The 72,089-nt window shown below is 43.2% G+C and overlaps 3 protein-coding genes across 3 annotated transcripts in view; 2 read left to right on the forward strand and 1 right to left on the reverse strand.

The window, feature by feature from the left end:
- Positions 1 to 643, forward strand: part of LOC135912929 (uncharacterized) — a 4,029-nt gene extending 3,386 nt beyond the window's left edge. The window contains exon 2 of the mRNA XM_070530900.1: positions 1 to 643. This exon is cut by the window's left edge and continues 270 nt beyond it. The gene's annotated coding sequence lies outside the window, so the exon portion shown is untranslated.
- A 13,000-nt stretch (positions 644 to 13,643) lies between these two features.
- par-6 (partitioning defective protein 6) lies at positions 13,644 to 33,887 on the reverse strand. Its single transcript, XM_070530902.1, has 4 exons — positions 33,661 to 33,887; positions 21,868 to 22,093; positions 18,798 to 19,207; positions 13,644 to 14,792 (listed from the first exon to the last, which is right to left on the reverse strand). The coding sequence occupies exons 1-4, from the start codon at positions 33,724 to 33,726 to the stop codon at positions 14,529 to 14,531; spliced, it is 966 nt and encodes a 321-aa protein (XP_070387003.1). The 5' UTR covers positions 33,727 to 33,887; the 3' UTR covers positions 13,644 to 14,528.
- Positions 33,888 to 34,107: 220 nt separating this feature from the next.
- On the forward strand, positions 34,108 to 58,859 carry GAA1 (glycosylphosphatidylinositol anchor attachment 1). The gene is made up of 11 exons (XM_070530901.1): positions 34,108 to 34,703; positions 34,874 to 34,970; positions 35,462 to 35,621; positions 35,792 to 35,899; positions 36,026 to 36,222; positions 41,668 to 41,867; positions 42,257 to 42,410; positions 45,220 to 45,285; positions 49,519 to 49,709; positions 52,175 to 52,327; positions 58,417 to 58,859. Exons 1-11 carry the CDS (start codon positions 34,447 to 34,449, stop codon positions 58,673 to 58,675), a joined length of 1,842 nt encoding a protein of 613 aa, XP_070387002.1. The 5' UTR covers positions 34,108 to 34,446; the 3' UTR covers positions 58,676 to 58,859.
- Positions 58,860 to 72,089: the final 13,230 nt, after the last annotated feature.

Genomic DNA, 72,089 nt, shown 5'->3' on the forward strand with positions numbered 1-72,089 from the left:
AGAAGTTTTAATAAAAGTTGTTATTTTTTTAACTCAATCGTTTGTATACCAAATGGGCTTCTGAATGCTTGTTCCATTGGACTCCTGATTGGCTGTTCGCCCTTGGCGTCTGTTGAAAAAACGTTGAGTCGGTTTGCAAAATGTAAAATCCCGACGTTGCTGCAAGGCAATCGCACCGAAACAGACACAGCTTGGCCTATGTACATATGAATCTGCCACATTTCCTTCGTACGAGTAGTGGTTCGCCTCATCCCGTGCAGATTCGTACCAGCGTACGTGCACATGCGATGCCGCGGCCTAATTAAGTGGGATTACCCAGCATTATTTGAAACTAGGATTGGGCATTACTTGACGATAATTGACTCTGATTTCTTGTTGACACTGCCATAAGCCAGGAGAATGAAAATATCCAAGCGAATCAACAAACACGAAATCTTCGACAGCTGCTCATACAAAACATGAGGCGTGCGTGCAGGTGCGCAAAATATTGTACGGCATAATGGCGACTAGTGCTAATGACGTAACTAATGACGACAAAGCAGCGTTGCTTCGGACGAGTTCCGATTTATACTCTTCACAATCTTTATATTGCTTTTTTATCCCTTGCTTATAACCATGTTCAATAAAATCATCTTCAGCCTGACCAAGTCACTGCATTCCGCTTGTATAACGGCTGCACGCTCGTATCAGCTGATGTGCTTTGATGCTGACCCTTGCTACCGCAACAAAAGCCTTTAATGTGTTTCTTTAAATTATTCTGTGGCTGTTTGTTAGTCTCCATCTCAGTGATGCCCCTCATACAGAAGAGCGCAGCACGTCTAATTATCGGTAAATAGGAGTGAGAGAGTTGGAATGTCGAAGAGGAAAGCTTGCTGACTGCACCGTAACTGTCTACAGCGCGCGGCTGACCCCTGAACATTGGTCAGCACTGTGAAAAAGGAGGAAATTGGATAGAAAGATGATGGGGAAATAATAGTGTGTGTGTGGGGGGGGGGGGGGGGTTGGGAATACAAGCACTCGCGTCACATTAAGGGTGACATGATCCACTGAACGACACAGCCAGTCGGGTCGCGCAGGTCCGATGGAAGGATGTACGTCTGTGACTGGGGGATGACGTCGAATTTCCCTGCGCACCGAAAGCCTGACCGTGGACTTCGACACTTGAATCCGTTTAGCAATGACAATCAGGTTTTTCAAGCGAAGCTTGTATTAGCTCACAAGTTTCGGAGGCGTTGTGTTCGCGCGCGCAAAAAAAAAAAAAAAAAACCATTTGATCCCACAGCAGATCACTGCTGGACAGGTATGTGTCTGTAAAAAGCGTAGCGTTAGCGCCTGCAGCGTGTTTAGTTTGGGGTGCGGGGGCGGAAAGAGACATCGTCCCAGGTGAAAGTGAAGTGTTCAGTGATTTCGTTGTTGAAGTGTATCGCCTCACCAGGCATATACTCGACCTGGAGAATCTCAAGCTGAAGCATTACTACCCATACCATCTCGGACAACGCACCTTGAATGAGGAAGTACAATAAGTAATCGGCACTTTTTATCCAGCAATGAGGCCAGAAAAAAACCTGAAGCCCAGTTACCGCTGCATATATTGAGTGTTACTGGTGCATGACATGAACGAGACAAATGGAATGAATCGAGGGCTTGTTTTATTTGTTAGACACAACCAAACAAACAGTGCATGGTATGTAATAGAAAGACACGCAGTGCATTCGTCAATCTATTTTATTATGTGTGGGTTTTTTTTTTCAGCCAATACCGATACACTGCCTACCGGCAGTTTGTTTGGTGAGTGTACAGGTGACTTGGTCAAGGTAACCGGGTCGTTCTGCCAAGCTGTACTGTCCATAAGATCAGGAAAGAGTTGCCTACGCTATGAGGGCACTACACTGGCTACCTGGACGCATGGTGGCAGTTCCTCTTCAATAAGTACCCAGAGTTTTCTGCCAAGATTACATTTCTCGTTCAGTGATCTACTGCTGTCTGCCACAGAAGATAGGGAAATATGAGGTCACACAAGAAGCTTAAATTCCGAATGAAACATGAAAGTAGCCTTACGTGCGAAGACCACGTGCGAAGATGGCCGACGGCGATAAACAAACGCTAGGGACCGAAACCTGCAAATTTCAACTTCTGCCGGCAGCCGCTTGGAGGACAGAAAAACGCAAAAAAGAATGATGTTTTTCATTCATTTTTTTTAAGCAGCTTGTTGTATTCGTCATTTTCAATAGTTTAACTTTTGTTCTGACACAAAAAACCAACCGCCAACTTTCGTGTCCGTATCCCTTTAAGAACACCGAGCTAACAGACCCCCAGTACTATACCGACGATAGATGTGAGAACTCGATTACACAGCTTCGCTGTCTTTGATGTATCAGTTGCTAAGATTGGCCCATATGTCTGCGATACTTCTTTCTCAATTCGGAGCTTCGGCGTGCCCCGACCAACCGCGCGTTCGTCTACACATATTGAGGAACAATACCGCGGAAGACTTCCCATCCGCCTTGGAGCGCGGCCCCGGCATGGGCAAACATAATCGTTCGCACAGTGTGAATCGCACTTGTCTACGACGGCGGAGTGGCTAGCTGCTAGCGTGTATTAGAATGTGGTCAGGGGACGTGGCACATGCATTCGCTTGAGGCGCAAGCTATAGGTCAGTGTAGCACAGCAACGAAAATTACTGCGGCGGCGCTGCGATCGAAGTTGATTGGCGGGAAAAAAGTAGTACTGGTAGAAAAAAAAAAGAGGAAAAAGATTGATACGACCGGATCCGTTACAGGCATAGGTAGCGGTACAAGGTAGTTAGAAAAAAAAAAAGATTAAGGAGGTGTATACATCGCGGAACTCTCAGAACTCATCAACAAGGAGAATGTAAGGAATATTCGAAATTATAACGCGAGAAAGACTTAGGAAGCAGTAAAAAATGGACGCCGCATGATATCAGCGAGAGGAAAACTTTGCATACAACAAGCCAAGATGTATGCAATGAAAGATAAGCAGGGTAATATCATCAGCAATTTCGAAGATATAGTAAAAGCAACGGAAGAATTCTAAACTGACCTCTACAGTACCCAGAGCAGCCACGCTACCTCCATTCGAAGTAGTAATGAACAGGATACAGAGGATCCTTCTATAACTAGCGATGAAGTTAAAAGGGCCTTGTAAGACATGAAGCGGGCAAAGGCGGCAGAATATGAAATAACAGTCGATTTAATGAAAGATGGAGGAGATATCATGCTTGAAAAGCTTACGGTCCTTTATACAAAATGTCTCGCAACTTCAAGGTTTTCAGAGAACGTGAAAAATGCTAACATTATACTAATATACAAAAAGGGGACGTTTAAGAATCGGAAAAGTTAAAGGTCTATTAGCTTACTTTCAGCATTGTGCAAAGCACGCACCAAGGTAATTTCCAATTGAATAAGAGCGACTTCAGTCAACCAAGAGAACAGGCTAGCTTTAGGAAGGAATAATCTACAATGGATCACATCCATGTCATCAATCAGGTAATCGAGAAACCTCTCTACATGGATTTCATAAATTATGTGAAGGCACTTGATTCAGTAGAGATACCAACAGTCATGGAGGCATTACGTAATCAACGAGTACAGGGGGCTTACGTAAATATATTGGAAAATATCTACAGAGATTCCACAGCTACCTTGATTCTCCACAAGAAAAGTAGAAGGATACCTATAGAGAAAGGGGCCACGCAAGGAGACACAATCTCTTCAATGCCATTCACTGCATGCTTGGAAGAAGTATTCAGGCTATTAAACTGGTAAGGCTTAGGAGTGAGGATCAACAGCGAATATCTCGGCAACCTTCGGTTTGCAGATGATATTGTCCTGCTCAGCAACACTGTGGACAAATTGCAAAAAATGATTGAGGACCTTAACAGAGAAAGTATAAGAGTAGGGTTGAAGATTAATATGCAGAAGACAAAGATGATGGTCGATAGTCTGGCAAGAAAACAAGAGTTCAGGATCGCCAGTCAGCCTCTAGAGTCTGCGAAGGAGTAGGTTTACTTAGGTTAATTACTCACAGGGGACCCTGATCATGAGAAGGAAATTTACAGAAGAATAAAAACGGGTTGGTGTGCATACGGGAAACATTCCCAGATCCTGACTAGCTATCATTGAAAAGAAAGATGTATAATCAATGCGTTCTACTGATGCTAACATATGGGGCAGAAACTTGGAGGTTGACAAAGAAGTTCGAGAACACGTTAAGGACAGCGCAAAGAGCGATGAACGAAAAAAATATTAGGCGTAATGTTAAGAGACAGGAAGAGAGCCGTGTGGATCAGAGAACAAACGGGGATAGCTGATATTCTAATTGACATAAAAAAAAATGGAGCTGGGAAGGCCACGTAATGCGTAGGATAGATAACCGGTGGACCGTTAGAGTTACTGAACGGGTGCCAAGAGAAGGGAAGCGCAGTCGAGGACGACAGAAGACTAGGTGGGGTGATGAAATTAGGAAATTAGCAGGCGCAAGTTGGTACCAATAGGCACAGGTCAGGGCTAATTGGAGATCGCAGGGAGAGGCCTTCGTCCTGCAGTGGACATAAATATGGGCTGATGATGATTATGATTCTAGAAACTGTACTAATGCGCCTGTGTTACAATTCTTTCTGTTACTCGTATTCTTTCGACATCGGACTTATTTTTGTGAAAACGTAAAAGCATGTATACCTATGTATACCTATGTATAACATGTATATATGTATAGCATACCTGATTAACTCCAGCAGGCTAGGTGACTATTTCTCACGGCCCTGTTTCAAAGGCAATGCCAGTAAATCACCACCACCACCACCACCACCACCATCATAATCATCATTGGCGCGCGCCACAAGCAACTGCTGGCCTTTGCGTTCAGCTGCACTCATCGCGCGCATGTATTTGCGACTGCTGCATTGATACCATATTTTTTCTTGCTTATGTCAAGGCTCTACGCACTGCGAGTAAATCTCTGCCGATTTTTACGCCTGTGAACGCGTCTCGCATTACAGCGCGCTATCTGCGAGATATATCAGTTAAACGATGCGCAATAAGTGAGCGCGTATTCCATTCGCTGCATCTATTTCCACTCAGTACGAGAGTTATCCTTTGTTAACAATAAGCGCTTTAATAAATATTCTTGCTTAATGTTTCATCATAGCGCGTCATGCGTCGGTCTTGCGTGCACTATTTTCCGCAGATATATATACGCGCCGTGCGCGCCGATGGACGCGCCAAGGGTGGCGGCCTTGCGCAGAACACGCGGGAGAGGAGCCTGGCGCGCGCCGTAGTTGGTTGTGTCGTTGATCGTGCTTCTCTGTCTTATTCACGTTTTCAGAGCAAGATAGGCAACACCATTCGCACGTGTGGGGTGGCCAAAGCTTCAGGGAATGTCGAAGAAGAATTGTTGCAGGGTGGGGGGCTCAAATACCGGTGAAAACGTGCCGGCGATACTGTCCTAATCATTCCCGGCAAAGCCATAGAGGCAAAGCCTCATCAGCGGGTGCAACGGTAGCAAAAAGGGATCGTCGCTTCGAAGGGAAATTTCTTGTTCTCATCCTTTCCTTTGTCTCGTCAATGTTTTTTTTCAACTCGATCATAGTTAGACGCGTGAGCAACGAAGTTCGTCTGCAGTGCAGCATGAGGTTTAAAGGCATTTCGCTAAAGTTCGGAATGCTGTTTGCCGCTTATATTGTTTTCCGCTTCTTTACCGCGTTGCACTAGCTAGGCAGCACGACTGCACGAGCGCATTGCGTTGTATGTTAAAGCTACTGAAGTTTGCAAGAACAGAAATTGTTGTTTTCATGTGGCGCGGTAAATCCTCGCACCAGCTGTCGCGCACTTCATGTTTTTACATCTATTTTATGCGTGGCTTCGCAGATGTTTAACTGTTGCTAGTTGCTCCATGCATAACTCTTGTCGATTCTTTTGAGCTGCGAAGTTTTCACCCTGCCTTGTTTGTAAAGGGTATAAATCACGCTGTGTCTTATCGGAATGATACCAAGGAAGTGCTTCTTTAACAGCTTTATTCTTTTCGCCCGAGGGCATCTTAGATATTGTTTGAGTTTTTGTAAATGTGTTTAGAAAATAGGTAGTTCAGGGCGAGAATAGCTAATAGCTGCTGCATATGGTATTTTTGTTCCATTTCTCGCGTCCCGTTTGGGAAGTCATCACACCTCGATGCTGCCTGAGCAAACTTAACATGCCGAGTGGTTTGTTTCACAACGTAGTCCTTTCTTGCATGTGAGTTTTGTACTCAACTGAATTCTTTCTTACACTTACGCTGAAGACGACTAAACCGGGCCTTGCCGTCAACGCTCATTATACTTTGACTGGCACTGCTCTGCCTTTAAATATATCATGTGACACCTCTCTCTCTACATAAAAAAGTACTGAAAAGTTAGTCAGTCTTTAGCTTTGTACGTTTCCAAGCAGCTCTCTTGGGGAATTTAAAATTGCACAAACTGCAGCGGCAACGGTAGTTCATCGGCGTATGCAGCAGAATTGCATCGGCGGTACAGCACTAACACGCGCTTTTATTAACCCGTGTGTTTGGTGACTTCGTTGGCTAGTGTGCGCATTTCTATCAATAAATTGGCAATTACTCTTCTTGAGGCGACTTCGACTGCACTTATTCGGCGATGTCACATGTATTCATCGGCAGAAAAATCACAACGGCATATGCAGAGATTGCACCATGCGGATTTGTTCGATATAAGTCTGCACTAACGACGGGTCCTTATTATTCAAGTACAGAAGCAGCATTGCGGCGAGGGTAGAATAAAAAAAAAACACATCGAGAGATCGCATCACTCCAAAAAATTTATCGGCTAGTGAACATGAGCTCCACGTCATGTAAATGGGGTTCATGGCATGTGTCTGCGGGACACACCTTGCACGTATGTGGACCATGCTGTACCAAACAGCGGTAACATCGTGTTCATGCCCGCTCGCACAGAGGTCAGCATCTTCCCGACAGCTGTCACCACAGAAGCAGCAGCCTGGCACCCGAACAAAGGAGAAATCGCAGCCGCAAACTTCAGCCATCCTTGCTGCAAGGAGTTGTCTTCTGCTGCTGCTCCCGAGCGTACTTTTGGAAGCGTCCGCTAGGTGGCTTTCAGTGGCGCCTCTATAGGCGGTGCACGAGGCGTATATCCCCCAGGTAAACGGGAATTGCGTCACGAGCGCCAATTTCTCCCCTGGTGCTTCCGTGGTATCCTCCGCGCAGTGCCGAACAGTAAGCGCGTATGCGTGCGGCTAGCGCGTTGACCAGGCCTTCCTGTGACCATCAGCAGTTCGATGTGTGCGTATACGCGTACGTTCTTCTGTCAAGTCTTGTTCACTCTTGCGCCGCATCCACCAACCTTCACTTCCCTGCGCCCCTCGAGCACACAGATTACTGCGGCAAGGAGAGTTCGTCCCTTCATTACTCACACTTCTTTCCCATCCTTCCACATAGCTGTTTTACGTGCTACAAGTGCATCCTCCGCTGTCAAGAGCAGGAACACACGGCTGTCACTGACCTGCAAGGCGCTTATCGCACATATTCTGAAGCACAGCGGTTTCAGCCTGTGATGACACATTAGCATGAATCCACCGAAGACGGGAAATATATTCTCAGATCGCCCTTCGTCCGTGGCGTGGTACGTTGTGTACGGCGCTGAATGCGCGATCGTTTCACGCTTTTTACTTCTTCCAGTCACCGGGCCACAACAGCCGGGAGAGCACGGTCTAGATAACACAGCGGAACAAAACGCGGAGACCGACGCAATCCTACACGCGCGACGCCTTTGCCACGGTAGGAGGCCTACGGGGCAGCACACGCATGCGCCCACACCACCATAACAAAACCGCCATTGTGCTCCTACAATATAGCCGCTGCAGCGACTAATACCACGCGGCTTCCTCTACACTATTCTCCCAGCGCGCGGAGGGGGTAGGGCCTCTCCTCAGTTTTTTTTCCTTCCTACATGATGCATATACTACTTTCGTCATGACGCAAGCCAAAGTGCAGGCCGACTTGTGCACATATTAGGTGCGTACGGCAATTCATTGGGTTTTTCGGCACTTGCGAAAGGAGGCCCAATTCTTTTTATTGGTGAATGCGTTTTTTCAGACTCCCGATTATTTGAGATTTCTGACTACTCCCGCCGAATCCGAATAACTGGCAGACAATGGTAACGATGAAAATGTTTTGTTATAGGCAGATATAACCTCCCCTCTTGGTGGTAGCTAGCTGGGGAAGACTGCTTCGCAAACCAAAAATTCAAATATTCAAGGATTTGTAAAAATGCCAGGACTTTCAAGTCCTTCACATGGTTTTCAAGTTCAAGCGTTTCGAAGGTTTTCAAATACCTGCATGGACTCTGCAATCTCGTCTTGCAGCTCGCCGACATTTGCCTCTGGCGTGAACGACCATAGAATGGCACTTTCTACTGACAATGTACACCTTCCACCAGGGGAAAAAAAATATTTGGGTCTCATGCACTGTAGGCATAGGCTAAGGTGAAGCTTTCATTGGTGCTTGCGAGGAACACTGCTTTTCGTTAGTAGCCATTTCCAAGCAAAAAGGACACAAGCAACATGGATGCATTTTCTAGCCTCGCTCAACGCAAACTTGTGGCACTATAACCTGCAGATGACACACATTACGATGAAGGAATGATAGTATGACGAAGATGGGCGGGATGCGAACGGGATGACGATGATGGAACGACCACAACGGCGTGACAATGATGCAATGGTAAAAACAGCATGAAGATGGAATAACGATTGCCTGATGACGACGAAATGATGACGGCATATGGCAACGAAGGAATGAAGACGATTGGAATGAAACCAATGAAATGATGACAACGGTGTGTGTGTTGGAACACACATCTGATGCCCCAGGCCACCTTACTTTGCACAATATCTGGTACTCAATCGTGCAAGACTTCAAAAAGTGGGAGTAAGAGGAAAACAAAGCTTCACTTTAAAAAATGGGCACATGTATAATCTTCTCGTCATCTCTATGCCAAATATTTCACTCTGTCAGGCTGCCCATGAAAACTCATTGTGCGCCGCACGCGGCATTTCCAAATTCTGCTTCTAGGATAAGACTGCTTTGTGCAGAAAAAAGAAAAAAAAACATTACTCCGCTACAAGAATATATTTTGTAAGCTATATATACGGGTGCCTAAAGCCTAGAAAAAGCCTTAATTTAACATGGCTTTAAAATATACTAAGGCCTTTACAAAACTTGCATAAACAGTGACAACAAATAAAGTTATTAGTACATTTGATGTCCTGGTTTCAAAAACTTTAATGATACAGTTTACAGAAATGTTAAATCACTTCTTTGCTGTAATTACCAAGTTGTAAGCTGAGCTACAATACATTTTACCTTTGCCAATTTTCATGAATTTTTGTAAAAGCTTTTTTTAGAAAGAAGGAAAACCCGTGGCTTTTAGCAGTTCAAGAATTACTTTCCTTTTACATTTAACTAATCTAATTGAAAGTGGTTTAGTGAATGCCTAGTAACATATATATTTCAGATGTACTAAAAAGAAAAATGCTATTGGCTCCAAACCCAAACATCCTTTGAAGAAAAGATGTGCGTGCACAGCAGGTATGGCCTGCAGCTGCTTGATGGGAATGAGCCACATTCACACAGCTAAGCACAGGAATGTGTAGGACATGCCATTAAATATCTATAGCACTTCCCCAGAGCACGCTATAGCGCAGGCTGGCATCTGTCTTTAAATTATTCTCTACAGTGCTTCCATCAATGGACCATTTTTGACAGCTTCAGCCACATGTGCAATGAATGCTATCACTTGTAGTTTCAGCAAGTCATTGTAAAAGCTAAACATCAAAACGGCACAAAACAAAATTTACGAGAGAGGAAAATGTCAGCGCCAAGTATGCCATACCGTACATCTGTTTTTAACCACTTTAATGTCGAAGTGCGATGTACCAACCAGCATTCGCAACTGGTTTTACTTGACAGCATTAGAAAAGTATCTTCAAAATATGCTGATTGCTCAAGAAGTAGTTTTCCGGAAAGAACATGATTTGTAAGGTCACAACAACATTGTGGGGCTTCTAACGATGCAACAGATATGGACTTCTGCAGCTTCAGAAGGGCATCAGCCACTGAACTGCAGATTTCATAAAAACTCAGATTCATTAGGAGTATGCATATAGCATTGCGGGGCCAGAAAGTGCATGTCTCTGCAAATCCTTGCGATATACTGGCCTTCGTTGCCGCACCGAACAGAAGTATCTGCACGTAAAAAATAAATGGGTTGGCCATATTGCGGATCCGATGCCAGCTGACGTGCCCATGTCAGCTGGCATCGTCAGTCCATCTTTTTTTTTTCTCTTTTTTTTGGGGGGAGGGGGGGAGGGTTATGTGAAAGATCGTGCTTACATGATCGAGATGGACGTCAGATTAGCTCAATAAAATTGGATAACGGATGTCTGCCGTAGAATTCGAGCGTTGGTCATCAAGAAAGCCACTGAAGACGTGATAAAGCGGACTCAATACTGCGTAGCTGCAGAAGACCTATTCGAACACGTCCTCTCGGCAGCAGCTGGTGTTCAACGGCGCTTACGAATTCATACATAATAAGGGAACGCTGAAATCTGATGTATTTTTGTTTGTTTTTTGTGCAGGCTTCCTTGTTGCCAATTCGGCTCACATAGAAGTGGTTATTTACTTTCTTGAACGCATCGGTTTTGCCTTTTCTCAACACGTGGGTCGCTTCCCGGTCTGTTTATTTCGCTTTTATTTTATGGCATGAACATGTTTTAGCAGCACGTATACACTTTCATGAAAACTAAAACCGTCACTTTAATTTGTGCTTGGCCCAAAGCAAGTTTCTGGCGCGAAATATAGCTGCGCGCGCACTCTGTTGATGCGGTGCGGGATTTTGAAACGTGCTATACCTATTACATTGCGTTTCGCGTTTCGTGCGTGGTCAGAGCGGCGGTTCGGCCGCGTTATCAAAGGGCTTTTGTCATCAATGTGATCAATCGGCCTTGAGAGACGGATAATAAGCGTGACGTAGAGAGGAAGGAATAGCTGCAAAGCCGCGAAACCTGCTGTTGGTGCTCCTACCGTACCATTATCAAGGTGATGCGCTGTCTCTTCGGGTTTGCGACAGGCAGTGGAGTTGCTTTCAATCAGCTTATTTAAGGGCGCTGCTTTATGATGCGGGCGGGAGCGCAGTCATGTGGTATTTTTCATATTTCGTGAGATTCGTGAGTTAGATGTCACTTAGGGGTGCCTACAAATTCCTCATTGACACTTTGATAATTATGACAGTATTTATCGAATTAGATAAATAATTGCAATTGTCGAATTAAATTTCAGGAACGAAACAATTACTGGCGGCTACTCCACCGTACTGGAAACAATATGCACCAGGTTTTCTTCGAGTAATGCAACTGCTCTTTTTTAAAGTCTTGGTGCATGATAGTTGCGACACCCTGTATAATTCACTCAGTTAACGAAATGAGGCTAAGCCGGATTCACTCGAAATCAGAATCAACGGCAGTCATGCGCAGGAGCGCTCCTACTTGGACTCACAGAAAAAAAAAAAAAAGACGGAGAGAGAGAGGCTGCAGTTCCGCTGGAAAGGCGAAGCAGTATTAGTGATAGCCAAGTATATGGCCGCTCCGCCTGCCGCTTTCTGGCCACGAATCGCCGTATATATGACAATGACACGAAGGAAGGTTACACACCACCGAGAGACGCCAGATTCTTGGTGGTGCGAGAGGACTCAGTCTGTGAAATTGAACTGTCCCTTTCATGAGGTCTTGTAAATTCTCATATAAGGCCGTCGTCACTTCACTGAACAACTCTTTCGAGTTTTAGGCTTGTAGCGCAGCTCGGAAGAGCAAAGAAGGAAGGAGGTAGGGGTAATCAAAGGGAACGGAAAACAGAGTGATTTCCCTTTGATTACCCCTACCTCCTTCCTTTTTTGCTCTTCCGAGCTGCGCTACAAGCCTAAAACAGTCATGACATACCAACTCGCCTAAACTGCCACGCTTTTAACTCTTTCGAGGTCACAGGAAGTTTCAAGTGCAATATATATATATATATATATATATATATATATATATATATATATATATATATATATATATATATATATATATATATATATATATATATATATACACCCTTGAATTTACATAGAAGTGCATTGGTCATCTGCATCTCTTCGCACCACGCAGTTAATGAAGCTAGTTTATTTCACTATAATATTTTCTTTGATCACTGACCCTGATCAATATTCCACCAACAAGAACTGCGCGTAAAATGACACGATATGTCAATAAAATTTTCTTATATAGCTTCACGTTACAGATAGCCTGCTCCTGTGGAAAAAAAAAAAGACTTACTTTTAGAAAACTACGTTTAGAAACTTTAGAAAACTACTTTTAGAAACTACGATGGCGTCCGCCATCGTCTGCGCAACGAACGCGCGCTCGCTAGCAGACGACGACAGCAAAATTGAAGACGTCATGTTGTATAAACCATGCCTAAAATATGAATATGTAGTGAAACAAAGCGTCAATATAAATTACCACCATTATAAGAGCGTACGCGCGCAATCGGTCTCAGCGCTCGCAGCGAAATTACGTTGAATATGCCGCGAAGCGCGTCTCCGCCCCAACCCAGTTCGCTCTCAGCGCCCTCGCACAATTTTGCCCATGAGTTTTCCACACGCAGCGCCTCAGCGGGAGAGCGCCGTTCGGCCCACCCAACCGTGGTACACTCCCAACAGCAACGCCAGAACAATTCGCGCCTGTTTGTGCCTTTATTTCGTTTACCGCCGTGCATAGCACCACATATTGAATTTCTTTCTCTATGATAGCACCGCGTTGGCCGCGTGCCTTCACGACTGCGTAGCTGTCATACATTATCGCGTCGATAGCAGCCGCGGTTTCGGCAAACAGTAGTTTCGCTTTGACCACTTTGCCTCGGTATGCGCGTCGGCCGCGTGCCCTTCCAACTGCGTAGTTGCCATCCACGATCACGTCGACAGCAGACGCGGCGAACAGTAGTTTCGTTTTGACACGCTTTCGAGGATGACGAGCAGCGACAAGCTCACTGGCGAAATGTGCACGCGGTAGTGAAAAGCGTCTCGCATGAAGACGCGCACCACGGTCGCGCTGTGATGCAAATCGCGTGGACTTGGCCGCTGCGAGCGCCAATTATTCGCAAAATGATGAGAATTGCAGCTTCCGCACAGCTTTTGTGCAAAACAGAATAATTCATTCGGTAAATAAACGCGTGTTGACGTAGTAAGCATTTTTCATTTACTCGATAATTCCACATTCGGTTAATTCGGACATATTTTTCAGTCCCGTGAAATTCGAATTAACGAGGTTTTACTGTAACGCGATTTTAAAATCAGTTCTTGCCTACAACTGTGTCAGCGCAATTTCACGCCAAACGAAGCTTCTCTATCATGCAGCAAATGTGTATTGTGCCCCAGCACCAATTTCTTCAACTATTCTCTAATTTCGATTTTCCAATCCCTGTATATATGCAATACATTCATGGGAAACCATTACAAAAGTACTGCAAATGAATGAACAAATACTTACAACTTGTGAACACTGAGAAATGACTCTGCCATGTTTCAATCATCTTGTAGCAAAGTTTTATTACCTGCAATTCAACTTTACAGTCACTAACTAAAAAAGGAATGTTTGGTGCAAGTCCTGGAATGCAGAGTTTGCCATAAAAACCATGCAATCACATTTATGAAGGCCTGCCTTCAGAGTCAATGTTTGTGGAAGAATTCTGGATGCACAGTTTTCTTTACAAGGCACTTGAGCTCCGAGAAAAAGCGTGCCAAAGGAAGCATGTAAAGTCCATTTCAAAATAAAGTAAAATAAAAAAAAGTGTCAGCACAAGCACAAGATGTGCAAGATTCATCACGTGGGGAAAAAAAAAAGAATGCACATGTCACTCGAGAAAAGGCAACGTCAATAACAACATATAAAAAGGTCAGTGCAGCAAGAGGCTGTCAAAATGGTGTAACCTATGCACAAAATCATTTATGAAAATGAGTAACAGTCAGCATTGTTTAAAAAAAAAAAAAAGGCTTCATACACACTGCAGGGAAAAAAATACTGCAATGCCACACATGCACAACACGTCCCTTTATGGGCCTGTCTAATGTATAAAAATATATATATATGGTATGCATTTGTATAGTGTCTTTCCCTAAAACAGAAAAAGCCTTAATAGCAGCTGCCTGATGCAGCTGCCTCCGAAAGGATGCAGGAATCCTGGTGCTGCTCATGGCTTCTTGGGAAGGCTTGGGCAAGTGAGCCTGTACATGGGATGACCCTCTGGGCTGGCTGCAACACTTGCCTCACAGCCAATGCCCTCCAACTAAAACAGATGGGTAAGGGGCTCTGCCTGTGGCACCAGGAAGAGCCCCTTACCACAGTGGCTGAACAGGACAGAGAGATAGAGGAAGAGTCCCTGAAAATGGGTCTGTGCCTAGGCACACGTCAAAGAGTGATCACGCCGTCATGGGTGCTACGAGGAGGTGTTTCGTCAAGGCCCTCAAATCCAGCTGTATGGTCTCTGATTTCATCTTCATCCAAGCGGTCGTCATCTGAGACTACAGATGGGTTGGAATTGTGAGAGCCATGCGACATCTGCGAAGAGCGACCAAAGGAGCCCCTTCGAGGCAGTGTGCCGACACTGCACTGGTTGGCTGGACGGATTGTGATGATCAAGTTGGACGAATTGGCCACCATCATGTCGGTCACCTGCATAGCAACACACTCTTCAAGTAGACTGAACAAAAATGAAGTTTTCAAAAAGCATTCACATAAACGGTATTTTTAACATAGCTGTTGACAAACTAAATGGAATGAAGCCTCATTTTCAGGAATGTGCACAGCAAGGTACTGAAGGTACTGAAGCAGGTTCACTGATTACATCATAGTAATCACAGGCAGTGGTCATGTGGCATCACAAATCACTGATGCATGGGTCAGTCAGCACAGTGAAGTGGTTGCATGCCACAGTACGACTATCTGAATCCAAAAAAGCTGTGAAAATGTAGAAAAGAAAGTCAAACTTTCAATCTTTCTCATGAGAAATACTTTACTGCATGTTCTAGTGTAAGGTTTAATTAAGGTAATTTGGGTCTACAGATTTAAGAAGGATTTCTGAAATTATCTATGTGTGATTGGAAGGAGAGCGCACCACCTTACAACTAGCTGGCTGCAGCTGCACAATGTTGGCACAATGCATAGACATACTGTGCAAAGTATTGGGTTCTTTTGTTCTTTCTATTGACTTTAGATGATACAGTAAAACCTTGTTAATACGTAGTTGGCAGGGAACATGGATCAGATATGCACTAAGTGAGGTACCAATTAACTGACAATGGCAGATGAGCTGCTATACACTTACCAAAGAGAAAAGAATGATGTCCTAATTCGCACTCAAACACACAAAGACAAGTTTTATTTACGAGCAGACAGCAAAAATCTGACGTTCACTTATTGCTGTGGAAGCCTTGCATTGGCGACAGACTCCTCAAACTCAACAAGACTGCGAGCCCGTTTCTCCAACATGCCCCACTTCTCTGCGAATGCTCTTGTGGCGGTCGACACATGTGCCGCGTCGGATACTGAAGGGCCATCACCCGCTTCTACTTCGTCGCCATGGAAGTGCCAGAAGCTATGGTAGTAGGAAACACATTATGGCCACCATGTTTTCATGTCTCTAGACTGCAGTCCGTGAAAGGTCCATGCGCAGCAATTTCACTATCTATGGCCTGCGCTCATAACATTTTGTCGATTTCACACTTGTACATGACAAAAAATAAAGTAAATACTACTATGCACTAACCATATGGCAGGCAGTAAGCGACTATGGCTTAAGCAGACAACCAATACTAAGTTCAGTGGTGGCAGGGTGGAGAATTGATGGAGACTATATTTAAACTGCAATTACTTATTCAACGGGTACATATTAACGAGGTTTTACTGTAGTCTGTTAGCAGGAAGCCTGTTGTATTTTTTAACCCCTTAACTGCCATGACAAACTTTAAAAGGTATGATATCAGGAATGCCTATAGCACTTTTACTGCTATTGTTGAAAGAAATATCAAAAGACATTGTGTATTATTTATGTGTAAAAATTACAAGGTAGTGCAACCCTTGTCATGACAAGTGAACTCGTCATCGGCAGTTAAGGGCTTAAGACGTTTGGCATAATTAAATTAGTATCCTGGCACCCCACAGCTTGTCCCATCATGTTTTGCCCCTGTGCAGAGCAAGAGCCCATACAGATTTCTGCAGACAGTATGAGACGCTATGCACATTGTATTGCTTTGATGCATACTGCACATACTTAGCTCTTGTGCTATGTTTGTATGCCAAAGTCTATTAACAGCCACACTGCCTGAACTATGTGATAGTGCTAACAACTGTAACACTTTATTGATGTTTTACACGAAAACCTCCACAACTTCTTAATTTTGTAACCTCATTGGCTACATTTTCGCATGAAAGCCCTGTATAGCTTATCACATAACCTCATCCGTGGCACAATGTTCAAGCACACATAAAATGATGGCTTCACCTTTGGACAGAGCATCTATTGGTGAATCATATTCCCACTGCTCCACCTCTCTAACCCTACGAGTCACTAAATTATGCCTTTCTTTTGTTTATGCACATATGTTTCCAGTTTGTATGCTTTTTAAATGTCTATGCATGACCCAAAGAAAATATTTTATGAGTCATTGAGACAACAATTATGCTACCATATTTATTCAATTCTAACGTGCAACCTTTTTTTCCATGCAAATTGGTCCGAAAGTTACCTGCATGTTACAATTGGATACAAATTACGTTGACAGCATAGCAACAGTTCACCGTTAGAGCCAGCACCATCGCCATTGTCACCACAACATTGATGTTGAATTCTAATGGCAGAGTCGGAGCAAGTTTGTTCCAATGACAGAGTGAGGGCGGGAGTAAGGTGTTCCAATGAGAGAGTCGGAGTGGACTCAGAGCGGGAGTCACTCCGTGGAGCAGAAAAAGATGCTCCGCCAAAATCGGCGGAGTGGACCGGAAGTCTGCGTGACGCATTTTCTTTACCACGCTTGACTGCTGGGAGGCGCCACCGGTCACGACTCGCGAGGAAGCAAAAGCTGCTGCATGCTTGGCGAGATATCCATTCGGCACTTTTAAAAAAGCAACAGGTGAACGGCGCTGAAGAGAGAAGTGACCGGTGCTGCAGTACTGGGAGCCAACAGTGGGAGGAAATGACAACACGCAAGGTATCCTGGGTAACTCGGCGATAGAAGTTCCGCTTCCGCCTTGCTCCGGCGGCGCAGGTTGTGTTCCACTCGCGGATTTGGAGGCGTTGCTCTACGCCAGAGTCGAGTGCTCGCTTGCGGAGTACGTCGGCTGCTCCGACTCCGCCATTGGAATTCAACATGAGTGTCCACAAGTTCTTGCATAGGCTGGCTACGACAATTTGCAGACACTACTGATGAAAAATTATCAGTAAACTGACTACTGATATTATTGACAGTTTCTTAAATATAGTATTACAACATTTTTCCATGAAGCTAGATACAGTACTATCCGTAGCAATGTACTGGACAATCAGCACAGACAAAAGGACTATAAGAAGACAACATAGGCTGACCATCAGCTGGCGGTTTTATTTGAGGAATGGAAATATATGCCAGAAAACGGCGCAAAGCATGAAAGATAGCTAACACCACAAAAAAGACAACTAAAGCAGCGAGTTAGGAGACAAGAGAACCCTGTGTTGTCTGTGCTGTTTGTCCAATATGTCGATCTACAACCAACTAGTAGCCCAAATTAGCACTCTTGTACTATCGATAACATTGCAATAGTTTGCTATTGACAGTGCAATTTATCGATAGTTTCTTATTTCTTAGCTGGTAACATTACCAGAAATATTGTGATAACTGACCATACTAACACTCAGTTCATGCAAACAGGAACAGCAAGACATCAAGTTTATCTGGCTGTGTTTACGTGGGGTAAGTTGTGTGATTTTACTAATCCATGGTGCAGTGTCAATTGTACTAGATAGTTCTGTATCACTTGTGGACATGTCCATACATTGATCACAAACTAAACATAAGCACAGTTTATGTTTGGTGCATGGTCAGAGGTCCAGCCTTCAACTAAAATACAGAGCTACTCCATGAAGGTAGGCTTCATTTGCAATTCCACTAATGACTGAAACTGTTGAAGAACCTGCTTATATGGCAGTGGCACAGCTGTGGTCCCCTGTATACATTACACAGACAACATAGTCGAAACGTATAAGCAAATAAAGAGTGTGCTCCTCTATTTTGCTATCAATGGCACAGGGACGCATGTGTGTGTGTAGGGGAGGTCACTTCACCGTCACACAGTGCCAGCACACCAGTATGGCACTCTGCTTCATTGAGTGCAGGTACCATGGAGACCCCAGCACTGCACTTAAAAAATAAGTGCGTGCTCCACACCAAAAATGCTTTCTCTTTCCTTTGAAGTGGCACAGTGCAATCACTAACCAGAGAAGCAAATGAATACGAATTAACAAACATCAGACTGTAGAGAAACATTATGTGAAGTAGTGTATGCAAAGGGAACCTATACTTTCTTTAGTATGTTTCATGCAGTGTTTTAACAGAGAAAATTGAATACGTTTTTGCTTTTTGTACAGTTAAGCAGTGCACAATGGCATATAAAATGCAAACAAGATATTACTGGGCAGAGCAACCATACCTGATCTAATGTCTTGCCACCAACTTCAATGCCGTTAACTTCCAATACTTCATCGTTGACAGCTAGGAGACCTGTGCCTTCGGCAAGACCTCCAGGCACCAAGCGCGAAATGAAGATCCCTGGCAGTCGATCCAGACCATGTTGTGTGACACGCACACTGGTGCCATCCCGAATGTAGAACCCCAAAGGCTTGTCAGAACCATGTTTCACTAAGCGCACTCGTCGACAGGTGTCAGGCACCACATCTACGTCGATAATAGATGACACCTGGCGGAAATCTTCAGGTAATGAAATGGAAAGGGCAGGTCGAGCTGTTCGCACACCAGCTGGCAAGAGGTACTGGCCAAGAAAACGCTTTTTGCGGCTAGCTCCTGGTCCTCCAAAACCATTCAGCTCCTCACGGCTGTCCCCTGCACACATAATAGTCAATTATGTTATCAATTTGTCGCATCATTAACCTAGCTGCCCTTACTCCTAACCTTTCTAAAACATTTATTCTTGCTACATGTGGACGCGTGTGAACATCAACAATGTAGTTTTGACACTGCTATCATGACAAAAAAGGCCGGCGTGCTTGATGGCACACATGTACAAGCTACTCAGTAAGTGCAATGAAGCAGCTGAGAAGCTGGCAAAAAAAGTCATTGAGTTGAGTTCTAATTACTGAAAGAAGTAACTTGTTACTTCAAAGTTATTTGCATATCATCTATTTGTAGACATAAGACAGGAAGTTCAAGTTTACCAAAAGGATAAGTAAGCTTTTATATAAAGTTTCATTTTGAAATTCAAATCACACCATTTGCTCTTCGTGAAGAGCACAATCTGTCATCCAAAAACAGGGGAAAAGAAATGGGGTCCAGCTTTTCTGGATGCACAAACTTGAAGCTTAAAAGTTAAGCTTTCGCAAATTTCATAATGATTAATGCTTTAACGAACTGGTCTTCTTAAGCTGCACAATTTGTTCAAGCAAAAAACAACTTGCAGGTCTAACCTTTACTGGGTACAATAAGCAAAAGAGTGGTTTAAAATTTTAGAATTTCTTTTTCTGGATTCCTTTTTCTGTCATTCAAGCCTGACAAATCTTTCCTTGTGTTCCTGCCATATGACACACCTGCATTAAGACAAAAGCATGTACACATGGGCCCAGCCAGTTGACAGTGAAAGGGGAAAAGATGCACCATGAGCCACTGTAAACAGCACATCAAGTTTAATAAATTAATTATGCAGATTTGCATGCGAGCACATGCTTTTATATCACAATAAAATCTAAAAGACAGAAGGAACTCCCACACGACTGGATTCCTTAGAACATTTACTTCCCCTAAAACTATTTTAGAGCAAAATTTTGCACGAAAAACTGAGGCTAACTGCAATATACTATAAGCACAAATTCAAATGCAAACAATTCCAAAACTGCTCCCATGCGTTGTTCCATTTCCAGGTTTATGTGCATTTTTAACATTGGCTTAATAGACTCCAAAACCTACACTTGCAGCTACACCATTGCTTAAAACTGGCTACAGAGCCAGTTTTACGGCGGGTACAGACTCGATCCGTGCTAAGCACAAAAAATTGGCGGAAATTTCTAAGCAAGAGTTTAAACCTTATACCTTACTGCAGGCACTGCAAAGCACTAACCACAGACCAAGATCACGTATTTTGGGGGTGCCCATCCAACCCCCCACCAAGAACGATTCTTCGGCAAGCTCCCACGCTCGAGGCCTGGGAGCGTAGGATCAAGACTGATGACCCAAAATGCCAAGTCAAGCTGGCAGAGTGGGCTAACCTTGTTGCGGCCACATGGGCTCCACACTAGCTCCCCTGCCAGGGTCTAATACGCTTGTAATAAAGTTTACTTCTTCCTCTTTGGCTACAGAGCAGATCTGTATGTAACAAATTCCATGTAATTCATTACTTGTAATCAATAAATTCTTTGGTATTTTTGAAATGGATGAATTACATTCTTTTACTCAGTATTGCTCACTAAATTCAATCACCTTTTTCAGTAACAAATTACGTGTAACCAGTCACTTTATTGACGAGACAAGCTAAAAGAGATGACGCAGCTTTGAGCACTAGAATTTAGTTGGAACTACAATAGAATGCCTACGGTCGTGCCACGCAGCAGCCTAGCAGTTGCACATGTTCAGACAGACCTTAACGCTCCACCAGATCTCGGCCGACGATTTGTGCCTGTGTTGCTATGGCTTGATAGTGATGGCCACTTCAGTCATTGATGCCAGGAAATCAAGTGACAATTTTTTCCCCTTCTTTACTGGCCCTACCAAGATCGCCTTCTCTGCACCCTAGCAAAAATGAAGTGCTACGCCTCATAGGAAACGCAGACATGAGCACCGATCGCAGCACCGAGTATCCACAAATCTTGTGTGCAAGGTGTTCATATGGTACAACACCTTTTTAATTCTCTTCAGCACACACATAGAGCGATCTTTCAGTGTCACTGCTAATGTCCACACACACACCAAAAAGAAAAATGAACAAGAAATCTTGAAAAGCAACTGTTAGTGAAGACAAACGTGTGAACGGCTGCAGAGGACACATTGAAAGAGCCAGGCCAGCATGTTCAATTCACTGTTTGCACAATGATAATAAAGGCTGGGAGGAAAGTAACACAGATGTAATAAATTAAACTTGAGTAATTAATTACACTTCTATGGAGCAGTAATTGGTCATTGTAATCAAATTTTTGACTGAAGTAATTGTAATCAGTTGCACATCGCACTTCCACATTTAACAGGCATTCTGATCAGTTATTTCTTCCTGTTCACGTTTCAATTAAAGCTTATGGTACCTTGTCGGATATCTAAACATAACCGAAGCAATGAAGTAAAATGGCCCGAACTCATTTGCAACAAGACTAAAACAACCATTGTGGACAAGACAAACCACAAAATTAAATTAGGAGCTACTTCTGCAGGTCAGAAATGTTAATGATAACTAGCACAATCCACCCAAATGCACAACTTTTTCTCCTTCACCCTTGGCCGCCCAAACCATTAAACAAAAACCGGGTTTGCAATGATAAGAGCACCACAGGTGCTTCTAGCACCTTTTCGCTGGATGAGTAACCGCAGCAATGGCCTTGCAGACTGGACAGCCCGTGCAAAATTCTCATCATTGTTGATGGGCAGGAGGTCGCCATGGATAGGATCAGTGTAGCAGAGGCTGAACGGCACTTCAGAGATGTTGTGAAACCGTTCTATGAGGCGACAGAACTCGTCGTATCGAGACAGCTCCGACTTGTCCAGTGAAAATCGACGAAATTCTGCATCGAACTAATACAAAAGAAAAATAGTAAGGAATACTGAATTAAGACTGTTGCTTCAAGGACATCATTCATTGGGTATGTTGCACCTGTGTGAACTATCCCCCGACTCATGCAAAGACAAACAGCACACACATTTTCTTGAAAAACCAGACCTCTCCTTCACATATTGAAATGCACTTGCATGTTATTTGGCAACACTATTATTTGTTATGGCTTGGTGCCTTTAATAAATGACATTCTAAAATACACGAACTCGCACATGTGCAACAATAATTTTGGGGGAACATCAAACAAAATAGAAAGGAGTCTCACTTCAGCCAACAGGGGTAAAGAAACAGATACAAATTCAGATTAGCTTATATTGCCAATGCTACCATTTAACAATTCCACTTGCACAAGAAAACAGTTAAAGTTAGCACTTGTGATTCAACATCTGTCCCTGTGCATTCATACCCCTCCTGTTGCTAAAAAAGACAACTAGCCCAGATTATCACAGCGCTCATCTTACAGCCATCAACAAGAGTGCTGAAGCACTAGCCAACTGCTAGGAGCTTTACTCACGTATGACTGTATTAATAGGGAAAGGTGGAAAGAAAGGACGGTGCTGCCGATTATATCCCATGCAAAACTTAGAGCTAATATGTTAAGTGTTGCCAAGCAATGCACATCACATGAACACTAATTAGGATCCTATACTTGTGAATAAAACCAACAAATACAAAGCATGTTTTGTGTGGGAAAGTAACTCGGGCACACTAGCAGTGTCTTCCATATTTTAGCCATGATGGTAGTTCCTGGTTATCAAGCTCGGCAAATTGCTGCCAAGCTGGAAAAAACCTAGAGAAACGAAATGGACAGACTTGTGGGGAGCAAAGTTTGAGGTGCAGAGGTGAGTGAGCTGAGGTGGCGGTCAACAGCAGGTAGAGCCGGCTATTGCTCCGCCCAAAGACAGATGGGAAAAAGCAAACAGGGGCAATTGTGAAGCAACCATTACAGCCTTCAGTAATGTGTGTCACAGAACTAGCATGCTCTAACATTTGAACCATTCACTGAGTGCTTGATGCAGTGAAGCTCAATTGTTGAATCGCTCCTGTGTCAGTTAACAGTTTGAGATTAGGGGATACCAGCAGTTTGAGTATGCAAGAACCCAAACTCTACTTGGGCACTGTTGGGAACCAAGTGGCCTGTGTAACAATCAGAATGCGGACTGTTTGCTTCCCCTAATCTAAAACTGATGAAATGATTAGCCTTCAGCAAGTACAGCCTGCTTCATAGTGTCTTTCAACAATACTGGGATAACATTCTTGGTTGTTCACCTTAGGGGAGGCATATCATCACTTTTGCAAGATGTTGCGTGAATAGCACCAAATACGTCTGGTGCTTGTCCCTCTAAACCTCACGAAAGCGATCGTATCCTCTGAAGTGAATGATCGAGAATACCTCGCAGTAGCACACCGCAAAACAAAATGCCATTTGGCGTGGTGAATGCTCAGTGAGCACTCAGAAAGTTATATTATTGTGAACACTGCTGATAAAATTGCTGTTCCATTAACCTGAACCTTAGCAAAATTTCCACAACCACTCACAATTATTTCAAGAATACCTTGGGGCAGACCTCAGCATCTTAAAGCAGTAATTTTCATTTTGGAGCAACATGGTATAAAGCTTAATGTTAGTCAAATTCATGCAGAATGCAGGGAAAAAATTTTCTTTTGACATTGTGCTACTGTGTCAAACAACTCTGATGTTAAGATAATCCTAACCTGATGTGTTAGAGTAGCTGTTGTAGTAGGCTATGCCAAGGGTGAGCCAATACTGCCAAAAGCATTTGCTAGTTTTCCACACTGCTTGCATCCATCTCTTCACACATTATGGGGGTAATAACAAGGTGCAAAGCCTTTAAAAGATATCTTTTTTTCAGAGCAAAAGACCCAAGCCAACATTGTAACTTTTAATTTTTAATCCTCGAGATTTGGAGTACAAGTACGTTTTTCTGTAGTAATGTTAGATGTGTATACCTGGATTTCTGTTGGGCACACACCTGCAGGAGTACAAGTGCCTGCCATGTGCCAAATTTTTCCTTAAAACAACAACAAAAAAATGGTAGAACTGCCCTGGTGACAGCATCTTGTCACACGAAGAAGCCTAACTGCATCAACAGTGGCACAATGGAAATTGAGTATAAAGGCATTCTTTGAGTTCTTCAAAGCTGATACGGACAACACTTGCTGCACATGTATGGCTGGCTGCCTGTGTCTCAAAAAGAGAAACATCATTTGAAATGCAGCATTCCCCACATTTTGAGCACTGTGCACCACATATCCAGACGGTCTGACAAAGAAACGAGTGTAACGGTCAATAACTATAGTTAAAGCTATATTTGAGCATGTGCTGTGCTGTTCCAATTTTCAGAGAATGAATGTTTCAGAGAACGAATGATTTGCTGCAATGGTACATAAAAAGAGTTCTCTGTCACAACCTGTTATTAGCTGGGCTAAATATATTTCTCGCAGCTGGTCTTGTATGAAATAAACGTAAAATGACCCAACTGCACGACAGCCCCAGGAACTGAACAGATGATCATGGGCGCCGCTGGTATACCTTGTCTATGAATGCTTAAAGGGACACTAAAGGCAAATATTAAGTCAAGCTAGATTGAAAGACTACGCTTCTGTGATAACGATTTCTTCAATCATAATGAAAACAGAGCTCTTGTAAGCAAGAAAATGATGTAAATAGAAAATCAAAGTGGTGCCATCTGTTGACTATGGTACATCTTATGTATGCCTTCAGTACCTCTGATGCACAAAGGGCGGCCACGACCCACCACTACGAGTGGCATCGCATTTCTCTATTTTTGCTTTATTTACAATGGCCAGCAGCAACCTGTGGCAATTGACCACCCTGGCAGCTGTGGTGGGGCCGTAACCAGAAACCTGAACCCAAGCAGAGCTGCAGAGCCGCTCACGCAAGGTGAACACCTGCACCCGCCAAGCAGTACACTTTGTATATAGAGCTGATAGAGAGTCTACTAAAAATGTGGAGATACCCCAAGTCTTCTGCTTTGGTGCAGGCGGTTCAAATTAAGCAGCAGCAGTGGTACCTTCGATGGCAATTTCCTACGCAAGAAATTTATATATTGACACACAGAAAATGACGATAGACTTTTGGACAAATACTCCGATGATCTAGCTCAACTTAATATTTTGCTTTAGCATCCCTTTAACAGGCACAGATATGCATTACACAGTAAAAGCTCATTAATTCAACTTTAATTCATTAGCAAAATCAGATAATTCTTGTCATATAGCTTCGGCAAACATATTTATTATTCAATGACATATGTTTGCTAAATCGGAAGTGTTTGGTTAACACAGAGAAGCCCTTAATCGCAGCAAGCACTAAGCACTGCAAATGTGTGAAGCAAAAGCAGCATTAACGTGAAACAGAAACAAAGTGGCAGAGTATGGACCCGCACAATCAATTGGAAAAGCATAAACTTACGGCGGCAAGCATCCTGTGGAAGTATAATTTAAAATGTTTTGTGCTGATCTTTTTTTCTTATGTGCTGCATTACGCGTAATGGTACATTGGCCACATACCTGTAGAACTGCATGATCGCTATTCTTGCAACTAAGGGTTCTTCTGCATTTGTCGCAGTGATGGTTGGAGAAACTATGTGAAGCTTGCATGTCACAAACATAGCAAAAGTGATTGAGGGTGCTTATACTTTGGTCTGCGTGCTGGCAACAAACTTTCTTACAACATCACAAAGAATGATTAGTTGCCTGCCAGTTCACTGGCGACAAAAATCGAAGAAGTGTGTGCCATAGCACATCTAGTCACGCTGGTGGTGCTACCACATTGTGAAAGATGTCACAGGGCTCTCAGCATTGTGAATGCTTATCATTGATGGAAATTGCAGTTTCCACGCAGATTATGGTAATAATAGAACCGAGGGTAGGGGATTTTAACGTGATTGCATTATACAGTTAAAAACTTGGCCTTCGGCAATGTAAGGGATGTCTGTCCTTGACAGAGCAATTGGCGGGTTGAGAGCAAAAAAGCAGGGAAGGAGCAGTGGGAGGTGTGATATGGAGAGGCATGTGACAAAAGTGGCAGAAGTTATACTGTTTTCTTCGCACTGTGCATACTGCGGCATGAAAAAGCCTCATCTTGCCACTCTGTGGGGAGTACCTCTCTGCTTTGCACAGTTTTAGTCAACTCATTAGTGGTGCTACACCTTGGTCTCTGCCTTCAGGGCTTATTATAATGGTTTCCAGACAATGGCACAACAACCAATGTTGCAACACTCCTACGATGGTGGAGAAGAGGCAGCGTAATGCCAAGTCTAAATGCAATACCAGACAAACCACGGAGCAGCTCGTGGCCAGAAAACCTGAGAAACACGAGACTTGTATAGCCGACACGAAGGCGGTAAAACGTCACAAAGTGATGCTAAAGGGGCCTTGCATAACAAGTTATGCATTTTGGTTTTATTCCACGTTTGCTTGCTACAGGACTTGGCAATGCCTCCAGTGCCAATGAAAGCACCGAAATCGGACCAATTATTTTAATCTCCCTCTTAAATCAATTTCTACGCTGACTGTAGCGTCCTACATCAACCATATTTAGCAGCAGATGCGATGCAAATGCACATGACATGCTAAACATACAATGGTGACATTAAAAATAAGTCTTTTATGCTTTCTAAAGCTACGAAGAAGACCCACATTTGTGCAATACAAATTAATTTCATTTGCAACTGACACTAGGTTAAAAGTGTGTTTAACTGGGCTAGTTGGTTTATTCTTCGAGGATAGCAGCTGCGTCCTCGCCTAGCCATTCCTTCTGCTACAATCCTCGAAGAATGACACTAGGTGTGCTGCCCAACTGTCTACACTTGAAATATCATGCAAAAATAAGCATTTGCTCATTGCATGTAGGTATGAACAGTGTGTAAAGTTCATTCTGTATGTTTTTTGACAAACATCCAATGACTATTTACACAATTTACTGCGCATGAGAAGGTGCATCTGCAGATGCCTTAACTAGAGTGCCACCATATCAACCAAGGTTACTAAGGGAAGGTCGCAATGCGAAGAAGCTTCTGGTACTGTGCGATGTAAGCTGCGTTTTGATTGGAATCAAGATAATACCCCTGTCACACGGGCACCTGCGAACTCCGTTCACATGAAACTCCCTAATGGAGATTTACGGTAATGGAGCTGTGGCTGTGCTACACGGCACAATGCAAGCTTTTGACGGGCGCTGCATGGGACAGAAATTGTGCTGCTGCTCTTATTTTCACGTGCAACTGCTCACATATACAGTCACCATTAAAGGCAGTTTTTTTTTTAACGCAGTATGTAATCAAATAAAATCACAGCGAGAAAGTTTGCTGTATGTTACCACAAGACATTTTCCAAGCATAGCGAAGCTGAAAGCAATGCTGGCCACACTGCACTCTTGCTTTCGCGCGTGGGCTGCATGGGTCAACATTACTAGAACAGATATTATAGTAATGTTGGCGTGGGTCACATTGTACGACCGGTGCGCTTCAAGCTGCGATTCTGTGCTGTATAATGGTGCATGTGCATGTGTTTGCGGTGAGCTGAATTGCTTGGCGATGAGTTATGACGTAGATAAACGAAATGGCGGAGTGACATTTCCCCATGCGGCATGCATGGTGAAGCATTGGTGTAGAGGGTACAGGTGCTATGTCCTTAACAACAAATTAAAAACTCCCATTACGTGGCAAATAAAAAATAAATAAAATAAAAATAAAATAAAAAAGGCTAAAATTTGTAAGTGAGCCAGTTACGATGATATTATTAGCGTGGTTTTCTTCACAGCTGTAGCTATCTGGAATCAAGTACACCATCCAGCCGTAATGGTCACTGCCAAACTCCCTTCGCCAGAATCTCCATTTAGCTTTCTTGACACAAGGGAGACCGAGTGACACGAAGTGCAACTCTCTTGACGCAAAGACAAATGGTGTTCGCGGGCACCCTTGTGACAGGGGTACAAGTCTTCGCTATGCGAGCGAAATGTGAAAGGGTATGCCTCTTTCTATTTGCTTTTATATTGAATTTATAAGTTGAATAACTTGTTCGACCACCTCAATTTTGTAATTCTTTTTGCATTCACCTTGTCATAACACAAGGAACACATTGTGACACAGAACTTGGCAGGTATAAAACGGTCGCAGAGCCACTTTAACAAAAGAACAGGACCAACCCCATCGACATAAGGCGGCCAAAGCTGCAGGTAGACACTGGGAGCAGATCATAACATAACTCACAGATGGGATTTCATAATGCTATTGTGCTCAAGTCAAGCATGAAGACCCAAGTTTTGCATTAAATGTGTGCACACTATTTCAGTAAACATTTGTTTATTTATTATTTGACACTCCACCCCTTCCCACGAAATCTGAATTAAACATTTCACTGTAACTGAATAACATCAAACCTCTGCTTATTTTCCGATGGCCAACAACCACACCGGAATAAAATGTGAATATCAGAAAGCAAACTAAAAGGCGAATTTCCCTTTCCACACTCCTCACTGAATATGACACTCAGGTAATAAATTCACAGAGGTTTAGTATTGGGGTTAGAGCACACTTAGCACTGGGCTACACCTCACTCACGCATCTAACCTTGAAGCAATCAACTGTAAGGGGTGTTCTTGTTTATTTCTTCCCATTTGCATTTCACTCAATGTGACAGAATAAATACAACATACATGTTCTGTGCGCTTAAGTTTTATTTAGGTTGCAGCTAAGATGGATTAAATTGAATTGGATTTATGTGCTAAATGCTAGCCACTACATGGCTATGGCTATGTGGTTGCTACTGAAGGAATGCATCCTGCTAATTTGAGCAACTTCTTTTGGAATTCATGCTCCAAAGAAGGTTGGTGCAGAGGATGGCATCAGTTGGCATAGCGCTTCCACCACTGTTGCTTTTTCTGCATAATAGTATTAAACATGATATGAATGTTTCTAACCTGTCCCAGGAACCGCTATTCCACATCAACACCAGCAACATGTGTTCGCTGTTTCTAATAGAAAATATTAGCACAAGCATGAAATGTTCAGAGAAGTTGGCTCAATGTGCAGATATACTATCGCCTCTTAATTGACAAACACGAGGCAACATATAGCAAAGAAACCACGGGGGCTCTTGCTTTCCACTTCTTCTGAAGCCTGGTGTCTTACACATTTTTCACAAGATCCTTCCGCTTTCCCTTTCCCCCCATATATTTACAGGTTTTCGGCTAATCTTTGTGTACAACTGTTTTCTGCTTCATCAACAAATGTGCCTAGTGTTAAAAAAAAGATGCTTATTCCTCACACACACAGGATTATAGACAGGGCTTGGGGGGTTCTACTTCAGAAGCTCCTTGCAGTATCAGCATGCCCTGCCAGCAACCCAAAATATTGCAGTCGAAGGAGCAAGCACAGTATGGTGCAGCAAGGCCATTTCTAAATGAATGTTCCTGTGATTTGTGAAAACGAATACCTTTCCATGGATTTTTTTGTGTTTTGCAAGTTATATGTCAAATTTGCTTTAATCTATGCCAATTGGTATTTTTAAAACATGCTCAAGGCAAAACTTGAGGCTCAGTCAAGGTTTGAGGACTAAGTTAGTTCCAAGCACTTGAAGCCACAATTTATCTAATAATCATCATCATCAGCCTGGTTACGCCCACTGCAGGGCAAAGGCCTCTCCCATACTTCTCCAACTACCCCGGTCATGTACTAATTGTGGCCATGTTGTCCCTGCAAACTTCTTAATGTCATCCGCCCTCGTAACCTTCTGCCGCCCCCTGCTACGCTTCCCTTCCCTTGGAATCCAGTCTGTAACCCCTAATGACCATCAGTTATCTTCCCTCTTCATTACATGTCCTGCCCATGCCCATTTCTTTTTCTTGATTTCAACTAATATGTCATTAACCCGTGTTCGTTCCCTCACCCAATCTGCTCTTTTCTTATCCCTTAACGTTACACCCATCATTCTTCTTTCCATAGCTTGTTGAGTTGTCCTCAATTTAAGCAGAACTCTTTTCGTCAGCCTCCAGGTTTCTGCCCCATATGTGAGTACTGGTAAGACACAGCTGTTATCTAAGGGCTGGCTATGAAGGCACTACACTGATTGCCGACCGAGGAAGAGCACCGGCTAAACCCAACATTGCGTAAACTGTGCCAGGTAGAGAAATGGATAAAGGGCCCACAGAGACACATTCCTGTTAAACTCATCTTGCAACATTTAACAAATGTGCTGCATTCCAAAAGCATTGGATGGAACCGAGGACAAAAAGAATGTGACATGGAATCAAGTGCAGGTGCGGAAAGTGAAGAGTGGGTATCTGTCAAGAGAATACAATAGAAAGGCTTTGCAACTAGGCTGCAGGAGATGTACATTGTTCCTTTTGTTTTATGTTTTCCGTGGCCCGTATAAGCTTCAGATTTTTAATGTTATTTTTGCACTTTTGGATTTTTAGGCATCGGAAATATGTTATAATTTCTTATGTGTCCGTTCTTTTTTGCATTCTCCTTGGCCTATTAGTTATTGCACTTTTGGAGTGCAATAACTGGTAGCCTTTTAAGAGCTGTGCCTCATGTTACTTGACATAAGCACCATCACTGCTGCTGGTTTAATATAGACGTTTACACAGATACCTCGCAAGCTCTTAGACATAAGTATTGCATGAGGACTGTAGGAAAATGCAAATGAGACAAACAGGAACAAGTAATGAAGGAACAAATGTCCACAAATAATACAAATCATTATACACTAGTTCATGGAAATTATGGATATAGAAAAATTGATACAATCTTTTATAACAAGTTTCCCAGCAATAAGGCAAATATTAAAATGTTTTGGCCAAATGAAATTGATGAAACTGTTATTGGCATTCTTTTTTAAAATTTCAACAGCACTGAAAGCAATCACTATCTGCCCTGTTTGGTATTTTGTTGTAAATTAAAGACTGGTTTAAATATTTGAGAAAGGCAACCATCTGCCATATATATAGGGGTGTGGGAATAGCAGTTTATGAAACTGAATCAAGTATTTATCAAATAGTTTACAAATAATGTAAACCTTTCCCACCCTTAATATCAAACAATCTACACAACCTGGTATTACCAATAGAAAGTTTATGTCAATACACTATACATTATAGAACATGGTTTATTTAAAGCATAAAGGGAGCATTAAGAACAGCATTAACAATCATTACGCAATCATTAAGCAGATTGTTTGCGAACTCGGGGGTCTTGGGAGAATATGCAGCCATGCATTGCCATATGGAGTTTATAAAAGTAACATTGTGAACCGATTAAGATCTGTACATATTGCTGCGACCGGACATGCATCTAATCTATGGCAATTGCAGGGTGAAAAAGAGAAAAGCAGTTTTTCTCCAACTCAAATTGTCGCGGCAGATGGTGCCACTATTGTATAAACTATGTTACAAGGAAACATTCTGATTTAATCCATTCAAGGGACACAGGTTCGGTATCTGTAAATATTACCACAATACCCACTGCCTAGTGCAGTGTAAAACAACCTTTGATTTTGAGTGATTGGGTTTAGCTGGAAATACTGGCTGTCTGGGCAATGCAGCATGATTTTGTATGTGCACTATGAATGGAATGAAGACTATTGCATTTTTGATTCACTTTCATGTTCGATCATGCACAGTCGACGCCAAAAAGTATATGAGAAATATTTGTACTTTCGGATAGTTACTACTTGATTCATGGACCTAATAGAATTGCACGATATTCTATTTCGTTATTTGAAAGTTTTAAATATTCACATACCCTTATCCATATGCAACAACCATGGAATGGCAGAAACCCTACTCCACATCCTAAAAAGTATCATTTGCAGCATATGACACATGTACAGATCACTTCCCATAGTTTGAAATGCAAAATTTAACAGACGTTTTAACTCAACAGTATTCTAAAGTTTCAAAACTTGCCAATATATGTTAAACACTCTTTTGCCTCATTCTAGAGCTATGTTTAGACTGAAGAACATGCCCTACAATTGAAGTAGACTGTGAAAAGGATGCATTTGAATAAGGCTCAATAGTGGAAAATTATAAAGTGCCATTGGCAATCAGCTAGGCAATAGCCACTTATCATTGAAATCCAGCTGTGACATATGTAAAACTGCTTCTCAATGAACAAGTGCTAAAGAAAAATGAGAAAACACTGTCTACTAAAGTCAAAGACTGAATCAAACAGGGCCTTATTTGATTCAGTTTTTGAGCACTCAAGCATTTCATGCCACTGAAATATATTTAAACAGGAAGCACCATAAAAGCATAAAATTTAATTTTCATAAAACTACATTTTGGAATTCATGATAAATACAATTTACGAAAAGATCTGTAGGCAACATGAGATTCCTATGAACATCTCTTTCATGACAGGAATATTTTAGCACATGACAATATAGAAGACCAGTACAAGGTTAATAAAAACATGAACAAGCCCAAGTTGCACTACAAGTGGTTCGCTGCTTGCAGTCAACAGTTGTGAGCAGCAGTTAACAGTTGTGGACTGTCCCCTTAGAACACCGGCATCATTGCGTCCTTAAAGAATTGTAGACAACTACTTCATTTGAATTCCGTTTTATTGAAATCATATATGCCAGTACATTACTCAAATACAGGTACAATAGCACGACTGGAATTTTTAGTGCACAATGTGTCCATTTCCGATGTGAACTGACATGTCATTCACAGTTAGTACCGACCGCAGAACGTGACAGTTGCCAGAATCTATTAGTCTCAATTTATATTTCGCAAATTAAACTGACTGCGCCACAAAAGGCAACGAAACGAGCAACCACGCGGCACCATCATCACAAATAATGTAAGTCGTCCCGACACGAAAAATGAAAAGATGGGCTGAACTAATTTGCATGCATACCCGGAGCTCGGTAAGGATGCAGCCACCCGTGAAAAAAAAAAAAAAGAGCGGAAAAGAAAAAGGCGTGCCGTTCTCACGCATCAGGTCTACGTTACAAAGCACACATTCCGATCAGCGGATGATTTCCGCTGTCAAGGCTCGGGCTCTACGGCTTCAAAATTCCCCACACTTAGCGTTCTACCGACAAAACATTCCAGAGATAGAGGACTACCGTCCTAAAAAGCAGGTCAGGATTTTACATGAATGCCGCCAAAAGCAGCAACGACATGACAACTGTAGCACGCTGCATTATGTCACTTTCGTCATATTTACTCGTACTATAACGTGAGTTTATTAAATGCGCCAATATCGCGGACACAATATGAGGAACATCCCGACAGTCACCCTGTTTTGACGTAATCGTGTCCAAAGAGCAAACTTTTGATGTTAGGGATACACGATTTGCACACGCATACTTACGCACTGCAACCTGTAGCAACAACAAGGCACAGCAGCAGAGAGTTTACCAAGACACTATGGTTGCCAAGAAAACAAATAACGTCTATGCACCGTTAATGAAATTATAGGGAAGACAGCACCTGCCAAATTAGGCCTAAAAACACACTGAAACTTACCTTGCTTTTTACTTCTAGAAAACTGCCGTTTTGGTGATGATGCAAATTCTTCAGCGGTTTGGACATTGCTCGTTCATTGAGCAGACTACAACACTAACATGTCCTGTAGCGCAACGAATGTTCGCGATTAAAACTTTATAAACAAAAGTCGACAGACATGCTCACACACCATGACACACACACAAACTTCCTCTCGAGCTAAAATGTCGTCATCGCATACCGCAGGTCCACAGGTTGCTTCGGCTGCTGCTCTCGGCATGCGCTCTTTGAGTATCACACTTATGCACAAAAGTAAAAACAAAAAATATTCACCCTCAATGTTTTTTTGGCTAAAACGAATGAAACTGGAGCTTTTATTGAACCTAAGTCATATCAAAAACATTTTCGATTTTCTTTTAGTTCCGTTTAAGACCAGTTGGTGGGGCTGCTGAGGGTAACGAAAAAAAATGTGTGGTATTTTTTTTTTTTTGTGCAAGTGATATAATGTTTTGGATAGACATGAACTCTTTAGCGTGGCGTTTGTCAGTTTAACAAGTTTGGAAAACACTTTTATTTCACATCAGTCTTGATAGAGAATCATGTGCGCTGCGCATCAAAGTGCGTGGTCGCTCTAGAGTCACGAGTGTAGCTTTTTCTATGGTGTAGCCCGTGCCGCGCGTCGGCGTGCCGGTGTCGTCTGATGGATCTTTAGGAGGCTGAGCCCGCTGGGCTGGGTTTCCAGCACACCAGTGCAGTAGTGACCCAAGATTGTGGCATAAAAAGTTGTGGCGCCAGCAGGGGGTGAACATGGGTGTGCTCATGAACACTTCACAAAACAACAAAGTAGTTTTGGTGGTTCAGAAGAATTGCAATCGACTGTGCACATTGGCATATGTAGCCGGGCTGATCGCTTTTGCTGTCTTAGCCTGGAATGAGTGCAACAACAAGACATATTTCTCGGAGAATGCCCTCCTACCTGGTCTTGTGAACAGGAGGTTCAACCTTGGTACATTCGCAAAGGACACATTGGAAAGCCTGAAAGAAGAGGCTAGAAGTCACGCAAGGTAAAGAGCATTTTGTTTGTGTGGTTGTACTCCGAATTAAGTGGTTTCTGTGTCACTACTGATTTAAATTTTTGCACTGAATGGAAGAAAGTTTCTCTATTGGTGCGAGCGAAACACAGTCTCGGCGGCAGGTTGCGAACTTCATTCTCAAACGACTATGTGCTTTACAGCTTGCCTCTGCCATGGCTGCTTGGTCAGTTCCGTCAACTGGGGCTTGATGTGTACAGACACAATTTCAGCCTTCACTACCCGTTGGGATCGAAACCCGTACGTATTATCTATAAGGCACTTTGTAGTTTAAAAGGAGGATTAAATTATATAAACAAATGATGTATGCAATTTATTGCTGAACGGCCCAGCAATACATACGTCGTAATTATACTGTATAACTGCGTATCACAACACTGTAAGGCTACAAGTGTTTTTACCCTCTAGGTTTCCTCTCCTTTCTTATTTTAATCCCTCTCCCCTGTGCAGAGTGTAGAACCGGACGTCCGTCTGGTTAATATCTATGCATTTCCTTGTTTATTTCTCTATGCAAGATCTTCTCTTCTGTGTTGCACAACATTGTACTGGATTGGAATACGGAAGTAGACTTTATATGAAAATTGTGAATTATATGTTGTCATGCTTTTTGCATGCTAGAAGTGGCACCTGCTAATGGTCCAAAGGAATGGGGCATAAGTGAGCAGTTTTGCTTGTTTTATATACAATGTTTGACCTTTTCTGCACTGCTACCTTTTCTAAATTGGGTGCAGACACATGGTGGAGAAAATGTGTATGCTATCCTGCGGGCTCCTCGGGGCTCTGGCACAGAGGCTCTTGTGTTATCATCACCATACCGTATGGAGGACAGCCTTCATGGATCCACACTTCCTGGAATCGCACTCATGGTGGCACTTGCTAAGTATTTCAGAGGTGAAGAGCCTTGTCCTACAATCACTGTAGTTCTAGTTGGCATGAAGTTTTGTATGAAGTGCACTGTAGGTCACCTTTTGCTTCTTCCCTTTACTTCAGTGTTCCGTCTGCCTCTGTGTAGACTGCAGTTTAACAGCATACCAGTTTCATTAAGTGCCATGCTCTTTCAGCTCAGGGGTCATGGGCCAAAGATGTGATATTTCTCGTCACTGAACATGAGTTGGTTGGATTTCAAGCATGGTTGGATGCTTACCATGACATCCATACTGCGCCTGGAGGTGTGTAATATTTTAGCACAACCGTGTCATGCTTCTTTAATTGTTTTGCCGGTTGAATGTATAGTGGTACTTTACCAGTACATATACAGATTTATGATTCTGTCTTCATGCTTTTCTTTTTCACAGTTATTGATCCTGGAACGCTAAAGGCTAGAAGTGGCCCCATTCAAGCCGCAATCAACTTGGAACTCCATAGTAGTCGCATTAGGCGGCTTGACTTGAAGCTGGTTGGATTGAACGGCCAACTACCAAACCTTGATTTGTTCAACTTGGTAATAGAGCTGTGTCTTCGAGAGTCTGTGCACACAACATTTCATGATCAAGTAAGAAATTTTGTTACATATGCTTGTTGACAGATGGAAATGTCTCGCTTTTGTGAATATAGATGACCAGAATATTTTCAGGTGAAAGCATTGTTTTGTTTAATTTTACTGTGAGGCTACAAATTTCACTAGGCTTATTACTTCGAAAGCACCCTGTTGCAGGTTCAATGTAGAGCCATGTTGAACCATCCATAGTAAAACATCACTTTAATGAACTGAGGGACTTTAAGGAGCTGCTTGTTCAAGTGAAATCAAACAAAAGGGCTTGCTATTGGTGTGTGGAGGATGTAATTGTTACTTGAAGTTTTTAAACTGGCACATGTTCTTTACTTGAGATAATTTGACTTCTTTCCATTTGCTTCTACATGTTATCGCTGCTGCCGTGCTTTTACCTTCTGTGCAAAACGTAAATAATATAAGATGATTATTTTGTCAAGTTTTATAGCAAGGGTGAAGGGCCTCTCATCAGATTATACCGGCCAATTTTTGCATCCACCTCATTCGTAACAACTTTGGTGGAAGTGCGGGGTAATCGCTCTGGACAACCTTCTTCTATGCACCCTCCGACGAAGCTGGCACATGCTCGGGCTACCGCCTGAAGACATGGACATGAATGAACCACAAGCAGCTGGCGGCAGGCATGACACAAGCATGCAAGATGACAGTGAGCGCCGAAGGCAAGTCATCTGCTGGATCCCTCAAAAAGAACCGCGCACCTTTTCCGGCAAAGCTGATGAGGATGTTGACGACTGGCTAAATTATTATCAAAGGGTAAGTGGTCACAATGGGTGGAACGCAATGGTGCGACTTGCTAACGTTTTTTTTCTCACCGGAACCACACTTCTCTGTTTCGATAAAAACGAAAGCATGATGACAACGTAGGGAAGGTTCATAGAAGAAATCAAAAGCTGCTTCAGAGATTCACTTTCAGAAAGAAAGAAGGCTGAGCATACGCTTTAGTGTAGGGCACAGTTGCCCGGAGAAACATGCACAACTTAAATTGAAGAAGTATTGAAACTGCAGAAATGTGAACACGGGCGTGTTGGATGAAGATAAGGTTGGACATTTTTTGAAGGGCATTGCTGAAGATGTCTACAATTTCCTTATATCAAAGGAAGACCTGCGGACTCCATCTGATCTAAGACGTCACTGCCATGCTTTTGAGGCACTGAAGACCCGTCGTGTATTGCCAAAGTTTGATAGATTTGACAATGTGACCACGGTCGCAGGTGTGGACGTGTCCTCCTCCCATGACATCGCCTTGTTAGTACGTCAACTCATTAAAGAAGAATTGGCGCACTTTCAAGTACAAGGTGGAGGCAGAGACGCAGGACAGGAGTAACCTGAATGCCCGCTTGACGTACGCTGTCCTGAACAGCCGGTGATTTGCCAACTGCAATCTAACAGCGAAATTCAGCCTTTGCGTGGTGAACGCATCCGCATCGACATGGCAGAGTTCCGGCATCCTTTGCGTACCTTCAAATGTCGTCAGACCGCACCATCCCAACACCTTGCTCCCCGGTACAGCCAGCCCCAGGTCCCACTTTATGACTATGTTGTGTATCGCGAGCCACCTATTTGCTTTTGCTGTGGTATCCATGGACATATCGGCAGGTGTTGTCACTGACGGCAGCAGCAAGTTTTCGGCATACCTGATTATCAATTTGGAGGTCAAGACAGCGTGCCGTGGCAGACCACTTTGCCTCTTCGACGACAACCGCGTGAACGTGCATCCCGGCTTGAGTCTCCAGCTTTTGACAGCAGTCTTACTCCTCCTGCGACCGGCTATTGTCGCTTGCCATCACCTCGCTGTTGTTCACTTTTGCCTCCATCCCAGCTGGGAAACTAGCTGGTGCGGCCACTGGAGGCGAGGTCGTGGTACGGTCAAGTAGTCCTCTGCCTGTCGCCATGCGCAAAAACAAAGTGTGTGTCTGTGTTGATGGTTTAAATACTGATGCATAGTCGATACCGGTGCTAGATTTTCATTTCTGTAATGAGTGTTTTGTTTAAGAATCGTCTGGGAGACAAAGTGATGTTCGTGTGCGACCAAAAGACTACTTTTCGTGGAGTTGGGGGGGAACCGCTGCAGTCTGTTGGAATTTGCTGTGGTATAGTGAAGTGGGTGGACAAGATTTTCCAACTGAATTTGTTGTTTAGTAACACACCACTCGCAACATCATCTTTGGGATTGACTTTCTTGGTGAATGTGATACAATGTTTGATTATGGGGCTGGTGAAATTTCTCTTCAAAGTCACGTGATAAGACCCATACTAGCAGTATCTGGCGTGGACAAGCTGTGTATTTTCTGTGTCTCATGATGTCCTTTTACTGGCTCAGACTGTGGCATGTGTTCTGGTGACTTCCACGCATTGCTCTCCACTCGCTGTCATGGTTAATTGAGCCGTACTCCCATACGATGTTGAAAAAAAATGTACTGGTTCCTCGATCCATTATAGAATGTGTAGACGGTCGTGCTCACGTGTGGATGGTGAACGCGTCTTTGGAGCAAGTTTTACTGCCAACAGGACTCAAGCTGGCCAACTTTGACTCAGAAGTGACCATCAGTGTTGACACCATTGACTCTTCCACCGACGCGAGGGCAGCAAATTGTGACTACTCAGCGCCGTTGTCTGTGTCCCTTCACTCGTCCCGTCGTTTAGCGCTGTTTTTATTGCTCGTAATCATGAACCAACCAGCCCAAATGCGTACTCTTTAGCAACCCACAATTTTGCGACCTTTGCATGAATTTTTGAAATCTTAAGGTTGACAAGTCTGTAACATGTGCATCATGCGTGTGGAGCATTGCCAAATTTGTTGTTAGGACCACCCATTATTCTGGTATGCATGGTCATCATCATTAGCCTATTTTTATGCCCACTGCAAGATGTAGGCTGCTTCCTGCGATATCCAATTACTCCCATCTTTTCTAGCTGATTCCAACTTGCGCTTGCAAATTTGCTAATTTCATCACCCCACCTAGTTTTCTGCTGTCCTCGACTGCACTTCCCTTCCCTTGGCACTCGTTCTGCAACTCTAATGGACCACTTGTTATCTAACTTATGCATTACATCGCTTGCCCAGTTCCATTTTTTCTCTTAATGTCAGCTAGAGTATTGACCATTCCTGTTTGCTCTTTGATCCACACCATTCTCTTCCTGTCTCTTAACATTACGCTTATTTTTGGTTCCATGCACTTTGCGCGGTCGTTAACTTGTTCTCAAGCTTTTTTGTCAACCTCCAAGTTTCTGCCCTATATGTTAGTACCGGTAGAATGCATTGATTGTACACCTTTCTTTTCAATGATAGTGGTAAGCTTCCAGTCAGGACCTGCCAATGTCTGCCTTATGCACTCCAACTTATTTTTATTCTTCTGTAAATTTCCTTCTCATGATCAGGATCCACTGTTAGTTGACCTAGATAAGCATACTTGTGTAGAGAATCTAGAGAATGACTGGCGATCCAGAATTATTGTTCCCTTGCCAGGCTTTTGAACATTATTTTTGTCTTCTGCATATTAATCTTCAACCACACTCTTATACTTTCTTGGTTAAGGTCCTCAATCATTTTTCGTAATTTGTTCCCCAGTGTTACTGAACAGGATAACGTCATCTGCGAATCAAAGGTTGCGGAGACATTCGCTGTTGATCCTCACTCTTAAGCCTTCCCAGTCTAATAGCTTGAATACTACTTCTAAGCATGCAGTGAATAGCATTGGAGATATTGTGTCCCCTTGCCTGAACCCTTTCTTGATAGGTAACTTTCTAGTTTTGTTGTGGAGAGCAAAGGTAGTTGTAGGACCAGATTTTTCCCAAGATATTCGCATATGCCACCTGTACTCCTTGATTGCACAATGTATGCAAGTATGCACAATGACATTCTGTAAATAGGGAGCCAGTTAACCATTTCATTCAGTCTGCTGACTGTGTTAGTTATGACATTCTAACTGCCAAGCTGTACCTTTTTTGGTGTGTGCACTAGTTTGCCTAATTAAAAGTGTTCGTCTTCGAAGTTCACCTTTGCCTGGTGTCCTGCTTACGTCCTATTACTAGTTACAGTACTGTGAGTAGGTAAACAGGATGTTTTAAAAATGGAGGAGCTGCATGTTACCTTCTGAGGAATGAAAAAAGGAGAGTTCAGTGCATTTACTTGTTTGCTAAAGTTTCTTGCTTAGGGGCCACCAAATAACCCTTAAAGAAAATGAAAAGAAATTTTAGGATATTACATGCCAAAACCATGATCTGATTATGAGGCACATCATAGAGGAGGACTGTGGAATAATTTTGACCATCCAGAGTTCTTTAACATGAACCCAATGCACGGTACACAAGCATTTTTGCAATTCGGCCCTATGAAATGTGGCTGCTCTGGCCGGGAATCGAACCTTTGACCTTGTACTTAGCAGGTTCAGCGCTGTAATCACTACACAACCATGCGCTGTGGGTGCAAGCCATTTTGCTGACTATTACATTGCAGGATTCTTTAAAGGGCCCCTCACCAGGTCCGGCCATTTTGAGCTGACAAGCGCAGAGCATACATTGAGCGATAATGATCACGTCTGCAAAGTATTACATCGCTATGCGCCGTGTAAAGACCTGAAATTTTGAACTGAACGCCGTTTTTCATTCTCCTCGCGGCCGCTGCGCTTCAAGCCGGACGGTGACGTAGTTGTGCCCCTGCGCCTATGTAGTCGTGTCTGCAGTGTGACGTCGCTCATGGTGACATGTGAATTCGAGACTTATTGAAGACAGCATATGTTATCTGTGCGATCTGTTGCTTGAATTGACGAATTGAAGTTTAGAGAAATAATAAAACACACAAACGAAATGTCTGCATGTTTTTTGTTTTACTTTGCACCGAAGCAAGAGAGATGTACTTCCGCTTCATCTGCTTGTTCCCACGGTCAAATAGTCACGTGTGCAAGTACCTAAACTATGCCATTTTTTACCGTGTGCCAGTGCGTGATCATGCTCTGCGATCCGCTTGTTCTGCCTCAGTATTCGTGTAGCACTGAATTATACCGCTAGTCATGCGTCCTTGTGCAGAGCGCGCAAAATCGTGCACTGTACGAACGAGACAACAGCTCGTGCGTGACGCCGTCAGCAGAAATGCGTAGCGCTGGGCGGAAAAAAAGCAAGAAGGAAAAAAAAGCGTATGGGAGAGCGCAGAGAAGGAACTTCGCTTGTGAAGGCTGAACGGGGCGAGTGGAGAGAGCGTCTTGCTTGGCAGTGGAGCCCACCTGCTGAAATCATGGTTTCACAGCACTAAGATATTTCTGTCTCTATTAATGAGCTGATTTGAAACACTTTTGCGGCAGAACGCTCCCTAGAGGACACGTAACAACTTCCAGCGTATAACTGAAATTTGCTACAGGGCTTGGTGAGGGGCCCTTTAAAGCAAAAACCTCATTCACTGCTTGTGCTAGAGCATAGCTGTGGTTTTTACAGGTGTCTCCCTATGACTTACAACCTTTTGAAGGCTGGATGCAGTCATTTAAGACCATGACAGCCATGATGGCTGCTCAAGCATCTGGTCAGCCAAATGGGGGCCATGGACTCTTTCATCGTTATGCTATCCAAGCCCTGACTTTGGAAGGTCATGCAGATGGAGTGGCCTCTGTTAGTGTTGGATTTGAAGAGGTTGGCAGGTGAGTATTTTTTTATTCTGTGTTCTGCATCAGTTTTTAACAGCATATATTTTAGGGTTGTTGTTTCACATTAACATCATCATATTTGTGGAAGTTAAATCACTTTTGCCGTAAATATCAGTGTTGTGTAGCTGCTTGAATTCATCTACATTCTTTTTAAATGTGTTATGTTCAATTTCTCTTCTTTATTATTGGCAATGCATATTCAAGAGTTTGAAAGAGAGTTGGTGATGAATGAATTAGCCCGAAATTAGGCTTCTGTATGTCGCTTGAGCTTTTCATTTCTTTAGTTTCTTATCTGCATCTGGAAACTAAAATCTTCATCACATTGTACCTTTAAATTATATGTGAAAGGCACTAATAAATATCTTGATGACTTCATTTTACAGAGTGCTTGAAGGTGTGTTTTCTAGCTTGAACAACTTGCTAGAACGATTTCACCAGTCATTCTTCTTCTACTTGCTGCCATCTACAAGAAGATATGTTTCTATTGGATTGTATAGCCCTGCATTTGCTTTGATTGGCCTTCCAGCTTTACTGAAGGTATGTTGTAAAATTTATTGGCACATTGTGCACCAGTCATCTTGCTACGCTTTTATTGTTGGCCAGTAAGATTTTAGAACATCTTTGTTAGGAAAGTGTATAATTCTTTAGAATTATCTGAAAGTTCAAATTAAAGTGCTTAAAAACATAGGCATTTTTGGGGGCTTTTGAACATGGTTAAATGGAATTCCTGAACTGAAACAGGAATTTAGTTAGCCAATGTTGAATTAACAGAAGTCAGCTGTGCTGTAGTGGTGGCCATACTTTCTGAAAATTTGATAGTCACTTCTTAGAGCTGTAGGGATAAGCCAAGTCGACCCCTTATCAGAATTATGACCAAACCTTAAGGTAAGGTATGGTTATTAATTACTTTAAATTTTTGTGGGTAGAAAGGTTATCTTGAAAAAAATATTTGCCATTGTGCACCTGCAGCTTACATAGGCCACAGTGCACAGCAAATGTTTATTATAATAAACATTTATAATTTATGAATGTATCATTATAATTAACACCTTTTGAAAGATGATAATATCAATCAGGGCCAGTGACCCACCGTGGTGGCATAGTGGCTTTGGCGTTCCACTGTTAAGCCCGAGGGCATGGGATGGAATCCTGGCCGTGGTGGCTGCATTTTGATGGGGACAAAATGCAAAAACGGCCATGTATCATGCATTAGGTGCTCATTAAAGAACCCCAGATGTTCAGGATTAATCCAGAGACCCCCACTATGGCGTGCCTCATAATCATCGTGATTTTGCACATAAAACTCCAGAATTAAATTGATCAGAACCGGTGTAATGTAATGATTCTATTTCAATGCTATTTCTTTCTGTGCTTGGTCAGTGGTCCGTGTGGCAGTATGCCTATATTATCACCAGAATTGGCCGGCCGTAAACCTTGATGATAAGCAAAAAACAGAATTGAGCTAAAGGAATCCTTACATTACACTGGCGCAGGTAACCATTTTCTTTTCCATTCATTCTGCAATGCCTTTGCTACCAAAAGCAAGGACAGAAAGTAAGCATGAGGAAACGAAACTCATTCTATATTATGTAGCAACCTGCTTAACCATGATGCATTTGCAAGGTGGAAGCATCCTGTGTGGGTACCAGTGGCATACTTTATTTACTGCATGTGGTGAAATACCATCAGATACTGATGTCTGATGTGCTCTTTTTTGTTGCCACTATGTTGATCATTCTTCTGGACTTGTTTTATGGAAAATGTTGTGCCATGACACATGCTTTAATAAAGAACACATTCACTTAAATGGACTTTTAAGCAGAGGGAACCCACTGACAGCAAAACTGCAAGATAACTGATGGGAGCAAAATACATAAAAGTAAGTTAATAATTGTGTGTTTAGCACAATATCAGTTACAACAGCAGAGGTATTCTTTACCTGGTTGCCAGGACAGGTCTGAGGTTTTTGCATTCTGTGCATGTGTTTTTATTTAAGGGCATTAGTTTGAGCTTCAGTAAATTATTTCAGGATTACTGACTGTGTTGTCATTATCTTTTCTTATATGTGCACCTTGCTTGTTGTAGATGTGTGTTCTGGCAAATGCCCTCGTGGCCATCAGGTTTTCTTAAATGCACATTTTAATGCACTCATTCTCTTTGCAATTCATTCGTATCATCAAGAAAGCATCCTTTATTAGAACTGCTGTGATGGATGCAACTTATGAGGGGTAACAATTTGCTTTTCCCCCTTCTGTGTCATGTGATCTCTAAAGCTTTTGCTTAAGTGTTAAATAATTACCTGTATGTAAATGGCAGCTTCCTGGTTTAAATATAATGGGCTTTACTAGCGTATTTCTTGTTCCTTGAGTTAATTCGGTTTAATACATTGATTTGTTAGACAGCAGTACAGTACCTACTAGAAATAGTGGCAGTTGGCATCGTTCCAATTTCACCTGAAATGGTTGCAGTCACCCTTTCAGCGGAAGTTCCACTGCTGCTTTCCATTGTAATGTAAGGAATGCTGCCAAATTACAACTTTAAAGTCTATATATTTGGTATGGTTTTGGTTGCAGATTCAAAGCTCAAGTATAGGGTGCCGTCAATAAAATTTCTGCACCGAAAACAGCACTACAGCATGCAGGGTAGCAACTGTAATAAACAGTTTATAGTTTGGCACATTGTTTCTAATGATGCTACCCATCATCGGTCATCTAAAAACATAAGTGTCAAGCTCTTACAAAGAGCAAAAGTGCAGGCTTCCTGCGTGAATGACCATGGATGTACTTCAGTGCTTCAGCGTAGGCACTCCTTTTAGATTACAATAGTCCTTCGTGCACCACTCAAGCAAGCAATAAAAAAGGCATTCTTCTCTTGCTACTTATCATCTCATTGTTGTTGAAGTCAAGTAGCTGGCATTGGAAAATTATAGTAGGACACTGAAGCAGTTGCAGGTCCCTTGGACAATGCAGGTTTCCTGTAGGATTGTCATTTTGGTGCATTAAGGAAGTACGGCTGCTGTTGGCACCAGGCTATGGTTAGCATGTTGGAAAGAGAATAAAATACATTTTCAAGAAAAAAGACAAAAGTTTGGCCAGGGTAGTACATAGTTTGACCTGGTAGTTCACACAAACTGAAGGGAAGCTGGAAGTGACTAAGGTAAGATGACAGTGACATCTCAGTTTTGGTGTCAATGAAAAACCCATAATGTGACTGTGCATACGTTTGTTCGTTGCATGGAATTTACTTGCATTTATGTTTTTAAAAACAACAGCTGGCGGAAAATAATTCGGCTGTATATTTTTAATGTTTCCCTGCACAACCTTAACACGTCTTTTTGTTCCTTCAGGCTGGAGTACTGTTCTTGTCTTTGAGTGGGGATCCGAAAAGTGCTGGCACGACCAGTAATCAAAAGGTGACTGCTTCTGTTCCACTCACTTCAAAGGGGATGCTATTATGCTGAATAGCCCTTGAGCTGAACAAGTAAAAAATAGACTTTAAGTATGGAAATTTTAACATTATCTTGAATCTATCCTTACCATGTCACACAACATTATTCAGTTTGATCAATGGCTTTTCAATATGCTGCCAGCCATTGACATTGAAATTCTTCTACAAACATTGCTATACACTATATGAAGACTGCATTTTTATTTTGTTCAGATTTTAAATCTTTGGCAGTTCAAGGAGTCGAAAAATAAAACTTCGAAAAGATGCATCACCCAAATGGACCCCAATTCGTGTTGCACTTTCCAAATACAACAGTGCAAAATGTGTGCTTTGGCTGGCTATGCTGAACTATTTTTATTGGGTTACTTATTTTTCGCTCTAACAGTTATGCTGCTTAAATGATCCCCCAAACTTTGTGACATGCTCTCATTCTCATGCTCGATTAATAGTGAGTGCAATTTCATTTTTCTCTGCAGTTAGTCATTTTTATTCATTAGTCTTTCAACAGCCTGTATACAGCGTATTATGAAAAATTGCTGCCTGTAGTGTGTTTTCACTGAGGCAGGTGCGTACAGTCAATTTCTTTCTGCATAAGCTTGGCTAGTGGTTGGATCTCGTACTGATTTAACACAGCTGGGCAAGCAGCCTTATTCTGTACTAGCTATACCTGGATGCAGCTCATGGAGGCTCCGGCGCTAATTCAAGTTGCGTAGGGCCAGCTTGCTTTTGGAGAGAAGCCGAAAAATGCACGTTTGGGTGTGTTGGTATTCCATTTTAGGCTTTTAACACACAAAAGACATAGGAACAGTGTGATAGACGTAGGTAAAGTTTTCCTTTTCACAAGCATCACACATATATGTGACACAAACAACCAGCTTGCGCAAGTGAATTTGTACATGTTGATAAACCATGACATCAAGCAGTATAAAGAGGATGACAATTGATGATAAAACCAAGTTATGAAGGTGCTAAGCTGCAAGATTATGAGATTAGTCTTTACTGCCATATCGATCAAGCCACTCTCTGCATGTGGTTAAGGTAATCAAATTTTTTTTAGTAAGGTCAACAGATTGTGGAGCGACGCACACGTCCCCCATACTAGCAATTTTCGCCACTTCCATAATCTTACGTGTCATTTGCGTAGCACTTCTGCCTACTATACAGCACTGTGTATACTGGGGATCACACCCATGGTTTCTGCAGTGGAAGCTAAGATTGCCCACACCACTATTGTGTGCGTGCTCCCACTATTCAGGCAAGTGCATTGTCCCTTCTGTCCAGTGTACTTTTTTTTGCGTGACAGCGGTAGCCGGTAGACAATGTTGGTCTCACATTTAACAAAGCCTTCTTTGTGGTTTGTCTAGCAACTGCTTATGCTGCGGTAGCTGGTCTTGCACATACTTGAAAGCTTTTTTGGTGCGGAGAAGACTACTTTCACCTTGGTGCTGTTGGCAGTCTTTTTCAGCCTGTGTGAAACATCATGAATATAGGGTATCGCCGCGCACCTTTTTAGCTTTCCACACCCCATCTGTGGTTCAGTACGTCAGATTGCACATTCTGGCAGGTGTGTTTGAACATCTTTAGCAAACCTTTGGCTACTGAGGTGATCACTGGCTGAAGATACCCGGCATTTTTCAAGCGGTCAGCTAGTGCAATAAATTGCTACGACACTTGTGAAAGCTAGAGCAACCAAGTGCATTCATTAAAGTTAGTTTAGTGATGCCTCGTTTTACCAGCTTAGAGTGGCCGCGAGCTTAGAGAGGAGCACTTCGTATACACCTGTTATACTGCCCCTGTGTCTTTTGTGCACTAAAAGGCTAAGCTGTTTGAGGATGTTTATGGAGTATGAGGAAGGTAGGGGAAGTAGGGGATGCCTTTACTGACAGTCCTGGCTTCAAAAACATAAGAGAATGCAGAGAGAACACAACTTTCAAGGAATCAATACAAATGCTTCCTCCTTGATTAGTAATGCACAATGGAGCGAAGGTTTTTCCACATAGCATAGGAATCGCCTTGGCTAACATCAGTCTAAGCAAAATATACATCAATATTTTTAGCGTGGTCTAGCCCAGAGAGGAACCGTGGGCAAGGGGCACATACCGTATGGATTCTTGTAAGGGTCGCACTTTTTTTTTCTTTCTATCATGGCGATGTGTGGCCTTTACATGGGTTTGGCCATTTGGGTCCAATTTTTCTGGCCCTGCCTAATCACAGTAATCCCTTAGTACCAAAAGGGCCAACGCTATAGTTTTCCTAATACTGTACATTCATTTGTTCACACTTGTGTGCCATGCACCTGGTGCCTGTCTAGACCTCACCACTGTTAATATTGCTGCTGCTCAGGTTTGGCTCAACAGCACACTTTTTGATACAATCATCTTCCATGCCATCCATGGAAATACATGTGCCTGTAACTTCAAAGCTTTTCACAACAATGTCTGAAGACGTGCATGCCATGCACGGTGTCTTCATACATGTGAAAAAAATTGCTTTAGAATTTTGGGCTGCCAAGTTGCATTTGCAGCTCTTAGATGAGTGTGGCCCTTAGTTAAGTGTACTACATATACGGTATATTGTGCTTTTCAGATGTTTCTATTTTTGGTTATTTACAGTAAAACCACAAATAGCTTTTGTTGACGCTGTATGGGTGCTTTGAAACTTCAATTTTCAGAAACTTTTTGAGCAATTACTTTAGCTGAAATGTGATGTAGCACAGTGCATGTTGTGACTGACATTTGTAACGGGATGATAAAATAAATAAAAAAGAACACACACTGAGAATGGGCCCATTTCTAGCTAAAAGAAAACATTTTTTCAGTTTCAGTTTATTTCTTTGGTAAATTAAGTTTACTAAAGTAAACGAGGAAACTGAAATTAAGGTCAACTTTATTTCTATCAGGTCAGTGGACTGTCTTTGTCAAAAGAATGAATTCATTGCTTTTATGTTAAAACAGAAAATTTTGAAAGCCTAGGTGTTTTGACATAATTGAAGGCTTGTATGTAATGGCTACTTTACAACAAGTAACAGGCATCTGTCTAAAATGCTCATATATGTCAGCCAAGTAATGTCTCTAATCTGTTCTGTGTCATGAATTGATCAGCAACAGCCTCAACTTCTGTGATGCCTGAGGTCAGTGGAATGGAGCATAGAGCTTTGTTGGTGTTGGGCTGCTAAGCACGAGGTCGCGGAATCAAATCCCGGCCACGGTGGCCGCATTTTGGTGGGGGCAAAATGCAAAAACACCCGAGTACTTAGATTTAGGCACACGTTAAAGAAACCCAGGTGGCCCATATTTCCGGAGTCCCCCACTACGGCGTGCTTTTAATAAGATCGTGGTTTTGGCATGTAAAACCCCATAATTTAATTTAATAGAGCTTTGTGCTTTATGCTATTGAGTGATCACTGTAACTGCAATGATGGGGAAAGCCTTACACTTACAATAGCTACCAACATGATTAATGAGAAGAAGGGAACCAGAGGGGCTCGATTTTTGTTATCACCTTGCAAGCCAACAGGCAATGAAGCAAAGGTAAGCATAGGGGTAATTAGCTGTGGTTGAAATTGAAATGTAGAAAATAATAAAGAAAAGGGGGGAAATGAAAGTGGGCTAAAAGATAACTTGTCGTCGGTAAGGACTGAACCCACAACTTTTGCATTATGTGTGATTAAGAAACTTTAAAACATTTGTGTGGGACAAAAGTATTATTTTTGCGTACATGTTTGTATGTTCAAATATGATCAAGGTGTCATTTACTAGCTCTTACTGCCTATTAATACAGTGTTTCTGTTGTTTCTCTACAGTTCAACTGAAAACGTTTAATTTTTTTCGTTGTGCTATGTAATGCAGAAAAGCAAGTGCCTGACTAACAGACCTGTTATTATAGTTGTAGAAATGTAAGTATTGTATGTAAGGAATGTAAATTTGACAGTAGAACGTTCCAGTGACGAATGCCTATAGCCCTCTAGCCAGTGGTATTGTTGTTGTGTGGGCTTTTATGCCTTTCGTCATGGAACTTCACATATTGAGCTGATGTATTTCCATAAACAATGCATCGTTAAATGACATGCATGGACGTCCACCACTTGAGCTGCTGTGACTCTATTGAACCTTACTTTAAGCACAATATTACGTAGCAGTGTTTATAGCTTTCCTGGCATTTATCACGAGTTTAATGTTCTTGTTTTTCTTAATTGCAGACTGCATCACCCTGGTCAGCTTTGCCTTGCATGACAGTGTCACACACTGTTGGTTTCTTGCTGATGATGGCGCCTCTGTACTTTGATCAGTTAGGACACCGCTTTCAGCTGTCAAGCCAGGAGTCCTTGTACTTTGGATATGTGGCTGTGCTGGTCCTTTCACTTTTTCTGCCGTTGTTTATAAGCTCAAGGTTTGTGAATTTCATGCATTGCTTAAAGGCTGAGCTTGTGGTGGAAATATGTTCCCATTTTAGGAAATGTTAAAAGGACACTAAATAGAAGCTTTAGACTAGTTAAGACTGATAAAGTATCATTTCCAAGCTCTATTCTTAGTTGCACAAGCATCGTGTGACACTCTTCTTTCTTGCGCAGCACTTCCGGTTCACCTCCCGAGACTACTGAGGACGAAATAAAAATTAAAAAATAGTGCAGTACAATATGTATGGGTTTCATTACAAATATGATGTCAGAGCATAAGTTTAGTTACAAATTGAGTTACTGAAGTGCATGGAATAATTATAATTAATTAGAAAAACTGATTACCGCACACCAAAGCACAGAAAGACTTTAGAAACCCGCCACGTGAGCACGACCTTGGCAAAATTCATGGAAACCTGGAAGTAGAAAGCAGAATGATGTCATACACCATAAGGTGGCATGATATTTAACCAGTTAATTGAAGACTGTTGCCTGGCATAGACTGAACATGTGCCTAGCAGAGCACATGTGACGTCACTCCCTCCTCTCTCACTTCTTCCGGTTCTCACCTGCTCGCTCATTCGCTCGCTTGCTCACAACAGCTGCTCGCACGCGCTTGTTACATGTTCTGATGTCGGCACTGGAGATGGCACATAAGGCGCGTTTTGTGCACCACTCGCTAGGGGCCCTACGCCCCACCATGTTGCACTAGCTGTGCTTCCTCCTCGCCCTCCCTCGCTCCTCACCCGCATATCGTGCCAAGGGAAATACGTTTGCTCACTTAACCTAAAGAGCACCAATGCTGAGGTGCGATTGCCATTAAGAGACACCTGAATCAAAGATTAGGGTCGCCTACCATATTTTTTTTAATATTGTGCTAAGAGGTTGCTTATTAGCAGAGAAAATGAAGGCCAAAATAAATTTTTTAATGTTTTGCACTGAAACCCCAGTACTAGTACATCAATGTGATGTCGCAGATTTCAAAACATTTTCCTTTTTTTGGGTCATTGTAGTACAGTAGAAATCCGTGAAAATTGCTAATTTCGGTCTGGCTCATTTAGCTCACTAGTCCAACTTCTAGACATATAACTAAGCCCGAGTAGTCATCATCAAAATCTGCGACAAACTGATGGGAGAATTTTCAAGGTAGGATCACCCTCCATCCATCTATCTATCTTTTCTGATTTGCCACGCCTCCTCTCAGTGCCAGAGCTATTTTCCTGGGTGAAGGGGGGAGGGGGGTTGCAGAAAGTCAATTTCCTATTACAGCTCAACTCTTCTCCTTTGTGTCCCTCTAAAGTAGCTACCATTCAGACCTTTGCATCCTGTTTTTAATGCGATTAGCATTCTTAGCCTACTGTCTCCACTTTGTGGTTTGTATTGGGATTCTAGCCTCTTTAATCTAGCGGTCTTTCTTATGAGAAGAAAGACTTGAAAAACTTTATTGTTGGTCAATGTCGAACCTGGGTTTCCGAGCTCAGCAGCCTAGTGCTGTATCTGCTCGGCCATGGTCATGCGCTGGGCAATGAGGGATTAATTCTCAGTGTTAGCGCTCACTGGCATGCCATCGGTGCAGTCTTGCAGGCCATGTAATAGGAGGGGGACATTGCGAGCATGCCTCTACATGCTGCAGTGTGTCCAGAGAGAGAAACTTGGCTGCAGTACACGGCTCATACATACGCATCTTGGCAATTGCTTTTTCAGTTCTCTCTATTGACCTTTAAACTGGAACACGCGAAAAGAAAACAATGGTGATACATTATCAAGTGGCATCTTGAACATGTGCCTGTACATGCTCTCATCTATCATCCACCCACCTGCGCTTTCCATTGTGTTTGACGCCACGAATGGTTATGTAAGAATGCATGCTCCTCTCAATAATCAATTTCCCACCACCAAATTACATGTGCACCACCACTTCAATGTCAATTGCATTAACGTTGATCAACGTGCTCAAAGGATGGGTTCTGTGAACTTTTGCTAACTCGCATTCTCTTTCCCAAATCAAACGAGGGTAGTTGTAATCCAGGATATTGTGCAAGAAAGCATTGCAGCCACAGGTTATTAACAATGCATTATTCAGTGTGCTTGGGCTAGCAGAATTTAATCCTAATGAACATTGCTCGATTTCACCCACTGTGGTGGCTCAGTGGCTATGGCATTCTGCTGCTGAGCACGAGGTCACGGGTTCGATTCATTGCCATGGCAGCCATATTCTATAGGGGCAGATTGCAAAGACACTTGTGTACCAAGCTTTTGGTGGTTGAAATTGATTCGGAGCCTTCCACTAATGCAGCTCTCATAGCCAGCGAAAATTGTGAAAGTGAAAATTGTTCTGTTATGTTAAACCCTACAAGTCAGTCATTCAGCAAATCAATCAATCAATCAATCAATCAATCAATCAATCAATCAATCAATCAGTCAATCAATCAATCAGTGTTTCTTCATTTGATTTCAGGAATGGCATGGAAAGGGCTGCGCATAAATGTGCCATGCTGCTTGCATTTTCTACAGTGGTGTTTTCTTTGGCCTTGGTGAACATATCATTGGCCACTGCTGTCACTGTCATTGCTATACCAGTGTTGGTTACAGCAAGTAGTGCAAAAAACAGGTAGGTTCACTTATGATTTTGTAACGTCTTACTTTCATGCCTTTAAATCGCTTTTGTTACATATAGTAGTTGCACAGTGTGTATTTGGACAGTCTCAGTGTGCTTGGTTTTTAACTGCGCCATGCTATCAACTGCTAATATTATAATTTTATTACTCTAACTTTGTATTGAGTGAGGCACAACGTAGGTTGTACAGGGCATGTGTAGTGTACACCTTAATTTCTGGCAACATGCTCATGCAGTGAAGAGTCGTCTTTTTCATAGTGACAATCTTTGGACTTCTTTTGGCAGCTGTACTTTCTTGGCAGTAGTTACCAAAGTATTTTGATTACAATGGAACACTTTTTGCAGCAAATGGTTGAATATCATGACAAAGAGCTTTTCATTTAAATTTTTACATCATGTAGTGTGGCCAAGTAAGTGCATATTATAAATTTTGCATGATTATGGGGTCATGTCTCGCAGTCATGCAACCATGGCATTCTTTGTGCATTCTGTTTCAGGTCTTTTGCACAGACATAATTGTGTTGCTACCTAAATCTAAACAGTGTTCTCAGCTGCTTTGTCATGCTCTGATGGTGCTTATGCGAGGTTATTATGAAGAAAAAGCTAAATTTGGAAAATTTTGAGAGAAGCTACCACCAGAAAGGAGTTGCATGTGTCTACATAGCTGCTGTGCTTAAAATTTGGTAGTATTGTCATTACTAACATCTGAAGCTTGATCATTTAATGAGCTTAAATTCTTATGATGTACAGCATGCATTAAAGGGCCCCTTACCAGGTCTGGCCATTTTGAGCTTACAAGCGCAGTGGATACAATGCACGCTCACGATCGTGTCTGCTAAGAATTGCATTGCTATGCACCTCAGAAAGATCTGAAATTTCAAACTATATGCACTGTTTGCCCTTCTCCTCGTGGTCAACGTCTGTTACTTGTGTAATCTGTTGCTTCAGTAGATGAAGTTTAGAGAAATGATAAAACACAAACCGAGTGTCTGTGTGTTTTTCTTTTACTTTGCAATGCAGGAAAAGAGGTGTACTTTCATTTCGTCTGCTTGTTCCCACGTCATACAGTCATGTGCACTGGGAGTGGAACTGTGTTATTTTCTGCCATGTTCCAGCATGCAATCATGCCCTGTGATAAGCTTGCGTCTGCCTCAGTGTTCGTGTAGCCTTGACTTATACCACTAGTCAGGTGTTCTTGTGCACAGCACACAAAGCAAGACAAACACAACAGCTCGCAGGCGCGACCATCAGCAGAAGTGCACCGTGCAGAAAAAAGCAAGTAGAGAAAAAAAAAGAAAGGTGGGGCCCGTGATGTATGCGTCACACGATCCTCCAGCTCCGGTATGGGGGAACGCCGGGAAGGAATTTCGCTTGTAGAGGCTGGACGGGGGCAAGTGGAGAGAGTGTTATATTGATAATGACGCTTGCCTCCTGAAATCATGGGTTTGCGATACTAAAATATTTCTATCTCGTCTATTAATGAACCAATTTGAAAATTTATTGCAGTAGAACGCTCCCAAAAAGATGTGTAGCAACTTCCAGCATATAACCCACGCTTGCTATGTGGCCTGGTGAGAGGCAAACTACAATCAAATTTCATTTTGTAAAAAACCTTGTTCATGTATATATAGAGAAGGATTGGTGCAGAATTCAATGTTGGAAGTGTGAGCGGTTGAGAAAGCTAGTGAGATCAGTGTTTTAAATACTGAAAATAGAAAGGAAAAAAAGAAATACGCTACCATTATTGCTTGTTGAAAGGGACTCAGAAAAGCCCCTCTGACATTGCCTGAGGCATCTACTTGTTGCTTTGCATGTAGAATGCATTTCATCCAAGGAACTCTCTGCGTTTTTTGGGGCAATAATGGTCATTTAAGTACAATTAAGGAACTATGTGATTGCCAGTCATATGCTGCTTTGATGACACATCTGTAATATGGTAGAACCTTGTTCCTAAGGTTTTGAAAGAAGCGTGAGAAAACTACTTACCGGGAAAATGTATGGACCGATGTAACTAAAAAATTTGAGTGTCAAATGTTGAGTTGAGTGAGGGTTGAAGATTAATATGTACAAGACAAAGGTAATGTTCAATAGCCTGGCAAGGGAACAAGAATTCATGATCTCCAGTGAGCCTGTAGAGTTTGTGCAGGAGTACATTTATCTAGGTCAATTACTCACAAGGGACCCAGACAATGAGAGGGAAATTTACAGAATAAAAAATGGGTTGGAGTGCATAGGGCAGGCATTGTGAAACACTGACTGGGAGCGTACCACTGCCATTGAAAAGGAAACTCTACAATCACTGTAATGTACCGGTGCTAACATATGAGGCAGAAACTTGGAGTTTAACAAAGTAGCACGAGAACAAGTTAACGAATGCGCAAAGAGCGATGGAACGAACATTGTTAGGCATAATGTTGAGGGGCGATGGCACCCAAAACACCGTTTCTCAAGTATTGAATACTTTCTTATGGAGAACATGCCCAGCAAATGGCAAGCTTGTAGTTGCACCACAAGTGAGTAAAAAATCGTGCTTCTGATGCACACCCACTCGTGAAAGTGGGCGTGCACTCTGATAAAGATTGCTTATGTTGCAATTTTCACTTTAAATAAACTAATGCAAGAGTAATGCAAACAACGAAGGAAGGCCAATGCAAGTGTCAGAAAAGGTTTCCAAAAAAAATCTGATGCAGATAATGCTGCAAACTATGGTTAACCCTTGGTTAACCCCCAGGTGCATACCAGGATGTTTGATAAGTTGAAACTTCAAACAAGATTTCTGAAAATGCTGTTTTGACTTGTATAAAAAACATTTTCTCTGCAATTAGGGAACGTTTTTCTTTGAAATTTTAACCAATAATTGTTCAGGGCTCTTTGCAGAGACTGAACTAAAAACAATTTTTCGCTGAAAACTTATTTACCAATTTCTCAATCCAAAAACCACCTAGTTAGAATGTAAAATCTAAAAGAAAGATTGTATTTAAGAAATGCAATTATGAAATTTATTACTTTTAGTTCAGTCTAAAAGGCTTGTGTATCTCGTGTGTGTCCATATAAAAAAATTTCTCGTGTGGGTCATGCTGGTGAAAGGATAACCTATTGGTAGAAGTGCTCATGGCAAATTGGCACGCTTAGGGCACTAAAATTTAGAATGCTCACACCAGTCATGAACACATGCCTTCAAGTATATTCAATTAATATATATTAGGAAAAATGGCCATTGGGTTTCTGTCTTCATTTTAGCACAGAAAGTAATTTTTTTTCTAGAAAGACTGCATTTATTGTTGTGGCAGCTTTCATAAAGGCAAAATAACTTATAGAAACTAGCATACAAAGAAGTGGAAGCAAATCATGCAATCTTTCCACCGTATCAATAAATATGAAATTAACAGAAAAAAAAAAAGTTTAAACAAGGTCCATTAACATAGGCACAAAAAAATGGTCAATTGCAGCTATATCTCGTCACTACAGTGCTGTGTTCTGAGTAATTAAGAGTGGTATGTTCTTGTCAAGGTTGACGACTGGGCGTGTTGATATAGCATATTAGAGGTTGGATTGCGCAACATTTTGACGAGACACACACCACAGAGCGCTGGAAGTAGCGCTCTGTGGTGTGTCTCTCTTCTGTGTGTCTCGTCAAAATGTTGTGCAATCCAACCTCTAATATGGTATGTTCTGTTGTCCATTAAAGAGTTACGGTGGTTCATAGAATACTTAAAGGGTGTCTCACCAGGCCCCATTGCAAATCTTAGTTTTACACTGGAAGTTCTAGCACGCTGCCTCCAGATCATTTTACTGAAATAATTTTTCAAATATGTTTACTATTGGAAGAGATGGAAAAAATTGAATGCCTTGTTGCCATGCTGCCAGAAAGCGAGTGCGACTGCCAACAGAGACTCCCTCCCTCTGCCTAGAATAGGATCCACAAGGGACGTTCCCCTCCTCCTCCCATACCTTAGCTGAGGGTTTGTGTCGGGACCACGTGACAAGCCCCGCCTCCTTCTTTATTTTTTTTCTCTCTTCCCTTTTTTGCGGCACGGCACATCGTCCGCATTGGACGATTCACTGAAGTAATATGCCATGATGAGTGTAATTGCTAGGACTGTCATAAGAAGCCAGCAAACACTGACACCAAGGAGAACATAGAGAAAATTACTTGTGCTTTCATAATTGAAATAAAGAAACGACACATTGATGGAAATGAAAGTGGATAAAGAAACAACTTGCAGTAGGTGCGGAACGATCCCACAACTTTTGCATCAGATCGTTCCCCACCTGCAGCAAGTTGTTTTTTCATCCGTTTTCATTTCCATTAATGTATCGTTTCTTTATTTCATTTATTAAGCACAAGTAATTTTCTCTATGTTCACCTTGGTGTCAGTGTTTGTTGGCTTCTTCACGCCTGCAGCACGACCATCTCTACCGCTGTGGTGCCTTCATCCACTCCACGCTCTTCTTGATATTCCCGGTATCAAGAGGAAAACGGAGATGTCATCTTTTGCCCTCAAACAAACCGTGCTTTCATTCCTTCATGACAAACACAAAGAACGCATCCACGTTTACACGGATGGTTCTATCTGCTCTAATAGCTCAGCTGGGGCAGTGGTTATTCCCGCAGAGTCTGTCACCCTCAAGTTCAAGACGTCTCACGTAACATCATCGACGGCTGCAGAACTCGCAGCTATCCGTGCTGCTTTAGAGTTTATTTGTCACAAATCGTCACAGTCATGGTCCCTCTTATGTGACTCGAAGGCAGCTCTCCAGTGTCTGATGTCCCCTTTGAACCACGGACCAAATATGCAACTAGTGGCAGACATCCGACTACTCCACCATGAAGCAATCAACAAAGGGCACAACGTCATCTACCAGTGGATACCGGGTCATTGCGGAGTTGCGGGCAATCATCATGCGGATGATGCCGCCCGATCGGCCCACGACGGTGCCCGCGTTGTACCACTACCACTGTCACGAACAGACGCAGCCACAAGTCTTCGCTCCCTCGCCCGCGAGCTTACGCAGAATCTGTGGAACACCAGTGAGTTCACGAACGAACGTCTCCACAGATTGGATCCATGTCTGCAACTCCGCCTACCACCTGGGTTACCACGCGCGGAAGCAACACTTCTGTGCCGCCTGTGGCTCGGCGTGGCTTTCACGAACTCCTATTCATTCCGCATTGGAATGGCCGACAGCCCTACTTGCGGCACCTGCGACTGCGAGGAGACGATTCAGCACCTCCTCTGTGACTGTCCCAGCTACAAAGTGCCAAGAACAGTGCTCGTAACCGCGCTCGAAAAACTAGACAATCGCCCCTTTACAGAGGAGAAGGCTCTAGGACACTGGTCCAGACGGGCTTCGGCACTCAAGGCCTTAAGGGCTTTGCTGAAGTATCTAAGGACTTGCGAATTGTGCGATCGCCTTTGAGTGTTGTATCGCGTAGTATCGCGGTACTGCGTGAATTTTCTTAATTTTTTTTTCTCCTCTTCTTCTTCTTTCTCCTTTTATTCCCTTTACCCCTTTCCCCAGCACAGGGTAGCCAGCCAGTACTTACACTGGCTAACCTCCCTGTCTTTCCTCCTCTTTGTCTCTCTCTCTCTCTCTTGTTGGCTTCTTATGATATGACTGATAAAAATCGGGCCGCTTGGTTAACCCCCTTTCCTTCTCGTTTATTGCTGGGACTGTGTTTTACGTCATGCCGTTTGTGCGTGTTACCTCTATTCTTTGGCTAGGAGCAGCGATTCCTCGAGAGTGAGGATGCACAGTGGTTGGTTTGAAATGTCTGCTGTTTTAGTGGGTGCACAGTGCTGAAATACTTCGCAGACACGATCGTAAGCATGTGAACCATGCGCTGTGTTTTAATTGGCCAAACCTGGTAAAAAGGCCCTTGAATGAACGGCTTTTCATATGATCTCAATATTGCAAAAATGCTGTGGCAGGTGTTTCAGTCACATTGCGAATTCCTGGTGGTTTATTATGCTGACTGAATTAAAGGTACCAGGCAAATCACAAGAGCCAAACTTACGTTTTTCTCTTTTGTCCAAATTTTCTATTTATTAAACATGCATTTTCTTGTTTCTCTATTTCAGGGGTATTGTCCTCTTTCACAGACTCCTGCAGCTTTTAATTCATCCATTTGTGTTTAGTTTCTTAATTATCTTTATGCATGCTATGAGTCTTGACGGATGGGAGCCCCGGTTCATTCAAAGCAACTTATCTTACTCATTTTTGGGCCACAAGAAAATTGTGATGTTTTCGGTGGAAGACTGGCTTCTCTACGGCAACTGGACATTTGTCATAACTTGCTTAGGCCTTATACCAGTGTGGCTGCAGATGTGGATGGCATGATTTATCCCTCCAGTGTGCTGAACTTGTGTTTTTGCCTAAAAATATTTTGTGCACGTATGACACACATAGGACTCTAGGAATCATTTGTGGCCATTGTTGATGGAGGATGGGTGGTAGGTGTCTGTCCTAGTGCCTCCTTGAAGATTATATAATGGATCACTTAATAAATTATCATTTTTGATGATGTGGCTGTGGTGTGGGTTACTTTAGGGTGTGGTGATTAGTCAGTACAAATGTTTGAGTAAAGCTATGGCTGTAGTATCACTTTGCAAAGCTGGAAATTGCATGCAAAGTAATTTCTCTTGGAAATATGACTGCTTAGTAAAAAGATTTTTACTCATTGTTGTCTTTAATGCATTTGTAAATGTAAGGTTAAGGAACGGCAATAGATCGAGCCCCACTGGTACATTGTACTTCTTAAATAGGTAGTTTGTGCCTTTTCCTAAGAGCACAGATTGTGACTCTGATAAGGCAAAGTAAGTGTCCTTGGAAGGTGGTGACACCACGGTCGGACACCTGGAGCAGCCACCTGCAATGTGATATATTGTCAGAATGACTAGTTAAACTAGTTAAATACGAAAACACCCGTGTACTTAGATTTAGGTGCACATTAAAGAACCCCAGGTGGTCGAAATTTCCGGAGTCCCTCACTACGGCATGCCTCATAATCGGAAAGTGGTTTTGGCACGTAAAACCCCATAATTTTTTTTTTTTTAGTTAGACTAGTTCTTTGTTTACCTAATAAAGGCAATTACAGTTCATGTGAAGAGAAAGGAAATTTGGAATTGTGAAATAAAGGAAAAATGTACTTGCTGCATATTTTTTCAGCAGACTGTGCCACAGGCCCACATATTATACTGATGCTTTTCTTGATTCATTTTTGCCTTTCATCATTGATTTGCCTAACTGGTATTTACTGTGTGCAACGGAGGGTAACGTATGATAAAAATGAGAAAGGAAAAGAATTGTTGCGAAATGCTGTCTCAAATCTGCAATTGCGTTTCAGTACCACACTTTCATCAGAGAAGACTAAAAAGAAAAGGTAACACTGTACTTGTGATTTTGTCTGCTAGCAAGGATATTTAAAATGAACAGCTTTTCTTTTCTTCCATTTTTTTTGCTACTGTGCAAGTTTTCCTTAATGCAGTATCTTGTCTAAGAGAAAGAGCAATGCCAGAGCGCTGGAGACAACTTTATCCATCTCTGAAGAAGGCATTCGTCTTCTGCCATGCCTCGAACAACTGGCGAAACCAACTGGAGGGGGAAACGGTAATGTTGGAGGAGAGGTTTTGCCACCACTTGTGGCTGCCATCGCTTTAGAAGCTTTGCCGTTTGCCTTGCTGTTCGCTTTAGCGGTGCTTTTTTGCTGAAGTTATATATAAGTGCAAGGATTTAATGCATTTGCATTCTTGGGGTACTTCACGCACTTTCCGAGGGCCAACTATCCATATATGTATGTTTGTGTATAACCGTTTCTCCACCTACCTGGGTCGCTGGTAGTCCATGGCTGAATGAATAGCGAATTAGGCTCCACTGCTGAGCGAATTGAGTTTGAAACCAACCATTGAATTGAACAGTACCGAGTATTTGGCACTGTATACATATGTGCCACCCTTCAACGAACCTCTTTCACAGCAAAAATGGGTTAGTGTAGATGAAGGGCTCGGTTGATCCTGCTTATCGAAGAAACTCTTTCACTGCAATTTGTAGCATTGTGTATGTGCCACTTGGTCTGTACTGCTCTTCAGTGAACCTCTGATGCCAACTTGGGTCACTGGGTATGCGCCAGTAGGTGTGTGCCGTTCTTCAATGAACGTCTTTGATGCCAACTTTGGTTACTAGGTATGTGCAACTGTGAATATGCTGCTGTGCAACGACAAAAAAGATCCCTCAAGTTTCTCCAATGCTGAGCGGAATTGAACCCACATCGCAAGGTTTCTTCAAGGGCAGCAACCTGTCATTTTCTGTAGGCTGCACCACAAATTCACTCCGTATGGGCTGCTTTTCAATGAACGTCTTTCATGCCAATGCTTTAGAGAGCTGTGCCATGCATGCACCGAGTATGTGCCACCCTTCAGTGAATCTCTCGCTAATTTTGGTCACAGCATGAGCCACTCAGTGTGCGGCAAGCGAGAGAACAATTCTGAGCATTCGCAGGCACTGCCATGCCATGCTTCTCGTCTAGGAGGCCACGCAAGGACTTCTCAGCAGCGCCAATGGATTCTTCAAGGATTTTTCAATTACCCCACAAAGAAACGCAAGATAGGAGCCCAGTTGTCACATGACATGTTTTGACGGGCACGCCATGCATTTCGAAGGCCATACACAGGCTTTGCAGCAGTGGTGCTAGACGGTGCCGATTGTTTTTAGGGAAGTGCGAAAGAGCAGTCCCGCTGCAGTACACATCTCATACATAACTCATTTCGAAGGTTGCAATACGTTGTGTCGCTATATTGAATCAATGCTAAACAGATCACCATCGACAGACATCGTAAGATGGGTTCTACCGAATTCTATCATTTCCTTTAATAACTTGCAAAAATGCCCACCTAATGCATCCTCGCCCAAGAAAAGTAGGAAGAGCAAGGAAGGCGCCGTGCCATGCATGAACGCCTTTGGTACGCTGTGCAGCGTGGCATCGAACGTTCGTGTTCGGCTATTGACTGATATTACGAATTATCGTTGATGGTTTCCGCACACTATTCTTTAAAATTTAACTACTGAGTGGCATGTGAAGCTAATCTGCCGCTTTAGAACAACTTTGTGTTCGCCTGTAGGGTCCCCTTTTATGGTAGTATTGAAGATATAAATTACTTGTCACTCAACGCGTGCAGCTTTTTGGGTCGAGTGTGCTTCGTGCCAAAAAAAAAAAAAAGCATGCTCCAACACGTTCGAAGCCATTCCCGTTGATGTGATGTAGGATGGAAACATGCTGATGGTTTATGATGCCGTATCATAATGCTAACAGGGGTTTGTAGTGTCAATAAGATTAATGATATGTTGAAATACAGCTGGGGTGCTATAACGTGAAGCTATTCGAAACTTTTTTATTCCGATTCTGCAATCAGCCCTGCGCGATTGGTCAAAACTTTTTTGGGCCACCCTTACTTCGTCTGTCTGTGACTCAACGTCATGAAAACTCGTTTAGCTCCCAATCTGACAACACGTGTACATACTGATTATGCATGATTCAACCGAACAAAAGAATAATTTCTGATTCGACGCCTTTTCGCCATTAACCCTGTGCTATTAGTCAAAAGGTTTGAGGCTGCACCCAGTGGCGTAGCAACCGGTGGGGCCGGGGAGCCGTGGGCCCTGGGTGCACGGCGCCAGTAGGGAGGGGGGGGGGGTGTCATATACGTCTGAAGATGCCCGAAAATTGTCGATATCCTCGCCTTCGTCGACTACACCGGGGGGAGGGGAGGGGGTGACAGACGACCTAGCTACGCCACTGGCTGCACCCACTTATCGTGAAGGACGACGCAAGGCTCGCGTCGACAGACAGCGCCGACAATTCAAGGGTGATCCATACGTAACGTACGTGGCGGCGTACCCGGTAGGGGGCCTCTTCGCGGTAGCCGCCGCGAACGGGAGAGAACTTCTTAACCCTCGCGGCCTCCATCAGAGCAGAGGCGCCAGCTGCGGCTGAGACAATAGCCACGGCGCTAGTAATAAAGCAACAAGACAGAGTAGGCAGGGAAGTTCATGTCGTTGCCGACTGCAACAGGTCTGGCGTAACATTACTAACGGACCAACACCGCTGCTGGCGGCTCGGATTCTAGGCCCGAGGCTGCAAGAATCCCATCAAATCACGTGGACGCCGGGCCACACGGGTCTGGAGGGGAACGAAAGGGCGAATGCCTTAGCTCGAACGCTAATCAACCGAGCGGGCCAAAACTAATCATCTCATCAATCCCCACCCTTTACCTTCGTGCCCCTGCCATCCAATTACTGCGACCGACTCGAGATCCAGCGACTCAACCGCAGGATTTATCCCCCCTCGCCCTCACAGAAAGCTCAGCACTGAAGAGGCAGTAGCTCTCAGACTTATTCAGACCAACACATTCCCAAACCTACACAGATATAGCAAAATGTTCCTACATACATATCGCAGCATCTTCCCCTGGTGCGGCGACACACGCCCTACACTCGCATCTCGTGGGGGTACGAGGGCAAACCTCAACACTTAAAAGACGCCTAGCACGTCATTTGAGCGGTGGGAGGTACAGCTGACCGGCGATACCCTGGCGGGACAAGAAGCTCTCGTCCAGCGAGTACGTCGAGCCAATGCGTCGAGCAGCCATGGCCAGTGGAGTCCTGGAATGAAGACACCACCCATTCGACCTCAAGAGCAACGACCTCGATGGTCCAAATAAATGATTTCTCTCTCTCTCTCTCTCACGTGTCTCACTCAAAGTCATAAAACCGCGAAAAAACGTTGCGTCAAAGTGACGTGTACGCGTTAAAGATGCATTAATATGCCGAACAAAACGATTTTTTTTTTCTGAATGGCCGGAGAATGCCCCGTTCCGAAAGGAATAGAAAATGGCTGCCGCCGAGCGCTCAGGCCGTGGCTCAGGCACTGGCTACTCGCACCTGCTGGAGAGCATGGGTTGACTTGCGTATAACAAAAGTTTTTGCCTAGCCATATAACGTTATCGAGCCCTTTCTGCAAGTATACGACATCGCTCTGCCAACTCTTCATTGCTGAGGATTTGTTTTAGCGGCATTTTTATCTGTCCGTTGCACGCCGCCGCGATTTGACAAACTACCGCAAGCTAAGTAAGGGAAAGTGGACCAATCGCAAGCGCCTGCCCCACCCTCTTCACCCGGTTCTTTTTTCAGTGCGCTAGCTTGGCCCCATCCAAACCCTCTCCACTTGAGCATGCTCGTCACTTCTTGTCAGCAAATCAGATACGAAAAACCGTTCAATGTAGGAGATGTTATTCGTTTTTAAAGCAAACGAAAGTGACCTCCTATAAACGAGGAGAGCATTTGATTGGGCTTTTCCGGCGACGCTGCGGGTCACTGCCCGATGCTTTCGTCGGTGGTTACGTAAATTTGACGTCAGGAGATTGGAATAAAAACATATTGGAATAGTTTTACGTTATAGGGCCCCTAGGCTGTGTTGGTTAAATAACAACAAAAAACATTATAGGCTAATGGTTATCTGCAATATTTATTCGCCGGACACTTTTCTCATCGATATGTCTCGAACTTTGTAGTTCATTGTGAAAATTTTAACTGGGCAGATGGTGTTCATGGTTTCCTGTGACTTTACTGAGGGGGAGCAACCATTCAAGTGAGAAGTACGCACACAAGGTAATCAATTCCTCGAATGGGGAATAAAAGTGTATACGTGTGTGCACATGCGTGCAAACAATCATGCATGTGCACGCGCGAGACAGCCTTTTTGAAAGTCGCCTGTGGTAGCATAATTATGTTAGGTGTTCTGGATTACTTGGAGGCAGACACGTACATGCTCAGCACATTGCGCTGTGACAGCTATAACATTTTCACTCATTTGTAATTCAATTTAAGGAATGTATGCGAATAACGGAATTAACAGTAATGAAGTCGCATCCATTTAGCAAGAATCGTGCCCTTGGCATCTCTTTTGAGAGATACATCTACAAATTATGTGGTTGGAAATGCATCAAACTTTCTGCACTTGCGAGCACTGTGGAAACAAAGAAGTGCTGAGAAGTATTGTCGAAATATATACATTGAGATGTGCACCTGTATTTGGCCTACGTTAGTTGCCGCCGGATTTATTAACGCGATTCTTTTTAATGTGAAAGCATTGCATATCCCATTATGCGAAAATCCGTCGTAGTCGGCAGCGTGACGGAATGATGGTACCAAAAATGGCCGACGGCGCGAAAAGTAAAAACACGTCAAAAATGCTCGAATTGACGTCGCATTTCTCGGGGAGGTTCTTCTAAACAAAGTATAGGTATTCATGGCTTTAGAATTAAAATTTGTCGCATTTCGGTTTGGTGGGAATCTAAGCCAGCCTTCCGAGGTGCGGGACGAGCACGCTTCCCCGGCGTCACGGCGGCTCCATGGTTCTGGTTGACTAAAGGTGTGCCTAGTGCGTGCGTCATTGCATACGTCACGTCGCAGCCATCGGGCTCACTCGTCACCACCGAGAGTACTCGTCACCACCACTCGGATGTGACGGCTGACTAAAGGTGTGGCCTAATGCGTGCGTCATTGGGCACGTGACAGCGCCGCCAGTGGGGATGAGATGGTGCCACGTCATGAGTGTATAGAATGAATGCGTCAAATATAAAGCATTAATGTCCAATTGAACGCCGTTGAACGGTCCTTCGAATTATGAACTCGCGGGCAAGCAAGCGCGTTGAGACGCTTGGCGCGTTTTGATGTGGCCTTGCGGAGACGCAATTAGAACCCAGGCGAGAGCTTGCGCGTACAAGGAACGCGCAGAAAAAAAAAAAAATCGCCGAAGGGATCAAAGGCGCTGACTCCGAGTGGCTCCGGGGTCCGAGCCCCCTCCGGAGTTTTCCAGGGGGGGGGGGGGCGCTGAGCCCCCTCCCGGTGATGCCGAAGTCCCCTATAGCGTGCGGGATGTGGCCACCCACTGTACCAATTTCCAAGTCATCAGTTTGGAGAATTTTAAATGGCGGCCTTTCACTCGTACCACCTTAACCAGCACCGATGCTTGGAAGATAGGGACTTGCAGAATTGTCGGATGTCTCAAATTGGGTCCTTACAAAAACCTATGAGTCACCCGACTTTTTGAGCAACATCATGTACACAGATAAAGCCAATTGTCACAGAAACGCCCAGGTAAATTTGCATAATACACACTATTGGAGCGATTGCAATGCACACTGCGTAAAGCGCAATCGGCACCAGTATACCAGTGGTCGCTCAATGTGTGGTTCAGAATTTACCCCGGTGCTATAATCGGTCCTATCTTTCTTCTTCGATTACACACTGACTGGACAGCGTTACGTGAACGAAATCCTTGGAGTGGTGGATTAGTTTCTCAGCTAAGTCCCGCTGTCACGTCTTCCACTTCTGTGGTATCAGCAAGATGGGGCAACCGCACACAGCAGCAGCCGAGCGCGAAACTGGCTGAATGAGACTTTTCATGCGCAATAGATTGGAAGGCACGGGTCTGTAATTTAGCCGGCTAGGTCACCTGACCTCTCTCCACTCGATTTCTTTCTTTGGGGTTACGTGAAAGATCGTGCTTACATGATCGAGACGGACGTCAGATTAGTTCAAGGCCAGGATAACGGATGTCTAACGTAGAATGCCGGCGTCGGTCATCAACAAAGCCCCTGAAGATGTGATAAAACGAACGCAGTACCAGCAGTACTGCGCAGCTGCAAAAGGAGACTTATTCGAACATGTCCTCTAGTCTCGTATTCAACGGAGCTTACGGATTCATAGATAATAAGAGCACACTAAAATCTGATGTATTTTTTTGTTTTTGTTTTTCGTTTGTTTTTTGTGCGGCTGTCCTGATTGCCAATTCGGCTCATTTTGAAGTGGCATATTTACTTTCTTGAACGCATCAGTTTTGCCTTCTCGCTACACGGGGGTCGCTTCCCGGTCTGTTTATTTCTCTTTTATTTTTTGACAAGAACCTGCTTTTGCAGCAGGTATACACTTTCATGAAAAATAAAGCGTTCACTTTAATTTGGCTTTGGTCCGAAGCAAGTTTCCGGCGCGAAATAAAGCTTCACGCGCACTTCTTCAATGCGGTGCGAGCAAAGCCGGGATTTTGAAACATTTTGTGCCTATTACATTGCTTTTGGCATTTCGTGCGTGGTCAGAGCGGCGCTTCGGCTGCGTTTTCAAAGGAGTTTTGTTATCGGTGTGATCAGTCGGCCTTGAGAGACGGATAATAAGTGTAACGTAGAAATGAGAGGAAGGAATAGCTGGGAAGCCGCGAAACTTGCTGTAGGTGCTCCATCCGTACCATTATCCAGGTGATGAGCTGTCTCTTCGGGCTTGCGATAGCAGTTGCTTTCAATCAGTATGATGCAGGTGGGAGCGCAGTGACGTGGTATTTTTCATACTTCGTGAGGCTTTTTGCCAGTCGGAAAAAAAATTGCACGCAATTAGTACGCCGCTGAAAACACCGCAGTTAGACGTCATTTTGGGGTGCCTACAAATGTCTCATCGACACTTTGAAAATTAGGACAGTACTTATCGAGTTAGATAATTGCAATTACCGAAATAAATCTCAGTAACGAAATAATTACTGGCGACTACTGCACTGTAACGGAAACAATATGCCAGTAGGTTTTCTTCGAGTAACGCAACTGAACTTTTTTTTAGTCTTGGTGCACGATAGTTGGAGAACACTGCATAATTCACTCAGTAACCGAAATGAGTCCAAGCCGGATTCACTCGAAATCAGAATCAACAGCAGTCATGCGCAGTAGCGCTTATACTCAGACTCACAGGGAAAAAAAATAGGAAAAAAGAGAGAGAGAGGTGCGACAATTACACGAAGGAAGATTATATCACCGAGAGAAGCCAGATTCTTGGTGGTGGGAGAGGACTCAGGCTGTGAAATTGAACTGGCTCCTACTATGAGGTCTTGCATATACTCATATACCACCGTCGCTTCAGCGCTCAATTCATCGGGGTCACACGAAGTTTCTTCAAGTGCAAGAAATATATATATATATATATATATATATATATATATATATATATATATATATATATATATATATATATATATATATATATATATATATATATATATATATAGCGAAGTGCGGCGCGACTCCCTCGCTGATCGGGAGATCGTGAGAGGCAAAGATTGGATGACGCGTGGTCGCGATTCACAGCAGCCGCTGCAGACAGACCTAGCTCCGCTCATGTAGCACTTTGTTCTCATACATGGTATCGGCGGACGCGCTTGCCGCATGCCTTATTGGTGGCGCCATCTAAAGACCCTCAATTTTCCAAAAGTAGCACCATTCATAGATCTTTCCTTTTTTAGGCTTGTAGCGCAGCTCAGAAATAACAAAACAGCAAGGTGGAAGGGGTAACGAAAAGGAACGGAGAACAGAGTGAGTGCTAACTTCCAACTGATGGTTTATTTCGTGACCAAGAAGGCTACCTTTACACTCAGCGAACCACGTCACATGAAGAGATTACACAAAACCAAGCAACACCAAAAGTAACCGTGTGAAAACACGTATTCAGACAGCCTGTGGCGGCAGTCTGAGATACGCCAATTCATTGCTTGATAACAATAATGAAGGTGAGCTTACACATGCATGGCCAAGACCTATGATAGCCTCTGCTTCGATGATTTCTCATCTAAGCTGATTATGACTACGACCTAGAATGACGCATTCCTCTAAAACAGGTTCGTAACCACACGTTTTGCAGTGCTGCGCAAGAAACACCCCAGCTGTAATACAATTCTTAGCTTTGTAAGCATGTTCGCGCAGCCTAATATTCAGACATCGGCCAGTTCGACAGACGTAACGTTTTCCGCACTTGAGTGAAAAACAATAAACAACAAAATGTGTGCAATTAACGAATTTAATTCTTTTTATGATTCTTATCGCAGCTAGCAGGAGCCTCCTTATTCGGATTAGTGAGCTTGCAAATCCTCGTAAGCTTGTTAGAGGCAGAAAACACTACACGAATATTCGCTCGCTTGGCGATTTTCTTAAGATTATGAGAGACGGTGTGAATATAATAATGCTTGTCCTAACCCGAGTAGTTGCAGGATTATCTTCGTGCTGGTTGTCTTTTCTAAACTCTCTTATTATAATCCGTTCTGCTACTGACACTTGTAAGGACACGGGGTAATTCAGCCTGCGAAAGCCGTTCGCACTGAGAGGGAAAGCTAGACGAAACGGTATGGTGGCACAACTTTTTCAAAGCATTATTTAGGCAAATGTCAGCAATGCCTGTCTTGATTAACTTAGAATGAGCAGAACGAAACGGAATAAGTGGTTTCTTAGCACGAAGTTCATAATACCAACATGTGTCAATATCGGAATAAACTTAGCGCAGATACAAAAACCGGATCGTGGGATTCTGTGGGAGATCGTGAGTAACGTCAAGGGGCGCAAGGCATTCTTTGACTATTGGCACAACCATGGCAACCCCAGTCTCAAGGTCAGCCGGAGAACACTGAATAGAAAACAAAAAATCGTCCACATAACGACACATTTTAATAACATTAGTCTGATCAAGGTTCACTGACATGTCGACACCTAGGCGAGCTAAAAATAAATCACTGAGGAGCGGGGCAATGCAAGAACCGATGCATACTCTGTTTGCCTGCAAATAGATTGTATCATTCCATGTAATGAACGTTGATGACAAATAACTGCTCAAAACTTCTAAATATTGGTTACTTGACAGCCCAGCATTATTCTGAAAACGGGTGACACCAAATTCATCAATTGTCGGGCAAATAGCTGACAGCAGGTCATTGTGAGGAATAGAATAGTACAGGTCCTTCACATCGACGGAGAAGATTTGAAAGCCTCGATCGGAGTTGTCCTTCAAAAAGTCAATCACTTCATCGGAGTTGCGTGTTAAAAACGGGTCGACTCAGGGGTAAAACGGCTAGCTTGGCTTGCAGAAACAGCGCGACAGACTTCTGCCACGTGTCCTTTTCTGAAACAATAACCCTCAACGGTACGTCATGTTTGTGCGTTTTCGCGCTAGAAAACACCTCTAGGTGATCTCGTTTGCTGCTGACGATGTTTTTCAACATTTTTTCCAAGTTACATTCTCTGCAAAGTCTTAGCCTTAGGTTTTACCTTACTTTAGGACACTATATCCTATCGCCTAAAAACGGCAGAAATTGCCTGACCAGCTCTTGCATAAAAATTCCCTTCTGGGAGTACAAAGAACCCGCCTTCTTTATCTGCCGGTAACACGCAAATCGAATTGTCACGCAGATAGTTAGCTACACGTTTCAAAGAAACCTTCGGAAGTGCCTGTCTAGAGCGGGATATTGCCCCTACACCTTCGGAAATAACGCGCGAGACATCCTTTTCCGCCGCGAACTTGGAAATCTGCCTCATTGACAGCATCTCTTCCGGTGGTTTACTATAGATTCCACCGCGAACTATAGGTCCTGGCGCCAAAATGTTGTGGATGTGTTCTGGTAGGTCCAAGTTTTTCGGCGAGTAAACAGTGTTTCCAGGAGTCGGTCTTCTCTCGGAATAACGACCGCGAAGTTCACGCAACTGGCACTGCCACAAGCACTCGGTTTTCTGGTCAGCGAAGCGTAGAAATTTCCGCACTGTCCGACCCAGAGAAGAAGGTTCCGTTGAAACCTTTAGCTGAGTATAGAGAGCAGCTGGCGGTATAGTCGAGCGTGCCTGTGCAAATCGGATTCTTCCGTTTCATTCTGCTCATTCTAAGTTGGTCAAGAGAGGCATTGCTTACCTTTGCCTAAATAATGCTTTGAAAAAGTCGTGCCACCGTACCGTTTCGTCTAGCTTTGCCTATCAGTGCGAACGGCTTTCGCAGGCTGAATTATCCCGTGTCCTTACAAGTGTCAGTAGCAGAACGGATTCTAATAAGAGAGTTTAGAAAAGACAACCAGCATGAAGATAATCCTGCAGCTACTCGGGATAGGACAAGCATTATTCCTTATATTCACACCGTCTCTCATAATCTTAAGAAAATCGCCAGGCGAGCGAATATTCGTGTAGTGTTTTCTGCCCCTAACAAGCTTACGAGGATTTGCAAGCTGACTAATCCGAATAAGGAGGCTCCTCCTAGCTGCGATAAGAATCATAAAAATAATTAAGTTCGTTAATTGCACACATTTTGTTGTTTATTGTTTTTCACTCAAGTGCGGAAAACGTTACGTTGGTCAGACTGGCCGATGTCTGAATGACAGGCTGCGCGAACATCGTTACAATGCCAAGAATTGTATTACAGCTGGGGGGTTTCTGGCGCAGCACTGCAAAACGTGTGGTTACGAACCTGTTTTAGAGGAATGCGTCATTCTAGGTCGTAGTCATAATCAGCTTAGATGAGAAATCATCGAAGCAAAGGCTATCATAGGTCTTGGCCATGCATGTGTAAGCTCACCTTCATTATTGTTATCAAGCAATGAATTGGCGTATCTCAGACTGCCGCCACAGGCTGTCTGAATACGTGTTTTCACACGGTTACTTTTGGTGTTGCTTGGTTTTGTGTAATCTCTTCATGTGACGTGGTTCGCTGAGTGTAAAGGTAGCCTTCTTGGTCACGAAATAAACCATCAGTTGGAAGTTAGCACTCACTCTGTTCTCCGTTCCTTTTCATTACCCCTTCCACCTTGCTGTTTTGCTATTTCTGAGCTGCTCTACAAACCTAAAAAAGTAGTGACATACCAACTTTCCCAAACTGCCACGCTTTAGATCTTTCCGCCACCTTGCTCTCCCCGACGTTTCCTCCTCTACGCCTCCTGTCGCCCCAGCCTCCTCCTCTGCTCCCCCATTGGCCAATCTGTGTCAAGTGGAAGCAGGCGCAGCGCTTTTGTATATTTTGTAAAGTACGCGCAAACGGACTGATCGAGTGTGTTAGCAGAACAAATCGAGTGTGTTAGGGACGAGAACTTAATTGTGATTCCGTGCTGCTGCGCCTTCGGTTGCCTCAACCAACACAGCGACGGCAAAATACTTCTTTCTTTACCAACCGGCGAGCGTAACGCACAAAGAAGAAAAGTGTGGATACATAGGATCGGGCGGGCTGGCATCGAGGAAGTGGCAAAAAACGCACGGCTTTGTGAAGTGCCATGGTTCCTCACAACCTCTTCTTTTGAGCCTAGTTCACGGCTGTCACTTTGAAAAAGTGCATGTGTTCATGCTGTGCGTGCTTTTATCTCGTTCAAGTTGACTTTTTTTTTTCTGGAATGTGCTCTCTCTGTTTCATGTAGTTTCGTCATGCGGTGAAAGTGTACGCATCTGCAGCTGGTCTGTGACATGAAAGCGACTTTATTCATGCTGTGTTTTGAGCTCCACCAGAAGTTAGCCCATTCTCGACACTTTTGCAAGGCTCGCTATGACTATACGGATGCAATCGTTTAGCTTCGAATGTACGCCCGCATGTATTGATTTGGTTTGTGGTGATTAACGTTTTTAACGTCCCGAAGCGACTAAAGCTATGAGGGAGGTCGTAGTGGATGGCTCCGAATAACTTCATTTAGGTCGCCTGGGTATGTTTAACGTGCACTTTGCTCGTAGTTGTACGCGGGCGGGTAAATTCCTCGTTGGCGTTTCGTAATTCTCGCACGGGCGTGGTAGCGCTGCGCCAGAAGTTGGCGCCTCTGCGTGACTGTATTTCTTTATTAGATCTTATTTACTAGTTGTAACAACGTGTCATTATTTCGTATTATTGACGGTGCCTTCAGGGCACCAAAGCGGCAACGGGAACACTTGTAATGTCACGC

This window comes from Dermacentor albipictus, chromosome 1 (assembly GCF_038994185.2).
Source record: "Dermacentor albipictus isolate Rhodes 1998 colony chromosome 1, USDA_Dalb.pri_finalv2, whole genome shotgun sequence".
Taxonomy (NCBI): Eukaryota; Metazoa; Arthropoda; class Arachnida; order Ixodida; family Ixodidae; genus Dermacentor; species Dermacentor albipictus.

Coding starts and splice junctions, on each gene's coding strand:
- par-6 (XM_070530902.1), bottom strand. CDS start 33,726: ATGTCCAAACCGCTGAAGAATTTGCATCATCACCAAAACGGCAGTTTT. Junction 22,094..33,660: donor TTCTAGAAGTAAAAAGCAAG/GTAAGTTTCAGT, acceptor CTTTTGTATTAG/TTCGATGCAGAATTTCGTCG. Junction 14,793..18,797: donor GTGGCAAGACATTAGATCAG/GTATGGTTGCTC, acceptor GTTGCTATGCAG/GTGACCGACATGATGGTGGC.
- GAA1 (XM_070530901.1), top strand. CDS start 34,447: ATGGGTGTGCTCATGAACACTTCACAAAACAACAAAGTAGTTTTGGTG. Junction 34,704..34,873: donor GAGGCTAGAAGTCACGCAAG/GTAAAGAGCATT, acceptor TGTGCTTTACAG/CTTGCCTCTGCCATGGCTGC. Junction 52,328..58,416: donor GCAAGTAGTGCAAAAAACAG/GTAGGTTCACTT, acceptor TCTCTATTTCAG/GGGTATTGTCCTCTTTCACA.